Raw genomic sequence first — 72,089 nt, forward strand, 5'->3', positions numbered from 1 at the left:
CACCTCACACGAGGACACTTTGAAAAAGCCATGGAAGCAATGGCATCTAAGCTAATAGGCACCTGGCAATTGACGGCAGAACAAATTAAGAAAGAGGTGAGGGATCTATCTACCAGAACCACCATGGTGGAACAACACTGCCAAGAACTCACAGCAGTACAAGCAGATGTAACAGGGCAACTGCAGGCTCTACAACTCAGAATAGAGAGCATGGAAACCCGCATAGCGGATCAAGAAGACAGGTCGCACAGAAATAACTTGAGACTGCGTGGCATCCTTGAATCTGTCCTCCCAGATGACCTGCAGCCTTACGTGAGGGGCCTCCTGAAAGCTTATGCCCCGGACATTCCGACGGACATGCTCCTCCTGGACAGGGTGCATCGAGTGGCGAAGCCGAAATTCCTGCCCGACTCCATTCCACGTGATGTATTACTCAGAGCGCACTACTACCACATAAAGAAATTGATTCTCAGGGCGTCTCGAAACAGAGCGGACCCGCACGAGGAATACCCATCCGTGCGCATCATGGCGGACCTCTCGGCGGCAACACTGCGCCGCAGAAGGGACTTCAACCAGGTCACCACGGAACTCCGCAACCAAGGAATTCGCTACAGGTGGGGGTTTCCCACGAAACTCATCCTGACCAGGAATGGCAGAACAACCTACTTTGCAACTCCCTGAAGAAGTGAGTCTCTCCAAAAAACCTCCAATGGAGAAACGTTCGACTCCCCAACGCCCAAGCTACACCGCTAACATGGACTAATACTAAACACCGTTCACCAGAGGCATGATTTGTGCAAGTATCAAGCTATATAATGTAATGTTATGCATAGCCACAGACTAGCCATCACTTCTATACACACACATGGGTAAAGAACCACTAAACCGGCAACTGCCCTCTCCCTACACCGGCTCACATACCTTAGGCATCTGGGGACCCAGACCACATATACGAGCCGCACCCCCCAACAGGTAGTGAGAGCATGTTACACTTGCGCCCGGGAATGCAAGGTGGGTAGCACGCAGGCAGACCGGGGCAAAAAAACAGGCCCTAGAGGCCACGGTGCAGATGTAATAACATCAATGTAAATGGGAGAAGGGCTGATGCACCACAGACACAAGGGGAGCACAGAAAAAGGGAAGACATGGCAAACCCACTGACTGGGGATAAATGAAGTCAGTCTCCACCTCATACACCAGTACAAAGCACGGCAAGCTGGTCGCCCCCACAATGAGGGGCTGCCCCAAGCACAACTAAAAGCCTCCAAATAACCCTAACCACCAGTTAATGGGTTTACCTAAGAAGAGAACAAGGGTGAGGAGGGCAGGATGCTATTACAAGGGATTAACTGTTCGGGGCTAGATGCATAACCAGAGAATGCTAATACAGTTGCATGCATGCCTCTTACTGTTATGTTATATGTTATGTTATAATGCTTTAGTGACTTATACTTTTACAGTTTTTTAATCTGTTTACGACAAGTTCAGATTTTCTTATGAACCTAATGTGGAGCCCAGCTAGCCACTGCTTGGAAGCTCCCATCCAAAGCCCCACGGTACGAGCAGTGTACCAGACCGTACGGTCTCTGTATAGAACACCGCACACCCAACTAACCCTACCCTCAACCTTCGCCACCCCACCCCCACCCCTTGCCAAAAACCACAGCACCAGATCTACTGAACAGCCTAACACGTAACCAAGGAACCACACCTACCGCCCACGCAGCCACTGATATGATCATATACTCCCACAACACAAAAGGCCTCAACACGCCACATAAGAGGCGTATCTTACTGGAGGATCTAAAAAGAACTAAAGCAGACATAGTCTGCATACAAGAAACACACTTTGTCACCAATTGCATCCCCACATTCACCACCAGAGACTATCCCACACAATACCACGCAACAGACACATCCAAATCGAGGGGAGTCTCGATTCTGTTACATAACTCCCTTACTATGGAATTACTCAGCATCCGCAAAGAAAGCCAGGGAAGGTACATAATCCTACACTGCATAATCAACAACAACCCACTCATCCTGGTATGCCTATATAGTCCCAATGAACAGCAGCGTAATTTCCTGCATAAGGTCCTAAACAAAATGCCAGGGTATTCAACCATCCCCACGATCATATGCGGTGACATCAACACCACTATGGACTCCCGCATCGACTCAACAGTCCCCAACACATCAACAAGGCACCATAAGCTCTAGCCCAATAACAAAGCATTCACAAAACTTCTTCACGAATACGGGCTATACGACACCTGGAGAACTAAACACCCATCAGCAAGAGAATATACCTTTTTCTCACAAGTACATAAAACCTACTCCAGGATTGACCACATCCTGGTATCCGGCCCACTTCTCCCACAAGTTGAAGAATGCACCATAGGAAACATAATATGGTCCGACCATGCCCCATTGATTCTGACAATGCAAACCCACTACCAACACCGAGGTAAACCTCCATGGCGGCTCAATGACTCGCTTCTCCAAGACACTCAATGCACAGCACAGCTGACTGCAACCCTACTAGACTACTTCCAACTTAACGACAACTCTGCAACCTCCACCTTCTCAATCTGGCAGGCCCATAAAACAGTCCTGAGGGGGCAGCTGATAAGCCGAGCGGCATACCTCAAACGCCAACGCAATAAAGAACATACAGATCTCCTCAGGAAACTAAGGGAAACTACAACCTCGCATCTCCTGAACCCATCTGACACCGGCGCGGAATCCATAAAGCAAATCACCTCGCAGATCAATGCACTAACACTAGGGAAAATAGCCCACATTCTCACCAAACTGAAACTGAAAACATACACACAAGGCAACAAAACAGGGATACACCTGGCCAATCTGCTCAGGAAAAAACAAGCCAACTCCAAGATTCCGCACCTGATCACAGATACAGGAGGAAAACTCCACAACCCCCAAGACATCAACGATAGCATGGCCGACTACTATCACTCTCTCTACAACCTAAAAACAGACCCTACACTACACCAACCCTCTACACAAGAAATAAACGACTTTCTCCAAACTACGATATTACCCAAACTGACGTCCGCACAAAAAGACGCCATACAAAGCCCCATCACCACACAAGTAATCATTGACACTATACAATCCCTCCCGAACGGGAAATCACAAGGCCCGGACGGTCTGACCAACTCCTATTACAAGCAATTTGCAACTATTCTAGCCCCCCCAACTAAGAAACACCTTTCAACATGCCCTACAAACAGGGACGATGCCATCAGAGATGCTTATGGCGCATGTCGCCACACTCCCCAAACCAGGAAAACCCCTGACCCGCTGCCAAAACCTAAGGCCCATGTCACACTTTGTGACACCCTAAAGAACATACTTTTAAATATTGTGTAAAAAGAGGTTTCATTTCATGAAAATGTTTTAACTGTTTTCTCAATCTATGGTTTCTGTTTCCAGCTGATATATATATATATATATATATAATTTGGTGCTAGGACATCAATAGAATTTTGCTTCCTTTGACAATAAATGTGCATGACTGTCCTGGGTCTCAGGATATGTTTTTCATACTCTAATAAATAATATGCACCCTGTAATGCTCTATATAATATATTGTACACACCACTGCAACCTCTTAAAATCACTTTTTTTTTTTTTTAATGTAACAGGGATTTTGACTGTTTTATATACTTTCTACAACCTGAGCTTTGTAATGATGTGTGTATTAAAGGACTGTGTTGATTTAAGAGGAAGGGGGTGTAACGGATCGCCTGGCACCCCGACTTGGTACCTCCGTTAATGGATGCTCCTAGTGCTTCCCGAGGACTCCAAGCACTCTGGCAGACACCACAATCACCGAATCCGAGAAACCTTTTAAATTCTCCCAAGCGTATGAATGCTGTAGACCATTGAATAGGAACCATACGAATAGGCTTGTACTCCTAGCAGTCAACTGGAACAGCATACAATAAATCCTTCCCCCAATAATGAGACGACACATCACTTTGAGGGTAAAACAGGAACTCTGGACTGGCTCATCCAGCCTGGCTTTTATTTCCAACTCACACATACAGGCCACACCCAGGGGGAGGCATAAAAGAACCAATGACATAGATGTTACCTCCCACACATCCCCTCCCCTTAGTGTGACACATAATCCCATTATGCATACAGTGTAACATATACTTTTACACAACTTTCATAACTTTAAAACCATACATCACATTCACATAAAAATACATATCCACAATCAATCCATTCAGGGGAACAACATATTAAAAAATGGCATGAATCCGACCAGGGGTTAAAAAGTTACTAAAAGTATCTTTTGTTCCTTTCTGGCTGGCAGAAAAACATCCCCACAATGCACCCTGGTTTCCTCCCTTCTGCCCTGGAGTTAATTGGAGAAGTAATCCAATTACCCAGGACTAAAGGCAGACTCCATTAACCACATGGTTGCAAAACAACATAAAACACTTTAAAATACATAAAGTCACATTTACACATAACACACAGACATTTCACCTATCCCCAGATAGCTGGGATCTGCACGCACAAAACTACCGAATAGCGCGCAGATCCTACTCACACAGTACAATTGCCATGGAGCTAAAGTCTTTCCCATAGTCTTTCATTATATAGATAGGCTCCATGGTATGGCTATCTGGGGTATCACATTCCCATAAAGTCTGGTCCATAGTCCAAAGGCAAGAGGCGGGCAAGCAGCCCCCTCCAAGGACACGTGGCGAGTTCGGTTTCGCCACACTTCTCCCCTTTACCCCCCAGACTAACAGGGTATCTGACCTCCTGCCGGTCCGTGCCCTGGTTAGTCCAGCAACCCACCCATGAAGCACAAACAGCAGTACCTCCCACCCACAATAACTGGTTACTACACCTGGGTAGAGGAGAACTTTGTCCAGGTCCAGGTGCCTCACCACGGCTGTGTGGGGGACTGGTAGTCTGCCTTGGTGGGTTGCTGAGTGGGCAGAGACCAGCGGTACTCTGCCCTGGTGCCAGCGCTACCACTGAAGTAGCCTGATTGGAGCCTGGTTGTGGGAGGGGGAGACCGACCGTCTCCCCTCTGGGTACACAGCTCTGCTGCTGGAGACAGACTGTCTCCCCTTTGGCTAAACAGCCCTGTCGTGGGGGGGCAGGACCGACCGTCCCTACCCCCTGTGCTGGAAGTGCAGAGACCACTGTCCCATCTGCACAGGTGTGGGGCTTACAGTCTCCCCCTGGTACATTAAGCTGCCGCTGGGGAGAGGTGGTAACCAGCTCCTCTCCCATTAGAACACTCTGCCGCTGGGGAATGGAGACTGGGCTCTCTATTCCCTGTACATTAATGATCCGCCACTGGGGAGAGATGGTAACAATCTCCTCTCCCATACATACTTCCCGTCTCTGCGGAGGGAGACCGACTGTCTCTCCTCCCAGCACAGAGTCCTGCTGAGGGGGAAAGGGGGCTGGGCTCTCCATTCCCTGCTGGATACTCTGCCGCTGGGGAATGGAGACTGGGCTCCCAATTCCCAACAAATCACACTGCCGCTGGGGAGGGAGGACGGCCCCTTCAGCTCCCTGTAACTTGGGCGCAGAGACCACGGTCCCATCTGCGCTGGTGTGGGGCTTACTGTCTCCCCTTGGTGTGCTAAGCTGCCGCTGGGGAGAGGGGGTAACAAACTCCTCTCCCTTACACACTTTCAGCCGCTGGGGAGCAGGGCTGACCCTCTGTACTCCCTGTAGGCAGGGCGCAGAGACCACGGTCCCATCTGCGCTGGTGAGGGGCTTACTGTCTCCCCTTGGTGAGCTGTGCTGCCGCTGGGGAGAGGGAATAACAAACTCCTCTCCCTTACACACCTTCAACCGCTGGGGAGAGGGGATAACAGGCTCCTCTCCCTGCACCGTAGACTGCCGCTGGGGAGCAAGAACGGCACCTTCAGCTCCCTGTAACGCACACTGCCGCTGGGGATCTGGGCCGACTGCCCAGCATCCCTGTAGGGCCGGTAGAGAGACCGCAGTCCCATCTCCACCTGCCATCTGTGAGTCTTCCCAGGACCAATCCGTGAGGCCCCTCAACATTTGTGAGTAAGGGCCACCTGCTTCCCCACCTGGCAACTCTGGCTGCTGCTGGGGATCTGGGCCGGCTGCCCAGCATCCCGGTGGAGAGACCTTGGTCCCATCTCTACCTGCCTGTTGTGGTTCCTCACAGGACCAGTCTATGAGGACCCCCACTTCGGGTTCTTCCCGCCGCCTCAGGGAAAGACGGCTAACCTCCTCGGATGCAGCCTCTACTCGGCTGCTGTAACGCTCCTGCTGCTGAGCATACTTCCTCTCTTTCGCCAACCGGAATTCTCGGTCCAGCCTTGTGTTTCGCTCGGCCATGACCTGGTTCCAGATCACCCGGCGTGTCTCCATGGGTATATCATCCCCTGTGGCGAAACCGACCTCGCCACGTGTCCTTGGAGGGGGCTGATTGCCCGCCTCTTGCCTTTGGACTATGGACCAGACTTTATGGGAATGTGATACCCCAGATAGCTATACCATGGAGCCTATTCATATAATGAAAGACTATGGGAAAGACTTTAGCTCCATGGCAATTGTACTGTGTGAGTAGGATCTGCGCGCTATTCGGTAGTTTTGTGCGTGCAGATCCCAGCTATCTGGGGATAGGTGAAATGTCTGTGTGTTATGTGTAAATGTGACTTTATGTATTTTAAAGTGTTTTATGTTGTTTTGCAACCATGTGGTTAATGGAGTCTGCCTTTAGTCCTGGGTAATTGGATTACTTCTCCAATTAACTCCAGGGCAGAAGGGAGGAAACCAGGGTGCATTGTGGGGATGTTTTTCTGCCAGCCAGAAAGGAACAAAATATACTTTTAGTAACTTTTGAACCCCTGGTCGGATTCATGCCATTTTTTAATATGTTGTTCCCCTGAATGGATTGATTGTGGATATGTATTTTTATGTGAATGTGATGTATGGTTTTAAAGTTATGAAAGTTGTGTAAAAGTATATTTTACACTGTATGCATAATGGGATTATGTGTCACACTAAGGGGAGGGGATGTGTGGGAAGTAACATCTATGTCATTGGTTCTTTTATGCCTCCCCCTGGGTGTGGCCTGTATGTGTGAGTTGGAAATAAAAGCCAGGCTGGATGAGCCAGTCCAGAGTTCCTGTTTTACTCTCAAAGTGATGTGTCGTCTCATTATTGGGGGAAGGATTTATTGCATGCTGTTCCAGTTGACTGCTAGGAGTACAAGCCTATTCGTATGGTTCCTATTCAATGGTCTACAGCATTCATATGCTTGGGAGAATTTAAAAGGTTTCTCGGATTCGGTGATTGTGGTGTCTGCCAGAGTGCTTGGAGTCCTCAGGAAGCACTAGGAGCATCCATTAACGGAGGTACCAAGTCGGGGTGCCAGGTGATCCGTTACAGGGGGATTCCTTGAATAGGAGCACTTGGGAGAGCACTGGATGATGGGAGTTCAGCAGTGACCCTGCAAGTTATGTTTGTTACTCATGGCAGTAAAGCTGTTCATATCAAGTGAGTGTCAGCATTGATTTTTCTACAAGAACCACAGAAAACACAACATGGTGTCAGAAGTGCAGGGTTGAAGGGGAGAGGTTACTCCAGAGTTTGATGTGCTAAAAGTCTGCTGAGGAGATTTCCAACAAGCTGCCATTTTGCTGAGAGCTGAATAAAGTCTACAAGGAAGGACAACATGGAAGCTCTGCAACCACCACCAAAACTTCAGTTAACTGGTAATGTTGCTGAAAATTGGAGGAGATTTAAACAAATATTGGAATTCTATCTCTCTGCAATTGATGCTGACAGAAAAAGTGAGAAAATGGAATCCTCATTATTCCTGCATGTAGTGGGTGAAGAGGCACTGGAAGTGTACAATAACTTTGTTTACAGAAGGAGATAAGCTAACAATAATCCCAATAATGGATGTTTAATTTTAATACTTTTATTTTTATATTGTTTAGAAGAAACTGCTTTGATTTGGTTAAAGTAAATTTCTTATTGTACACTATTTTCAGAATATTTAAAAATATCAACCTCAGCATGTATTTATTATTTGATCGGGTGTTGCTCTGTCCCTCGATCACCAATCACAGTGCTCTTTAGAGAGATGTCGGGGATCGGGGATATTTGAAGAATATTGCGTACCTAAAAGGAATGTCACTTATGAAAGGCACGGATTTTTTACATGCATGCAGAAGCCAGGAGAAATGATTGATCAGTATGTGAATGAGCTGAGAAATCGCAGCAAAACATGTGGGTTTGGAGAATTAACAGATTCATTAATAAAAGACAGAATTGTTTTTAGAATACCAGATAATGGGAGAGAAAGGCTACTTAGAGAGCAAGACTTGGTATCTGGAAAAGGCATTAGCATTGTGTAGAGCAGCAGAAACTGTTAAATCACAGTTTGCCAAATTAGTTAGTTACTGAAACATGCACCGTGGATCAACTGAGGAGTTGGCAAACAAGTAAAATGGAGAATAAAAAGATGCAAAGCACAAAAGGAAACAGAGTGAATATAGATGAAAAGCTAAAGCTTTGTAATAGATGTGGTACTGAACATCAACAGAGAAAATGCCATGCATATGAACAGAACTATAATAAATGCAGTAAACTAAATCGCTTTGCACACTGCTGGAAAAGTGCAGGAAAGCAAGTTCACACATTGAAGGAAAATGCTATAGAGGAATTCTATAGAGACACACTGCTGCAGAATGCGAAACAAACAGAGGAGTGGATCCTTACACTGCAGGTACAAAACATAATGTTGCCATTTAAATTGGATACTGGAGCTCAAGGTAATGTGATATCAGAATCTGTGTTTAATCTGTTGAAGCCGAGACCAACACTACAGAAGATGAATATCAAGGTTACAGGATACTCTGGTGCAAATATACCTGTGAAAGGCAAATTTTTAGCAAAGGTGACATATAAAACTGAAGTACACTCTATCTTTCATTGTGGTTCCAAAAAATGTTCAAGCAATATTAGGTCTATCATCTTGTGAAAGACTGAATCTGGTGAAAAGAGTACTTGTGCTAAAAACTGGAAGTGATCCAGAATATGAAGGTTTATTGGAAGAATACAGTGATTTATTTTATGGACTTGGTTGTCTGCCAGGTGAACACACCATCAGGATAGACAAAACAGGGCCACCAGTGGTACATCCCTGCAGAAAAGTGCCGTTTGCACTTCAAGACCAACTCAAAGCAGAGCTTGATAGAAATAGATAGATTAAATAAAGCAATAAAAAGAGGACATTTTAAGTTATCTACTCGTGAAGCGATCATGTCGCAATTTGCGAATGCTGAATATTTCAGTAAATTAGATGCTTCCTCTGGATTTTGGCAATTGAAGTTGGATGAAGACAGTTCAAAATTGTGTACATTCAACTCACCATATGCCAGAAACAGATTTCTGAGATTACCATTTGGAATTGCATCTGCCCCAGAAATATATCACAAAACTATTCACATGCTATACGAGCACATTGAAGGTGTAGACACATCTATGGATGATATTACCACATGGGAAACTACTAAGGAAGAACATGATTCTCGTCTCAGAAAAGTTCAGGAAGCTACTCGACAAGCCAACTTGAAGCTAAACAAAGATAAAAGAGTAAAAGAGCTGAAGTTAATTGGAGACTGTAACGGACCGTTTCAGCATAAAAGGGGAAAAATCCGTTTAGGCGATAATCCCCTTTAGATAGACCAGCAGCTACCATAAGCACCAACTTCCCGAACTCCCAAACTGCACGAATTCACCAACTCTCGAACAGCAGACACACTAACCCTGGAAGCAGCCGAACAGGAAAAGCCCTATGAACAGCTTACACTCCTGGCAGTCGGCATACAGTCCCCTTTCCCCCCCAAGAAAGAGACACACTCCAGCTTCAGGGTTAAACAGCAACAACACTGATTTATTCACACACAGGCTTATATGAGATTCTCCCATGCAAGGGAGGGGTTTACAGTACACCAATCCAGTTTAAGGTACAACCCACACATCTCCTCCCTCCAACATATCTGTTAACACAATTAACAGGGACATATTTTTACCCAAGTTTTGGATGTACCCTAAATACTTGGGGTACATCCACAAATCCAATATCTCCAGATAGCCCTAGTCTGGAGGAACAACATATGTTAAAATCAGCCCATTCGGATAAAGGGTTCGGGAGTTATGTGACTTTAAAGTATTGACCGACCGCATGGGTAAAGTATCCGAAAACAGTTACATGCATTTTGGCCCTGCGGTCGGTCCCAAACAGGTGAATGAAACATACGAATTACTGGTGTTATAGAGACTAAGGGGAGTTCGTATGAATCCCCTAGTTCGTACGTTTCTTTCTACCGAAAGGCGGGCCGTTCGGTAGTTTCCCCACGAAATCCTGGAAGTCTGGAGGTCTCAGCGGTGTTTGCCTAGTCGAGTGTCCGATTTCAGTTCCAGACACTCGACGGCAAAACACCGCTGTTCGGTAGTTAAAGATGGCCGCCGCCACGTGTTAGTTTCCTGAATGGCGGCCACCCAGAGGACAAAGACCACACTGCACTGATTGCCAATTACCCGTTTGCAACATTGTTGCAAACGGTAATTGGAGGCACACTTAGTCCTGGGTGGTCTGGTTGTTCGGTAGTTTCCTCAATACAAGGAATGGAGTGATTCTACCGAACAATCAGATGAAGGCTGCATATATATATAACCCAGGTAACTGCATACATAAATACATATACAATATACAGGCAATACAATAGAATATGCTTCACAGTCTTAAAGGGACAGTAGTCCCAAAATGTCCATCGCTGATTTTAAAGGGCCAGTAGCAGCAATATAAATTATTACATGCCCAAATGTAGTCTTTAAAGTGCAATATGTCCAGGGGCCATAGTCAGCGGGCAGGAGGCTAGCAACCAGGCTTCTCCAGTTCACAGTGGCGAAGTTGGTTTCGCCACAGAGACATCATCAGTGATGAAGGGGTAAGACCTGATCCCATGAAGATATCGGCAATAGAAAACGTTGAAGAAACATAAAAGATATGGAGCGGTTTCTAGGTATGGTAAACTACATGGGAAAGTTTATACCCAACCTGTCAGAGAAAATAGCCCCTCTGAGATGGTTACTAGAAAAGAGGAATGCATGGAACTGGAAACATGAGCAAGAAACAGCATGGCAACACTTAAAGGAAGTGCTTAGGCATGAGCCGGTGTTAAGGTTTTATGATCCTGCTAAATCCATTGAGATATCATCTGATGCATCACTAAATGGAATAGGAGCAGTTCTACTACAAGACTATGATAGCACCTGGCAACCAGTAGCATATGCTTCCCGTTCCATGTCTGGTGCTGAAACTAGATATGCTCAGATAGAGAAAGAACTTCTTAGTATCATGTTTGCATGCAACAGATTTCATCAATGTATTTTAGGACAAATAGTTAACGTGGAAACTGATCACAAACCATTGATAGCGTTGTTCACTCAAGTCTCTCAATGACTGTACCCTAAGGATTCAAAGAATGATCAAATTGCAACGTTATACCCTAAAGGTGACACAGACACCAGGAAAAATGATGTATACGGCTGATGCATTGCCCAGAGCAGTGGATGAAACAGCTGGTCAAAATGACAAAGTAGCTGAAGAAATTCAAGCTTACGTGGATATGGTCACCTTAGCTATGCATATTACAGGTGCAAAGATGCAGATGATCTGTCAAGAAACAGAGAAAGATTCTACTTTGGATAGAGTTAAATGTGCTATTCAAATCGGATTGCCTGATGTCAAACAGAGTTGCATAGTTGGAGTCCAAGAATACTGGAACTGCAGAGCTGAACTGACTGTAGTAGATGAAATCATCTTTAAAGGCCGCAAAATTGTGATTCCGCACAGTCTCCGCAAGCTCATGCTGGAGAAAATCCATGAAGGTCATTTAGGCATTGAAAAATGCAGGAAAAAGGAAAGAGACGTAATGTTCTGGCCACGAATGAACCAAGACATTTCTGATATAGTGTTCTCCTGTGACACATGCTTAAAGTACCACGTGTGTAATGCAAAAGAACCACTGACACATCCACTTTCAGAAAGGCTATATGAAAAGGTTGGTTTTGACTTGTTTACATGTAACAACCAGATTTTTTTCATCATCCCTTATTACCATTCCTTGTATCCAGAAGTATGTGGATTGAGATCAACATCAGCTGAGAATGAGATTTGATGCATAAAGTCAGTCTTTGCTAGACATGGAATACCTCAAGACGTGTTTACTGACAATGGCCCACAATTTGCCAATGCCCAATTCACATAGTTTGCCAAAGAATGGGAATTTGTACATACTACATCAAGCCCATATTTTCCACAGTCCATTGGACTGATTGAAAAATCTGTTGGAATTGTCAAACTAATGCGACAAGCTGAAGAGAGCAAAAGTGAGTTTTATAAAGCACTGCTAGCATATCGTAGTACGCCACTTGCATGTGGTTACTCGCCTGCACAACTTCCTATGGGAAAATGCCTGCGTACTAATCTACCTATGCATTGTCTGCACTAGGTGTAGGTTTAAGTTTTTGTTTAGTTTTAATACTTTTCTTTTTATATTGTTTAGAAGAAACTGCTTTGATTTGGTTAAAGTTAATTTCTTGTTATGCACTATTTTAAATAACCAAGATAATTTTTTACGACATACAAGAAGAGTTTCAGAATATTCAAAAATCAACCTCAGCATGTATTTATTATTTGATCGGATGTTGCTCTGTCCCTCAATCACCAATCACAGTGCTCTTTAGAGAGATGTCGGGGATCGGAGAGTCATCTATAGATACACAGGAGTTGTGGGTGCAACTTTTCCTAGGACTCTGCAAACCCCTTGAAACAAGACTGGGAGAAACTGTATAGAACTCTAAGATGGATTGTAGGATAGCAGTGGCCCAATGGAGCTTTAAAGTATTGTCTCTTCGGCTTTTACCTCTGATCCAGGCCTGTTTTGAAAGAGGGTTGCCTAGGTTGATTTATCCAGGAATGTCTGGTTTGTGGGAATATTTGTTGGGAAAATGAGTTTTGGTGTTCAGATTTTCTTACACCCTGTATGGGAAGGACACAGCAGAAGGCAAATGTAATTAACTCTGGACTGATCATATTAACATACTGAGACAGTGATGCTAGGGAGAGGACTGTGTGAAATTCTATTTGCTTGCACGCACCATGCCCTGCAAGGTAAATCCACGTCTGAGAGGTATTAATACATGTGGTGTGTGCTCAAAAGGCAGTTCTGGTTTAGTCCTAAATTAAATCTCAACTAATGTCTGGGGGAAAGACGTCCCTGCAAAGAAGGCAATTCTATTAGAAAAATTATTGAAACTACTCACAGTGTGACCGAAATCCCCTCATAAGGGAGACTATGAGGAGATCCAAAGCATTTTGGATCCTCCTGATGGCACCAGAAAGCTGATCTGATGAAGGTACTCGGTCGGAGTACAGGAGCTCCAACGAGAGAGCTCCCTCTTTAAACTAAATTTCTTAGCAGATGTGCTATGGTTTTGAAGTATACCTCTTGTTACTGTTGCATAATCCTATCCGTGATTGGTAACTATCTTAAATGATGTGCAGGGTAAAAGGATGCAAAGAGAATTGTATCAAGTTGCTGCTTTCTACTACTTCCCATTATGCAGACATAAAGGAGGTGTTTGATAAAAATGAGGCAGACAAGTTACCAATATGTAGTGCTTAAGATTGATCTCCTTCCAGGGACTATGCCTCCTAGAGGTAGGGTTTTTACCCTGTCTTAAAAAAAAATAAAAAATATGGAAGAAAATATTCAGTATGCTTCAGTATGTTCAGTATGGGCAATTCAGTATATTCACATGGGCAAGCCTTTCTTTTTTTCGCAGGTGCAATTTACATGGAGGTGCCTGTCTTTCATAGTGTTAAAAATGGAAGGAGACATGAGACCATGTATTGATTACAGGGTCTTGAATTAAATATACATTATAAATGTCTATCGTATGCCCCTTCTCACAAAACTATTTGATAGGTTGAAAGATGCCACCTACTTCACAAAAAGCCTATAGATCAGAACACACGTGTTACTGGTTCTAAACACTTTAGGGAGCTCTAGAACACATTCCCAAAATATTCCCTTTACTCAGTATATCCACTCAGTGGGGAGGGCTTGTACTAAATAAGCCAAAACCAAATTGATATCACATTTTTCCCAATGGTCAAAATAAATGAACAAGCAGGGTCCTCTTCAACCTATTATTCCTGTAAGTTTTCTTGTAATTGTCTTATTTATTGTTACATCCCCCCCCTCTCAAAATATTGTAAAGCGCTACGGAATCTGTTGGCGCTATATAAATGGCAATAATAATAATAATAATAATAATAATAATAACATCATAAAGACAACATGAGTTTGTGCAGAGATAGGGTTATGCTTCAATTTCCTGAGGTGCATGAACATATAAAGGCTCAGTGACCACACCAACAACCTTAGCAAGAAGGTTCTTTGTGTTTTTAGCACTACCACATTAACTTGTTACAAAGGGAATATTTCAACCTTGTGGAGTTATTATCTATAGTGATGCATTTGGATGAGCAAGACAGGGTGAGGATGGCTGAAGGAGGCTTAGCCAGTGAAAAGTACATAATGTTCATGCAACAAACCTCTGGAAACATAGACAGTGGGTTATTTTCCACCCAGGTTATGAGTGATGCCTTAAGAGTGTGGGGGTTCGAACTAATTCTATTCAACAGTCCATGGTATCAGGTAGAATTTCAATTGCAAAAATAAAAGAGCTTTATTTGTAATTATAAGGAACACTGGTTTTCAGTCCAGAGGTTCTAGAACAGTGGTTTAATTGAAAGTCTCTGTTGACACATCCGAAATTGATATCAGACACCTACTCTATGTTTGTAATTAAGGGTGATAAGAAAATCAGCTTCTCCACATAGTTCAGGTACAGCAATTCCATCAACCAAAACTCATAGGAGAGGATTCAGCAGCAAGAGACAGAAGGATGCAAATGAACAAGCCTACCTTAGAGGTAGAAACCTTGTACGAAAGACCCACTATGATATATGAGGATGAAGAAACACTGAAAAAAGTGCTTGCTCTGGGCCAGCAGCAGATTGATTTAGAAGATGAATAAGCAGATTTGCACAGAGCAGTTCAGCTAAGCATGGAAGGTAGTCATTGAAGCGAGTTTACAGATTCTCTGTCGCCAAACATTTCTGGATCGTCCGAGACCAGTGACTTTCTTGTCAGAAACAAAGTTGCAACAAAGGAGACAGATGTACTTTGAGAAGCAGTAGCAGCTAAAGAAAGATTTACAGACCCCGACTGCAACTGAAAACACTTCTCATGACACAGATGCAACTGTGAATGAAGAAAACATGCTGAAGGCTGCTATGAATATGTCTGGATATAGCTGGTACCAATTTGAAAACTGCATAGGATAAATGTCCTAATCCGTTTAGCCTCTGCACATGCTGTCCCTGTGTGAGACACATCTCCTCTGTCACACAAGGGTGGAAATATTAAGTCCACGTTCTAAATAACATCTGCTTGGAATATTTCCTGATGCTTTTATGAATGTTGTTTCTAATTTCTTTTAATTCTTTTTCATTATTGGTGTTGATGTTTTCAGGATGGCCTTCAGACCTGCACTTTCCCTTATTTTCCTGCTATACACAGATCTATGCATAGCGCAAATCTGCTTACTAAAACTTGCTGTAAGGATAAAAAACATAGAATGTGATGGCAGATAAGAACCACTTTGCACATCTAGTCTGCCCTATGTTCTAAATAATGTCATTAGTCCCTGGCCTTATGTTATATCAAAGATAGCCTTAGGTCTATCCCATGCATGCTTAAACTCCCTCACTGTGTAAACGTAACCTCTACCACTTCAGCTGGAAGGCTATTCCATGCATCCACTACGTTCTCAGTAAAGTAATACCTGATATTATTTTTAAACCTGTACCTCTCCAATTTAAGACAATGTCCTCTTGTTGTGGTAGAGCAAGGGTAGAGCAATCAAGTCTGCTTTAAACTGTCATGCAAATATGCAAGCTGGAAACTGTGGTGAAGATGAAATCCTTTATTGATACTTTCCAATAAAAAAACGCTTTATCTGGCTAGTAAGTCCCTCTTTGCGTTCTCCTCCTTGTGGTAAGTGCTGTCTTGATTAGTCTCTACCTTGGCGCCGGCTATGCAGAGTGCTGTGTTACCGAGATACTATGAAGCAGTGATGCTTATGGCACTTTTCTTAAGTGACAAAGGTATTTATTTCATGAAAAGGTGAAACATCATGTAGGACACAGCTGATTAAGGCAGAGAAGCTGTAAACACGTACAACAGTTTCAGTGGCATCAGTAACTGCCATAATATTGGCTGTGCTCAACTGGAAAAGTGCGGATGGTGTGTGCATGTGCAGCATCAATAAGGAGTTGAGAACAGCACTGTCTGATGAATACAAAAACAACTCACACCACCTCGGGATGTGTGATTAGTTTTCTTTCCAAGGTGAATTTCATACCAGCAACCAATCATATTGATGCCCCGATGCTGCAGGTAGTTGGAGGAGTAGATTTTGAAACTGTTCAGAAACTAGACAAGAAGCCCCCAGATCCCACTCTATAATTTGAAGTTGAGACATTAACCCCAGAAACACACAATAATATTTCACTACTAGGCAGTAAGCAAGTCAACAACATATTGGGTACCTCCATCCACAGGGCTTCAGTTACAGACAATTAAAGAACATAGTCCTCCTGAGCTCCAGAAAAAGTAGCCACTGCAGAACCTTCCTTTCAACAACTTGATGCAGATCAATCAGTAAAGCAAAAGATTGTGTTATAAGATTGTCCTGGGGCCTGGCTTACAAATAGCAGGTCAACCAGTGGAGGCTTCACATACTGTCTCCTCCAGGTATAGCATGCTAACATTCATTTATCTCACATTTCTCCTTAGTGACAAAATGAGTTATTTTGCAACTGGTCTTATATGTGGAGAAAGAAATGCTGAAATCCAAAACTTTTTTTTTAAAATGGTTGATGTAAATAGTTTAATTTTGAGCTCTAGTTGCCATTACCCACCATGGCTCACGAATGTACCATATGGGCAATTTCAACGAATAAAAAGAAATTGTACAGACCCTATGGTGTGTGACCAACAATTAGAAAAAGTGAAACAGCAGTTTGTAGAAAATAAAAACAAGCTAGACCTTTTAGAAGACTCCATTTCAAAGGTACACACTCTGGATAGAAATTTACTTTTAAATCCATCTAAAAACTTTGCTTCAGAAGACAATTCATTCAACTGTCTAATCATTTATAATTATAGTAGCCAATCGAAATTTGTTAAGAAAAGTATAAATCAACATTGGCATCTTCTGAAACAGGATCCTCATTTAGCAACAATTTTAACGGATAAACCGAGAATAGTTTTCAGGGGTGCCCCTATGATTAAGACTAAACTGGTGCATAGTTTTAATCCACCAAAACCAGAGACACATTTTTTAAAATTCCCAGAAAGATTTTGTTAAGTGTGGCAGTTGTAGCATATGCAAAATAACTGGTCCTCAATATGTGGGGCAAACCAAAAGAAGGTTAAAAGTGAGGTTAAATGAACATGTGTACAATATCAAAAGAAGCTTTGACGGCGTGACCAACTGAGCAACGAGCAAGACGTGCTTGCCAGGAGCTCCGACACAGAGGCCCAAATACTAAAGGATTAAACTACCTAAACGGCTCCCACGAGCACCGAGACACCCACCCCCGAACAGCTGACCCAATGGGACGAAAAAAAAAAAAAAACACGCACTGGAGACCCGCAAAATGCCTGATATCAGGCTTTCATCTGACAGGCCGGTCCGGCGGAAAGCTCCCAAGATGGCGCCGGAGGTGCAGAGTGAGGACGAGGCCTCTGAGGCATCGCAGGATGCGGAGCAACCCACGGGGAACACCCGATCAAGCGGCACTAACAGCGAGTCTGACTCTGATGCAGACTCAGCGCCGGCGACAAAAAGGGACATCAAATGCCTCCTAACTGAAATGAGGCAAATATGGAAGGCGGACCTGAGGGCGACACAAGCAGAAATAGGCACCCTGGGCAAAAGACTCATGGCAGTAGAGTCCAAGGAAGGAGAGAAGGAGACACAGCTGTGGGCCGCCCAGCAGGAGATTCAGGTTCTGGCCCAACAGGTCCAAAACCTAACCAAGTCCGTGACAAGGCTGGACACAAGGCACAGGCGAAAGAATATCCGCATCAGAGGAGTGCCAGAACGAATTTCGGGGATGACCTCCTACCCTTCCTGCACCGTATGCTGACCCACATGGGAGCCAACAATGAAGTAGCTGCGGAGATGGTGGTGACCGCATTCAGGATCCGAAAGGCTGCCTCAGCACCAGCGGAGGCGTCCAGAGACATTATCGCTGTAACCAAAAACATTGCGGCCAGATCCGCCATTATGTCTCGCTCGAGAGAGCTGAAAAGTGTGGACTTTGAGGGCTGCACAGTTGCTATATACGGGGATCTCCCGTTTGCTGTATTGGTGGCGAAAAGGCAGTTAAGCCCAGTTGCGAGCAGACTGAGGGAGGTAGGGGTAAGGTATAGGTGGGGGCTGACGGAACACTGATTACCCAGAGAGGAGAGTAAACGCTAACCCTGGCCCCGGACGGCGACCGGGAGGAATTCCTCCAGCGCGTACGTGTGACAAACACAAACCCGAAAAAAGCCCCTAAGGCCAAGCCCAATGCCCACCAGTGACTTCCTAGCCCACCATACACATAGCCGGGACTCAGACCACCAGGCCAGCAAACAGCTGACGACACAGAGGCCCCCGAGCAAATAGGAGAGAACCTACACTAGCACCATACGAGCAAGGTAACCCTGTTGGACAGTGTACATAGTTAAGCACAAGTTTTTCAGTGCTCATGACTCTGACTGGGAACTCAAACCGCCAAACCACAGAGGGATAACGCCCACTATAGGCCACACAGATAGACACAGACAGACAGGACACCATAACATAATATCCACGTTAAACCTACCCATATATGGTAGAAAACAGAGACAAACAGATACATTTGCCCTAAACATGCAGTTGATGTTAATGTATCGCAGTTGGACCAATGTTGGTACATCCTGTCATTCTCACAGTATGATACAGTGTGTTTCTATTAATGGAAATGTAATAAAATACAAATTGGAAAAAAAAAAAAAAAGAAGCTTTGACAAACATTCTGTATCCAAGCATTTTTTAGATCAGCATGCAAGCAACCCAGGAAGCTTGAGTTACTGTGGGATCGAAAGGGTTACTGTCCCATGGAGAGGGGGAGAACTGGTTAAAAGATTACTGTATCGAGAAAAGTCATGGATTTTTAAGCTTAAAACTTTGATGCCTGCAGGGATGAATGTCGAGTTCGAACTGGCAGGCATCTTATGATAAATGGAAGTTACCTATTTTTTAATATCACATGATACATTTTAAAACTTATTTTAACTGTTTGTTGCATGCATGTATGTACATTTATGTGCATGCAGGTGTGTATATATATATATGTTTGCATATTCTTGGGGCTAACAAAATATATATTGCCCTATATTGTGAGACAATTACGGAACTATGTGGATACATATGGGCATGTTTAAACAGGGTCCTCTATTAAGTTTTGAGCTTTATTCTTTATATTTTATTTTTATCTCTTTTTTCATTGCCAAGTCTACTTACACACTGATAGAAAAAACGTTTTAATCAAATTGCTATTAAGTATTTTATATGAATAAGTATTTTACATAAATAATGTTGCTGGCTGTTTATATACATACTCCTTTTATACATTTTGTTTTCATGTTAAAACGTTTTAATAATGTCTTTAACTTTATGTGCATGTAAGGAAAGCATCAGCATTTTTTTCTGGAAAAAGGAGATTTTTTTTATCACAACCTGGCACTTTAAAAATTGGACTGATGTAAGCGTATAAAAGACCAATGTATGTGGCCGCACACTATTTTGAAAAAGCCCGGGTTATTAGGGCAAAACGCGTTGAAGTGCTAGCGGCTTCTGTTGTAGAAGGGTGAACACAGAGTGATCGCGGACACCGTCCCTGATACTTGGCGTCTCTCCAAGAAAAGCAGTCAGCTGCCCGGCAGAGAGATTGCAGTTTGACCGAGGAGATCAGCAGGATGGGCGGTAACATCCATTACACTCGTTTAAACCCATGCTTGTTTGTGGTGTCTTCGAAACAAGTACCACCATTTGTCTATGTAAGGGTTCCTTTTGGGGAAGAGGGTTTTTTTAATGTTGAAGAATAAAACAGTGTTGCACTATGAGAATTTTTTTTGTATCCTTTATAGGTACCATTTCGCTGCTGTAAACACTGTATCCTAAGCCAGTGGATTCTACCTGTGTGACAGGATTAACCCCTCCAATACCAAAAGACTCTGGGACATTTGTATATATATTTTTTCTTAGAAGATCTTATAAATTAACCAATATCTATTGTGGATATTAGTAAGGTTTTATTCATAACCAACAGATATTTTATTGCAATAAGTGGTTATAATTATTTTTTCTTCATAAGATTATTTGTGGAGCGCCCAGTATAAGACTGTGGGCTTCCCCTATATAGCGCTAACATGATTATGAATTTATTGTATGAGTGAAATTAGGTTTAAGTTTCTAACGTGTTTTTAGCTGCTTTTATCAATTTGTTATTATATTATTATACTGTTTTTTACTTATTGTTTTGCGCTCTCTCATCTTTATATATTATGACTTATAGAATGTTTTCAAATCTCCATATGGGTTCTGAACTCCTTCCGGTTGAACTTGGCCATAGTAGCTAATATTTTAGATATCCACTATGCTATCCCTCCCATCATATTTCTCATGTATCTCCCTATACTGCATGTAAATTTGTATTATTTTCCTTTTTAAATATGCATTCTTTTAGTCTTACTTTACCTATGTGGTTAATTTTTTTTTAATTGATATTAGGTTGCAAAGAGAATTAATTCCTACACATCTTTCATTTTCTCTTTGGTTTTTATTGACGGTTATGTTATATTCTTTTCTTATGGGTATTTTACCCATATTAAATATAGTACCTAGTGTTAATATGAGGTGTAACAGCATGACCGGATGTGGAGTACCGAATGGTTCCTATCTGCCGTCACATTCTTTGTTGCTATGTTACAAGAGGAACAGATATTCATGTTGGCATCATAAAAATCACCAAACTAAAAGTGACGAGCAAATCACCGAACTCAAAAGTGATGTAAGACGCCAACCCATGTAAGTTGAATTGAAAGACTTAGCGGGACTTATAATAATGCAAACAGTTGCAGCCACTTTTACCAGAACTAATGAAGGCTTTATACTACAATCATGAGAAGAGTTACAGCATGTTTGTCATTGCTACAGAAGATGAAGACCAACCACCAGCTAGAAATGTATCACACCACTTTGAAGACACTAGTCATAGTTATAAACAATGCATGTGCCTACCTTCAAAACAGGATTACAGCTGGGAAGATCATGGCTACTCTTCAGTTAATCACCTTTATCCAGATGTTAGGCAGCTTCTAGATGAAACGTTTTTATATGGCCTACAACCTTATTTAAAATAACCATGGCCATACTCATGTATGTTGATATCTCCACACTGAGGCATGCCATATGGAGTTATACTCACTGCATGTTTGGAATAAGGTATGGTGACTATGACTATGGAGAAATGAATCAGTTACTGGACCGTAGCTTGAAAGTTTACATTAAAAATGTTGTGTGTGTGTTCAAATGAGAACCACAAAGCACATGCATGGAGACCAGTCAAACACTCTGAAAAGGTTCATGTTAATTTGCTTCTTATGGAAGCGAGAATGCAAGCGGAACCTTTTCATGCTCTCAGAACAATCACTCTGTTTATGACCCAACTTCATGAGACATGACTTATAGAATGTTTCAAAATCTCCATATGGGTTCTGAACTTCTTCCGGTTGTACTTGGCCTAATTGTAGCTAATATTTCAGATTTCCATTGTGCTATACCTCCCATCATTTTTCTCATGTATCCATCTCTTTATACCGCATGTAATTTTTTATTATTTTTATTTTAAATATGCATGCATTTAATACATGTACTACCATGCTCGGAATCCAGTCTTCACCCTTGCTTGGATCTGGCCCAAACAGGTACCTCTGGGTGCACACTACAGAACCTGTGAGTTCCTTTCTTTCATTTATTGCATTGTATATTTATGCAAATGATACTATGACTTTAGTACTAAAGAACAGACGTTTAAAAATATTAATGAAATTACCCATAAATGATGACCTACAAGGGCATCCTCTAAACAAAAGGAAGTATGGCCTGCAGAGTTAAACAATATGCTGGATAGACTAGTGATGCAGTCCATAAGATGTCCTTTTACAGATGTCCAGCTATAAATTCTTGAGAATAGTTAAAGAAATAGGCATTTGCTTCCCTCGCCCTGTAGGACAAGGGCCTAGCAGATTTATTCAACAAGAGATTTTACAAGTGAGGATTTAAGATGCAAATATGCACTCTGTTAGTTGAAGCATTTGCAAATATGGGCAATCTTGATTATACAACCCCGATTATGGTGTTTCGATCTCAGTATTTAGAAAGATTTCTGATGACACAGCGTTACCTGCTACAAATGGATTGTCCTTCCCAGCCTGTTAAAAGGCAATACATCGGGATTATAGCTGCAGCTAGACACCCGTGTTCTTATCTAGTTAACCTGCCTGTTATTGACTTCACTCATAGTGAAAGAGACCAGAGATGGCTGGATGGCCTACAAATGCTCATACAAGCGGCACAAATTGGGAGAATTAAATAAGATGTTGGTTCACAAACCCTGGTCAATTACAAGAGTACACATTGTGCTACTGCTTAAAAGCTGAAGAACACCACTGGTCTTTGGCAGAACTAATCCATGCAGAAGTTCTTCTTTCACAGTCATTCCTCAGTATCTTCAACATTTGTATGTGGATTAAATCCTTAAATTCATAATAATGGAAGCCACACTTCCCAGTGCCTATCTGTATGCAACTGCTGCATCTTTGATATAACAAATGCCAAGCATAAAAGCCACCCTCTAACAGTAAGTGTGACACCTTTTGATTTCTCTTGTGAACTTTGAAAATCAAGAAAAATCACAAAAGTAGGTCAGATGAAAAAGCAAGTCAAGAAGGAAGGAGAGCTCATTTTGAGCACGAGAAGAATTACAGTATGTTGATCATTGCTACAGAAGATGAAGACCCACCACTAGCTAGAAATGTATCACACCACTTGGGTGCATGTGCCCACTTTCAAAACAGGATTACAGCTGGGAAGATCATGTCTACTCTTTAGTTAATCACCTTTATCCAGATGTTAGGCAGTTTCTAGATTAAAAGTTTTTTATATTGCATACAACCTTGCTTAAAAATACCATGGCCAGACCACCATGGTCACCGGCAACACAACTGACCAGTCTACACGTGGCCAATAGCACGTTCGACCATAGGGAATGGATAAAGGGGGGCTGCACACAAGTGAGGGACCTCCAAGAGGCACACAAGTTACTGCTGTTCCCCACACTTCAAGAGAGATTTCATCTGCCTCCTAGGCTGGTATTCTCGTACCTAGCAAAACAAAAACCTCCACAGAGGACATAAATACACTCTCCGGGCTCGAGGTGGCCTGTTTGACTCAAAAGCCAAAAAAAGGGAATAATCTCCATGTGTTACACTCTCTTTAACGTAGGCACCACGGTAACACTGGGCAGATTTAGCGAAGCCTGGCAGGTGGACATAGGGAGACAACCCATGGATGGAAGTGCTCACAGCACACAAAGGGAAAACAACATGCACGACACACAGAGTTAATGCGGGAAATATACTACAGATGGTATATGGTGCCAGTCAGACTGGCAAAGATTTATCCGGGCACATCATACCAAAGCTGGAGGTGTAGGGAGGCAGAGGGCAGGATGTACCACATATGGTGGACATGCAGGGTGATCAGACCATATTGGGAGATGGTTGAAAACATTACCGCCAAGGTTGTAAATACCAACATCACTCTCACACCAGAAATGAGCCTATTATTCATAAACGTGAATAGTTTTCATGTTACCGAGGCAATACTGGCATACCACACACTAGTAGCGGTGCTGACACACATAGCACGAGACTGGAAATCAACAACTGCACCATCAAAACTAGCCCTAACGAGACAAATCACCACTAACTTACTATATGAACAAATAGCCAGAAAGGCCCACGCCAAGCACCAAAAATTAGATGGGACAACCTCAACACTACCCTAGAAGAGTCAGACTCAGACACGACCACAAGTCCCAGAAACAGTCCTTCATAAGGTCGTAAAGTTAACAAATACATATGACCCTCCAGTATGGTTAGGAGTTCAAGGGATCAGGACATTCAGGAGTCCTAGAAAATTTAATAGAATATCAATGGAGCTAGAAGAGGATAAACACTTCGATAAGCGGTGCAATAACATACTGGTAGCACAAGCGCACATACCAAACTCGCACCCCTTCCTCCCCACCTCACCCAAAACCCATAAGGGAGGCACGGAGCACTATACACAAGACAGACACATAGCAGACCAACCAAATACATGGTTACCGGTGAAAACACAGAAGTGAACAGAGTCGAAAGGTGCGCAAAGGAGCAACAGCTCCGAATGTACTAGTTAACAATGTGAAGGAATGCTAACATAGTAAACACTGGGTACAGGATCCAGAAAAAGATGTTGCGCTAGAGTATTATCATGTGTATCTAGTAAGTATATATCTCACCAGTAAACCTTCATAAAAATCATCTGAAAAGATACATATATAGACAATATAGTGCAGACCATCTGATTTTAAAATATTCTAAGTGCACACTTAAATAGAAAAATGGGAGTTCATATGGTCCAATAAAAAACCCAGAATAAAGAGGGTCACAATGTACAAAAACACAAAGACAGGAGGCTTGGGACTCCCCAACTTTTACCATTACTTTCAAGCCACCAACTAGCGCAAATACAACCATTACATGGATCTCCAGGCCTCACATTTCCCAGAGCCTAATGAACCCTGGCTCTGGGTGGGATAAGCTTCTATGGAAAGGGAAATGTTCCCACAATCTGGTTCCTCAGAGAGACCAAACTTTCTTTTGCAGCACTGTATGGGAGACACAACCAGGAGCACACCAATGGCACAGTATAAAAGAATATATTTATTAGTAAAACAATTAAAACTGCTTACTCAGCAAGATGTGGGCTTGTAACAGACCAGTTCCCACTAAAAGCACTTGTTTAAAAGTCAATTGCTCCTGTCATAGCATGAGGATGTCCAGTGTCATTTCAACGACCAAAAGTCATCAAAGAAGTCAGAAGTACTTCTAGTAGCTTTCTGGTAGACAGCCACTAGAGGAGAACCTAACCCCGCAAGGTAAATATTGCAGTTTTATAAAACTGCAATAATGACACTTGCTGGGTCAAGGGTGATGGGAGTTGGCACCCAGACCAAGTGGTCAGGGTGCCTACAGTGTCCCTTTAAGATACATTTTCAATTACAATTGTTTTGGTCTAATACGTGAAATTCCCTAGGTCCATCTTCCTATGGTCATTCTGGTCTTTACACCATGTGGGTATCTAAAGTCCCATTCATTTCAATGTTTGAAATGCCATGTTCACCTTGTTATCATGTACCTGGTCCTGTTCTCTTGTTCTTTTTAAAATGGTGTCTTTCTATCTCTTTGGTTTTTCAACATATGTCACTGCTGGATCATCACAGTTTTTACCTAAATACAAATCTGTTCCTCTGGGGTTTATCTGCTAAACAGAATATCACAGTATATTGAAGACCCAAATAAAAAAAGGAAATTGGTGTTTAAGAAAAAGTTTTTAATTTCACCTGTTTCTTTCTCTCTTTTTTCTGTATACACACCAGGTGGGCATGGTGTAATGAAAACTCAAATAACAAATTGTAGCCCCCCTCCCCCCCTCACCCCGGCGACCTATGGCCGTGTGCCCACAGAGAGGGTTTGGCATGGCACCGGTGGCACACGTGCCATAGGTTCGCCATCCCTGTAATAGATGGTAAATGTTGTCCTTAGTATTCCTATTTAAATTTCAATACACTAGAATGTATTATTTTCTGAATAAACTCCTTCAAATGTTTAGTAAAGCAAACATTACCCGTGCCAATATCCAGAAAGGAATTCAAATCCCTTCAAACCAAAATAGATAATTTCATATGGTCCAATAAAAAACCCAGAATAAAGAGGGTCACAATGTACAAAAACACAAAGAAAGGAGGCTTGGGACTCCCCAACTTTTACCATTACTTTCAAGCCGCCCAACTAGCGCAAATACAACAATTACATGCACCGACACGCCGCACACGACCCCAGCTATACGCACCTCATTCCTGATCTGGGACAAGCTCATAAATAAAATCCCACTTATTAACACACCATCACCACTGACCCCACTCCTAAAGGGACAAACAATTCATCCCAGGAATATCTCCCCATGACTTTACACATTTCGAAGACAACGGACTCACACAATTTTACAATTTTTTTCCGAGCCAAACAATTGCTCCAATTCCAAGACCTACCCAACCACACCCCACTAACCACCTTCGATCACCAGGACCCCCTACACGCCAACACGGCTACCACCAAACTGACCCAATTTGAACGAGACTGTATACATAACCCAATCCGAAAAGGACAGATATCCTCTATCTATATCCAGCTAAACTCTGCTTCCCCAACAGATGCACTTTCCTACACAAAGGCATGGGAAAGGGACATTGGCCCCCCTGAAGACCCCTCAGACTGGAACGATATACGGGAAGCTACGGCATCCCTTACAATATGCGTCAATCATAAGGAGCAAGTGTATAAAATGCTCCTCCGTTGGTATTTAACACCCGTAAGACTCACCCAGATGAGATGCTCAACCACGGATGAGTGCTGGAAGGGATGTGGATCCCGGGGCACCTACATCCACGCCTTGTGGGAATGCCCCCACATAGCCCAACTGTGGAGGGCTGTGGCCAACCTAAATTCCCGACTCCTCCACACAGATATCCCAATGGACCCGTGGGTCTGGTTACTCTCTAAACCCTACATCGCTCTAATCAGATCACAAAACAAATTGCTGGCTAAAATCGCATTAGCCACCAGGCACACAATAGCCGAACAATGGGGAAACCAAATCATACCTACCATGGGGGCAGTACTCCATAAAGTGGAGGAAATCAGGGAAATGGATAAACTTTCAGCCCTACTCCACGACACAACCATAACAAAATTTGGGACCCATGGGTCATATACCACTTGACCCACACTTAAAAAAAAAAAAACCACCTAAACATAAATAGCTTCCCACCACCTGACCAACCCTTCCTTCCCCCCCTTAAAACACCTGCTCCCCAAACCCAAACACAACGCCTCACCCACCACCGAAGAACACTATATGCACCACACAAAGACTCACGCACCACATAGTTAGAAACTAAATTTACGGACGACACTGAAACCTGGACATACCCCTTGAAAAAGAAACTTCCACGACACACAATCTCAAACTCGAGAATTGACCTAAACACCCTACCAGATGCTCACTAAGCGCAAACACTGCTCGGATCCAAACCTGAAACCGGACCGAGACCCCAAGCCCCACCTGACCCCCAAGCCAAGATGCACAGATACAAAAACTACCTTTCGACGCGACTGGAAATGACAGACCACTAAGCTAAGCAGCTCGCAGCTCGTTTCTTGGTAAAGATAATTCCTATATGGAATATACAAAAAAGAAATGCACCAATATTGTACAATGAATCCTTAATAATATACAGAATTTTTTTTGAAAAATTATGACATATGCATACTGTTACCCCCCTCCCCTGCTTACATTCTGTATCCCAACTACTACTCAAAATAATCCGAAAAAATGATAAAGAATTCTTAAAAAAAATAAAAATAAATGTTTAGTGAAGGGACAATCCAAACATATATTTGTTAATAGTCGCCTTATACAAGTTAAGTTTATTCTCTGTGAAGCATCATAGAGAATAAACGTTTTCACTATACCTTCATTTAGGGTAACTGGCTGGACTGTATGACACACACAGTGTTCAGTGAGCCACAGAGCAATGTCATGCTGTCCTTATGTTAAGTGGGAGCTCTGGAAAACAACTGGTGTGTGCTGTTCACCACACATCACTTGAGTGATATCATGTTGTCGTTCTGATGTCACAAATCAAGTCTACTAATACCCAGCACAGTTCACATCTAGGGCAGTGTAAACGTGAGCAGAAAACACATAGACATAAAATGAAGTCTGATTCGGAGATCCGCTGTTACATGTGTATTTTGGCAAAACTGGGGATTAATACACATTTGCAAGAGAATTTTAAATCTGTCTCTCTGGGGTTTCTATGCTCAACTGAATATTGCAGTGTTGTGAGAACCAAATCACAAACAGAAGGAAAAAATTGATAAATATGATAAAAAAAATTTTTTTTTTAAATATTAACTGTAGTCATAGATGGTACATGTTTGCTTTAATGTTCCTATTTGATTTTCCCTGTACACTAGAATGCATTGTTATCTGAATGAACTTCTTAACATCTTTAGTGAATCACAATTCAAGCATACATGTGCTCAGAATGTCATTGTCACCATAAAAATGTGAAAGTTTATTCTCTGTGAAGTATGACCTTTCTCTAAAAGCACTTTTAGACTAACTGACTGAATGACACAAACACAGTGTTCAGTTAACCACACCTTACTCGAAAGATGTCATGCTGTACTAATGATGTCACAATCTGTTTATTAACTGGAAACTCTGGATGACATCTGCAGTGTTCTTTTAGCCACACATCACTTGTTTCATGTCAAGTTGAACCTATGATGTCACAAGTCATATTTACTAAACCCCAGCACACAACTTACACCTAGGACATTGTGAAACTGGATTTTAAAGAGCACACAAAACACACGTAGAATTAAAGAGAAACTTCAGGCATCAAAACAACGTTAGCTTAACACCTTCAATACTAAAATCAAGTATAAACACTTATATTTTCCTGTATATTGTAGTATGATATCTAGTCCCTAAAGCCTCACACTCATTTCTACTCTAGTTATAATGACCAGCCTGTAGTCGTGGAACTGATTTCTCTGCCAGAAGTAACTAAATATTACTATAATGCTTATAAAATTGCTGACAATCTTAACTCACTCTGCTTTCAACAACAGAGGAAGTTACAGTGGGTGATACTATTCAGAGATCCAGGTGGGGGGTGGGTGAGGGGGGGGGGAAGTGAATGGGCTCTACCATTACACTGCTAGCATTTCATTTGCATCTCAGATATTGATAATGATTACTAGGGCAATTTTTTAATACCTTTATTTCAGAAATATATGAATAAACTATATTTACTGTATGTGGGCATTATGCACAAAAGCATACAATCTCCTTACATTCTGTTGCCATTTTTAGCTGCTAGTAATGCATTTAGAGTTCTTGCAAATATATGTAAGCAAGGTGTTTGGAAAATTTAATTTAGCAATTTTTGTCACATCTACTGTATGTGACAAAAAAAATGCATCTTTGCTTTTATACTAACACTTCAGAACCTGTGTGAAATAGTGCAAGATAAAGGGGACTGTATACTGTCTAAAGCTGTTTATTTCTCACATGTTTTTTTTTATAAATTGAAACTTGTGTAACTTTTTTGTAATTTTAATTTTTGCATTCCTTGCATCAAACTACAATTCTATGCTAATATGTTTTCATCTAAAAGTGCTAGGTAGTGAAGGAGTTAATGGGGCAGTTTTGGTGTATAGATCATGCCCCTGCAATCTTTCTATTCTCTAAATTCAGTGTTTGTGACAACTGCTGGCTGTTACATCCCAAGTTTGTTACTAACGCCTATTATTTGGGAGTGCAGTTTAATCTTTTACTGTATGTTTAAGAAGCCACAGGCACTAAGCACTGTGTCATATATGTGTGGTGGCAATGAATGAGTTTCTGTTTTGTCTAGGATTTGGATGTGAGGAACATTACATCTTGTGGTAGTTGGTCAGTTAGACAGGTATCTGGGCAGAATTGATGACACAGTTGTTTATGGGGGCTGGAGCTGGCCTGGGATTGGTTGAAAGTTGCAAGCAGAAAAAGAGCGGGAAACTGAAACAGTATAAAAAGAAGCAGCACAAGTTTATTCCTGTCACAGGGGACTGAAGCAGGAACAGTGCGGACGGACCCAGCCCCTTGCCTTTACGTTTATTTAATTGTATTGTGGTGATGTTATGAAGCATTGGGGCAAAAGTCATACTCGTGGTCAAGTTCTGAGAAAGGATATGGTGGTAAATGGTTTTAAATAAAAGGCGGTCTGGTTAGATATGACTGACTGGCAATATGGTGGTTAATAAGGTTGAAAGTTTTAAGTAAAATGTGGTCTGGTTAGTTATGACTGACTGGCTATTAGGTGGTTAATAAAGCTAATAGTTTTGAAAGTTGGTGAACCATATGTTATATGGTTATGGTTAAAAAGTTATAGTTACAAAGTAATGGTTGTATTCCCCTTGAGCTTTGAATAAACACCATGGCCAAGGGGAGGCCATGGCCACCCCAGGATCAGGCCATGCCCCCCCACCCCAACTAAAAGTGAAGTCACTGCTAGTTGTGCTGCCCTGGGCTCCCTCAATGTTACTGAGAGCCCAGCGCCTGATCAGATGGATCCTGTAGGCAGGGAAGCCCCCTGCCTGTGAACACCGGACACACGCTGGAGGGAGCTGGAAGCAGGCTGTGCTCACTGTGCACTGCTTTCCTGCTCCCCCAGCAGAAACAAAGGGGAGACTTCCTGCAGGCTGGAGATGGATCCTTCTACACAGCACTAGCACAGGCATGGCCCACATGGAGCCAAAGGGGGCTGATAATTTTGTGTATGTTTGTATGTGTGTAAATAAAGTGTGACTGTAAACTGGTGTGAGTGACGTGTGTGTATTTCAGAAAGAGTATGTGTTATTGAGTGTGTCAGTTACATTGTGTGCATTTCAGTAAGAGTGCGTGTTATTGAGTGTGTCAGTGGCATTGTATGTATACTTAATAAGAGTGTGTGTTAGTGAGAGGGTGTGACATTGTGTGTATACTTAATAATATTGTTAGTGAGTGTGTGTGTATACTTAATGATAGTGTGTTAGTATGTTTGTCAGTGGCATTTTATGTATACAAAAGTGTGTGTTAGTGAGTGTGTGTGACATTGTGTGTATACTTAATAATAGTGTGTGTTAGTGAAAGTGTCAGTGGCATTGAATGTATACTTAATAGTGTGTGTTAGTGAGTGTGTGACATTGCGTGTATACTTAATAATAGTGTGTGTTAGTGAGAGTGTCAGTGACATTGTGTGTATACTTAATAATGTCACTGACACTCTCACTACTGACACTCTCGCTACTAACTAATAATAGTGTGTGTTAGTGACCGTGTGTGACATTGTGTGTATACTTCAGTAAGAGTGTCTTAGTGAGAATGTATAAGTAACATTGTGTGTATACTTAAGAGTGTTTGAGTGACCATGTGACCAATTATATTTATAATACATACAGGGGCGTACCTAGAGCAGTTGGCACCCAGGGTGGACCCCGAGTTTGGCCTCCCTCTTTCCCCATAAGAAAACACCCACACATTTTTTTCAATGTTTTCAATAATATGTATTGCACAAATTTGTAAACTGTATATCAACTTGAAAAAAATGGAACTATGAAAATTAAATTAGAAATAAATTAAATTTAAATAATTAACATTTACTGAACAGCTAATACTCCTTCTATAAACAAAAAAAACACATCCAAAGTGACCACTCAGTCTATTCAGCAGATGTAATTTGAAAGGATTCACATCCTCTGCCTTCGAGCATTCATTTCTGCAAATTGATCGATTACTTCATCAAAGCTAATCTTCCTTGCATATTCATGCTCAAGTGAAAGTATGGTCAGATTTGTCAACCTTGTCTCACTCATCGTTCAGCAAAATACATTTTTTATCAATTTTAATTTGGAAAACTTCTTTCACATGAAGCAATAGACACACAGAGAGTCAAAAGAATCTTAAACACAGTGACAAATTTGGCAGAGATTCACAAAAATCCCATTTAACAATGAACTTCAGGAACTGCAATACCGTCCATTTCTTTGCTTCTTCAACACTGATCTTGGCAGCTTCCAAATGCCCTCGAAGACGTTCAATTTCCATAAAGATGTCTTCATTAGAGAATTCGTCAAAAATCGCAATTTTGGAGTATAATTCAAGATTTTCCTAGTCTTGACATTAGAAAATATAGATTTTATTAAAGACAGGAGGCGAGTATTATGCATTAACTTTCTTTACTTAACTCCAGCAGCAAATAATTTTTTTCAATAAAGTTTAGTGAATAAAAAAGGTAAAACAACAGAGTAACTGAAATGGAACGTTGGTGTCACGATTCAGGGAACCCAACACGCTAACACACACGCAGACACACACACAGAAAGTGTGCACTACCGGTCCTTAGAGTGGCCGGGCTAAGCACACACAGAATAGTCAGGAGACAAGCCGAGAAAGGGGAACCAGAAAACAGAATAACGAGAAACAAGCCAAGGTCAAAGGGTAGGAGAAAGTCACAAAGTCAGTATAACAAGCCAGAGTACGTAACCAGAAAGCACACGTTCAGAATCAATACTATAAAGCAAAGACCACAACAGGGCAGGGAGGAACAGGAAAGGTAAGTATTTAAACCAGAAGGTTAATTCTGATTGGATGATTTCCAATCAGAATTAACAATCACACGTGGGAGATATCTAAATCTCCCACTGTGATTGAGGCACTGTGCCTTTAACGCCGGGTCAGGTGACTGACCCCGGCGTGTAACAAATTGGGCGGTCTCCCAGCGTGCAGCGTCATGCATGCTGCCGCTGGGGGACTCGGAGGAAGACGTGGGCGGCATCCGTGGCTGGGAGGATGCCGCCCGCCGAACACATGGCAGGAAGGGGACCGCGGACGGCTGGAGGGTGAGTGCCGCGAGCGGACTGCAGCCTCCCCTCGCAGCCGCCCGCGGGATCCTGACATTACCCCCCCCTCTAAGACCGCCCGGAGGGCGGGATGCAGAAGGCTTCAAAGGAAACCGGGCATGAAAGGAGCGGACCAAAGAGGGAGCGTGCAAATCAGAGCTCGAAACCCAAGACCACTCCTCAGGACCGTACCCCTTCCAATCCACCAGATATTGCAGCCGACCCCGAGAAACACGAGAGTCGAGAAGGGCAGCCACCTCGTACACGTCACTGGGGACCGCGCGAGGGGAAACGGGCCACCCGAGTGGACGAGAGAACCGGTTACACAGCAAGGGTTTCAAAAGCGAGACGTGAAACGTATTCGGAATACGCATGGAAGGAGGCAGGTCAAGGGAGTAGGAAACGGGGTTAACCCTACGTAACACCTTGTAGGGACCAAGAAATCTGGGAGCAAATTTCATCGAGGGAACCTTGAGACGGAGGTTCCTGGAGGACAACCATACCCTATCACCCGGAACATAAGAAGGGGCCGCAACCCTACGGCGATCAGCAAACCTCTTCTGAGCAGCTGCTGAACGAGACAGCGCAACATGGACCTGATCCCACATCTTCCGCAAAGAGGCGAGGTGCTGGTCTAAGGCGGGCATTCCCTTGTCGGAGAACGCACCGGGAAGGACAGAAGGCCGAAACCCATAGGCAACCTCAAAAGGACTTAAGCCAGTAGACGAGTGAGACACCGTATTCCTGGCAAACTCAGCCCACGGAAGGAGGTGAGACCAGTCGTCCTGGTGCGCATTAGTGAAGCAGCGCAGATATAATTCCACAGACTGGTTAGCACGTTCGGCTGCACCATTAGATTGTGGGTGATAGGAGGAAGTGAACGACAAGGAGACCCCCATCTCAGCACAAAAGCCCCTCCAAAACCGAGAGACAAATTGAGGACCCCTGTCAGACACGATATCCTGAGGAACCCCATGCAAGCGGAACACTTCTTTGGCAAACACCTGAGCCAACTGAACTGCAGAAGGAAGCTTTCTAAGCGGTATAAAGTGTGCCATTTTAGAGAACCTATCCGTCACAGTCAATATCACTGTCTGACCATCAGAAAGAGGAAGGTCTACAATGAAATCCATGGATAAGTGGGTCCATGGTTTCATGGGTATGGATAAAGGCATAAGTAGACCCTGGGGTCTCACATTAGGGGACTTACACTGCGTACAGACCCGACAAGCCTGTACAAAATCCACTACGTCTTGCTTAAGTGAAGGCCACCAGAACTGTTGAAGGAGGCCCTTATAGGTTTTAGTAACCCCCGGATGACCAGCAGTTTTGGCGGTGTGAAATAAAGCTAACAACTTCTTTCTGTCCTTTGTTTTAACATATAGTTTACCAGCCGGCGTCTCAGGGGGTGCTTGGGGTTGGTATGTTTTAATACTATCAAGAAAAGGAGACGAAACAACCAAACGGGTAGCAGCTATTATCTGAGACGCAGGTACAATAGGTACAGGAGTCGGATTAACAAATTCTAAAGGTTCATGCTGTCGGGAGATAGCGTCAGCTTTGGCATTACGGCAACCAGGTCTATAGGTAATAACGTATTGGAAACGTGAAAGAAATAGAGACCATCTAGCCTGCCGGGCAGATAACCTTCTAGCGTCAGCTATATAGGAGAGGTTTTTATGATCAGTAATAACCATGATTTTGTGTCTAGAACCCTCTAATAAGTACCTCCATTCCTTAAAAGCTAATACAATAGCTAATAGTTCCCTGTTCCCAACGTCGTAATCTTTTTGAAAAGAAACAACAGGGATGGAGGGGTTCGTCATGCGATAACCTCTGTGACAGTACTGCTCCCACACCCGATTCAGAAGCGTCTACTTCCATAACAAAGGGAAGAGAAGGATTAGGGTGGTGCAGTACTGGAGCAGAGGCAAATGCCTTCTTGAGAGTCTCGAAGGCCTTAAGGGCTTCGGGAGTCCAGACCCTAGGGTGTAGACCTTTTTTAGTCAGCTTCGTTATAGGAGAGATAAGGGGTGAAAAGTTTTTTATGAATTTCCTATAATAGTTGGCAAATCCTATAAAACGCTGGATAGCCTTAAGTCCTTGGGGAAGTGGCCAGGACAGTATGGCTTCCAATTTAGCAGGATCCATACTGAAACCCTGTTCAGTAATTATATATCCAAGGAATTGCACAGAGGTTTGGTCGAACAAACATTTTTCTAACTTACAGTAGAGTCCGTTCTGTAACAATTTCTTGAGCACCATCCTAACATGATTATGGTGTGACTTCAAATCAGGGGAATACACAAGTATGTCGTCAAGGTACACCACGGCACAGACATGCAAAAGATCCCTAAGGACATCGTTTATGAGGTCCTGAAACACAGCAGGAGCATTACACAGTCCAAAAGGCATGACCAGATATTCGTAATGCCCACTGCGCGTATTAAACGCTGTTTTCCACTCGTCATTCTCTTTTATACGGACGAGGTTATAAGCCCCCCTGAGGTCTAATTTAGTGAAGAACTTAGAACCTTTCACACGATCAAACAACTCAGTGATGAGGGGGATAGGGTAGGCGTTTTTAATCGTAATGTTGTTCAGACCCCTGTAGTCTATACATGGCCTCAAGTCGCCTTCCTTCTTAGCCACAAAAAAGAAACCAGCCCCAGCAGGAGAGGAGGACCTTCTAATAAAACCTTTACTTAAGGACTCCCGTATGTACTCCTCCATGATCTGGTTTTCTTTCTCAGAAAGAGGGTAGACCTTACCTCTAGGAGGCATAGTACCCGGTAACAGGTTTATGGCACAGTCATACTCCCGATGTGGAGGTAGCTTATCTGCCTCCCGTTTCTCAAAAACCAATGCAAGGTCTGCATATACAGAAGGGACAGAAACAGAAAGTGGTTTAGCCGTGGGCACATTGAGTGAACAAACAGGACGTACATGAGCCATACAATCTCGTTGACAAGATTCCCCCCAGGAGAGTATATCTAAACAACCCCAGTCAAGTACCGGGTTGTGCTTAACTAACCAGGGAAAACCCAGAACGATGGAGGCAGTAGGGGAGTCAATTATTTGGAAGGTTAACCTTTCCTTGTGCAAAGCACCCACAGACATAATGATTTCTTGGGTTTCATGGGTTACCAGAGGTTTCTCAAGCGGTCTACCATCTATGGCCTCAACGGCCAAGGGTGTGGCCTTTTGGATCAAAGTCAAGGTTGCGGTTTTGGCAAAGTTCTCATCCATAAGGTTGTCTGCCGCACCTGAATCGATCAAGGCTTTAGTTGTTATAGTGGTTTTATTGACCAAAAGAGAAACCGTAATAAACGGTCTGGAGATGGACACATGAGGGGACAAAGTCATAACACCCGAGGCCGACCCCTCTCTAGGCCTTAGGTGCTGTAGTTTCCCTGTACCTTAGGGCAGGCATTACAGTGGTGCCCCCTCTTTCCACAATAAAGGCATAACCCCTCCCTTCTACGGTACGCTCTTTCAGCCTCAGTTAACCCCGTAGCGCCCAATTGCATGGGTTCAGTGGATGGTGGCCTAGGAGCGGGTAGTGCTAGTAATGCAGTACTGGGTAGGGCAGGTAACACCCGTGTATCCAGGCGTCTTTGACTACGCCTCTCTCTAATACGGTTATCAATAAGGATCACATAGTCTATAACATCATCCAAAAGAACAGGCAATTCCCTGGATGCTATTTCATCCAGTATGTAAGCGGCCAAACCCTCCTGAAAGGCTGTTACGAGGGCATCATTGTTCCAAACCACTTCAGCTGCTAGAGTGCGGAATTCGATAGTGTAATCCGCTACAGATCTATTACCCTGTCGTACCCTAAGCAGTGCTTTGCCAGCAGAAGCAACCCTACCGGGTTGATCAAATGTGCGTTTGAAAGCGGTCAAAAAGTCTGCAAAGGACATTGGGGAAGCATTCTCCCACATGGGATTAGCCCATGCTAAAGCTCTCCCTGACAAGTGGTTTATCAAAAAGGCTATTTTAGATCTGTCAGTGGGATAGGAACGTGGATTCATCACCAAATGGATGTCGATTTGGTTGAGGAAACCACGACACAAGGCTGGGTCGCCGCTGTAGCGCTGTGGCGGCGTCATATGCACTACATGCGCAGGAACGGGTACCGGAGTGGGAAGGGGCTCGGGCACAGCAGCAGCAGCCTCCTGAACGGCAGGCTGCAAGTGTGCAGTACGAGCCAGTATGGTTTGCAAAGCTTGAGCAAATTGATCCATACGGTGGTCCAAGCCATCCATTCTAGCCTCCTGATTAACTAGGAGCTGTGGTATGTCAGCAGGTTCCATTATGGCCCTGTTATAATGTCACGATTCAGGGAACCCAACACGCTAACACACACGCAGACACACACACAGAAAGTGTGCAGTACCGGTCCTTAGAGTGGCCGGGCTAAGCACACACAGAATAGTCAGGAGACAAGCCGAGAAAGGGGAACCAGAAAACAGAATAACGAGAAACAAGGAAACAAGCCGAGGTCAAAGGGTAGGAGAAAGTCACAAAGTCAGTATAACAAGCCAGAGTACGTAACCAGAAAGCACACGTTCAGAATCAATACTATAAAGCAAAGACCACAACAGGGCAGGGAGGAACAGGAAAGGTAAGTATTTAAACCAGAAGGTTAATTCTGATTGGATGATTTCCAATCAGAATTAACAATCACACGTGGGAGATATCTAAATCTCCCACTGTGATTGAGGCACTGTGCCTTTAACGCCGGGTCAGGTGACTGACCCCGGCGTGTAACAAATTGGGCGGTCTCCCAGCGTGCAGCGTCATGCATGCTGCCGCTGGGGGACTCTGAGGAAGACGTGGGCGGCATCCGTGGCTGGGAGGATGCCGCCCGCCGAACACATGGCAGGAAGGGGACCGCGGACGGCTGGAGGGTGAGTGCCGCGAGCGGACTGCAGCCTCCCCTCGCAGCCGCCCGCAGGATCCTGACAGTTGGTAGCCAATCAGCATCCAGCATAGTCCATATAGTGAATGATCCCCCAATATTCTCCCTCTTTCGAGCTGCGAATGTAGAAGAAGTGTCTAGTAGAGTAACTCCAAGGATAGAATGATGAAACTCCTTACAGGATTAAGCTGAAATATAAATAACAGGGTGGGTTAATGGGAGGGATAATACTCGCCTCCTGTCTTTAATAAAATCTATATTTTCTGACGTCAAGACTAGGAAAATCTTGAATTTTATAACAAGACAGGAGGCTCGTATTATGCATGTTCAACGCTATGTAGTCATAATACAACATACATCAGAAGTTATTACGATATTATTTTTGAAACATGCTGGCTAGGTCTAAAATGAAACTGTTTAAATGTAGATTCTGAAGACCAATCTGCCGTTTTTAATAGATCTGATAAAGAGCCTCCTGCTTGAAACACTTTAGTAGTCATAGCTCCTCTTGATGAGTGAGCTCCAAACATTGAAATATTAATACCTGCCATAGACATGGTTTGTCGTACCCATCTAGCTAAAGATGTAGAGGAGACAGGTAGAAAAGGTTTACGAAAGGAGATTAGTAATTGTGAGAAATTAGAATTTCGAATCAAAGAGATTTTAAACTCATATGTTTGAAGACAACTAACAACACATAGAAGAGGATGGTCAGAAAATGAAGGATAGAATACAGTACGGAGATTAGTTTTGGTACGTCTAACAATAGAATATTTAACACCATCAGGAGTATATTGTCTATTATTTAAGTTTAAAGCCTTAACGTCAGAAACTCTTTTGAAAGAGATGAGACATAGTAAAGTGGTAAGCTTAAACGAAAGCAATTTTAAGGATAATGAATCATTGGCCCCCCATGATTCTATCAACTGGAGTACCAGAGTAACATCCCAGGTGGAATGATATTTAGGGCATGGAGGACGTTTAAATCTTATACCCTTCATAAGTCTGCAGACTAGAGGATGTTTACCCCCCAGGGAAAAATTCAATAGGGTCGTGATTCGCTGAGATAGCGGATTTATAGACATTAATGGTGCGATAAGCTTTCCCTGAGTCAAAAGAGGCTGACAAAAAATTTAGAATGTTTGCTAAATCTGAATGTATGGGATCCACTGCCTGTTCCATGCACCAATTAAGCCAAATTTTCCAGACTGATCTGTGATTTGCACGGGCTCCCGGTGCCCATGCTTCTGAGAGAATGTTTCTAGTAGTGTTTGAAAATTCACTATGAGATTCGAATGACCCGAAATGAGGGATACAATCAGGGGTAGTTTCCCCGAAAGTACTAGAGGATGACAATTTCCCTCCGGGTCGTGAAGCGAATCCCGACGCATCTGTATGAGTCGAGGGTAGTCTATTAGCATGCTGAGAAGCTGAGGGAACCATGGTTGTGATGGCCAGAGAGGGGTTATAATCACTAAGGTCGATTTCTGGGACCAGGCTTTCAGAAGTACCCGGGATATCATCGTAAACGGGGGGAAAGCATAATTGACCCCTTCCTTCCAACATTGGAGGAAAGCATCTTGATCTACTGCTTCTGGATCTGGCCGCCAACTGAAATTTTTTTCCAATTGGCGATTGAGCCGTGATGCAAAGAGGTCATATTGAAATGGACCCAACAGAGCAAGTATTCGTTGGAAGATGTTGGGATCCATCATCCAGTCGCTGTAATCCACTAGGAAGCGGGAATTCCAATCTGCTACTGTATTGGAAAGGCCGGGAGGGTATTCTGCTCGTAACATTATGTTTCGATCGAGGCAAAAATTCCATAATTCTTTGGCAATGTCGGCCAGTTGCTTGGATTTTGTACCTCCTAAGCGATTTATATATTGGACTGCTGATATGTTGTCCATCTTGAGAAGGATACAACAATGGGATTTGTGTTTCGCAAAACTGCGTAGAGCGAAAAACCCTGCCATGAGTTCCAGGCAGTTTATATGCATATTCGTCTCTTCTAGAGACCATTTGCCTCCTGTGGAATTGCCTCCACAATGAGCTCCCCAGCCTAAACGATGGATTCTATAGTTAGGTCTGGGAATGACGTGAAAATGGCTTTCCCGTTCCAAATGTGAACGTGATCTAACCACCAGGAAAGTTCTATTCTTGTCTGAATAAAGTTAGAGAAATCTCGTCTGAATAAAGGAGACCATTGTTTAGATGTTCTCTTTTCAATCTTTGAAGAGCCCGATAGTGAAGGGGGGCTGGAAAGATAGCCTGGATCGAGGCTGATAAAAGTCCTACAATCCTTGCTAACGACCTGATGGAAATTAATTCCTTCTTTAGAACTAACCTGATCTCTTTTCGAATTGTTTTCAACTTCCGTGATGGAAGGCTGAGAGTGGCTAAATTGGAATTTACTAGAAATCCTAAAAATTCTATCTCCTGAGAGGGATTTAAAAATCGATTTTTCGTAATTTATTACAAAGCCAAGGCTTGTTAACAGATTCAATGTCCATTGAGAATGTAGTTGAAGAGTTTGCACACTCTGTGACATAATCAGTATGTCATCTAGATATATTATCATTCTTATTCCCCTGCTTTGAAGTAGGGATATTACTGGTTTCAGTAATTTGGTGAAACACCAAGGTGCAGAGGATAAACCAAATGGCAATGATTTGAATTGCCAATTCTTCCCTTGCCATAGGAATTGTAAATATTTCTGACATGAATGGTGGATAGGTACCGTAAGGTATGCATCCTTCAAATCTATTTTGATCAACCAGTTGTTGAACATCAACAGGTCTTTGAGGTAATAAATTCCCTCCATTTTGAAATGGTGGTATCTGACAAAATTGTTTAAGTATTTCAAGTTTATGACTGGTCTGTGACCAGAATCTTTCTTTTTCACCAAGAATAAATTGCTTATGAAGCCTGGGCTGTTCATGGGCACCTGTATGATGGAATTTTTTGAATATAAATTTAATATTTCTTGATGCACCAGGGCCTGGTCTTGGGGCGAAAATGTTATCGGGAAGGCATGTTTCTTTGGACGGGGAATGATATAAAATCTATTTTGTAACCTAGAACCGTGTCTAGTATCCAAGAGTCGTTTGTAACCTGACTCCAGACATGGAAAAAATGAGTGAGTCTGCCCCCTAACCTTACTGGGAAAGAACGGGGAGTTGTCATACTCACCGGATGAAGATCTGAAGCGAGACATTCCTCGATGGCCTCTTGATCTCCAAGGTCTGCCACGTAGTGGAAAGAAAGGAGTTGATAGTTGGGTGTCATATGAGGATCTGGAGGGTTGAAAAGTGTCCCTTGGAACCTGTCTATGCTGAAAGGAACTTGAGGTCTTGAGAAAGTCCTCCAAAGGGGACGAAACGCGTAGACGATCTGTTTTCCGTCTCCTCTGTTTTCCACCCGGCTTTATTTACAGTCCGGGAGGGATTTTCGGCAGCTGTTGAATTCGGACCTACACATCCTATCTCGTGGTAGGGAGTTGGTGTGCTCCTCTTACCTTACACGAAGGTCGGGTGAATAGGGTAAGTTGCTCTGACTTACTCCCTAGGTTTGCAACTTTGGGAGATTATTCACAGCGGCACCCTCTACCTTTACCTAGTTGTTTGGCGGGTTTAAGAGCTCCCTCCCCCAGGAACGATATATGTGTTTGGGGTCTGATATTCATTTTTTGATGTTCTACATTTTTTAATTTTTAATTTTGATGTGCACAGTCCTTTGTTTTTTATTTTTATTTTTACACTATCAATACACTATCAATATTAGTGCTGGGGGCCCCACACTGTGTATCTTTGAACTTTGGCCTGGACATATATTTTTGTGGCAACATTAATTTTTTTCATTGTATTAATGTTTGATTAATTTTATTGTTTTTATATGTATAAATAAATACTTTGTGTATATTTAAATTTTTTATTCAACAGCTGCTGCTTTGGAGTATAATTTCTAGTGGTCATATTTTGATTTGGAGCGCTCACATACCATTGTTGGTTTATATTTTATTTAGTTGTTTAGTCGGTCCTTTGTATGTGACGCAGCCCTTTTATTATTTCATTTTTCCTTCCTGCACAGAGTTATTGTGCACTCCAATTCAGTTTCTTTTGAAGTTTCTTGTATGCTGAAAGCAACGGCTGGAAGAACGGTTCCTTCCTCTTCTAGCCTTTCTGAAAACCTTAGGGTTGAAAGCTTTCTTCAGGGATGACTGAGCCTTATCAAGGGAACTAAATAGATTGACATATTTATTAATGTCTTTAATAAAGGATTCTCTGAATAGGAGACCTTCCGCAGCTGGACCAGGTTCGGAAGTAGCTAGATTTGACAGTTGAGGGTCAATTTTCATTAAAATAGACCTGCGGCGTTCGCTGGTCAGCGCTGCATTAGCATTCCCCAAAAGACATACAATGCGTTGGGTCCAGCCTCTCAAAGTATCAATGCTGGGAGTATTCCCAGAAGCTGCCGCATATTCCAAAGTTTCAAACATTTTAGTCACAGGACCAGAAATGTCCATTAATTTATCTTGACAAGATTTCAGTGATCTGTCAAGGTCTTTATTTGGGTTCTTCCCTGATTTTGATAAAAATTGTACAATAGTAGGATCTAGATCAGGGGTCTGTGCGACTTTCTTTGATAAGGTCGGTCTAGGGCATTCAGCCCTTCGTTTATTTCTAGTCGCTTGGTCAAGGGGTTTCCTTAACCAGTGTTCAAGATATTTGGCTACATGAGCCATAGGGACCCATTCGGCTGACCTGGGGTGTTTAATATGGTCTGAGTAAAATAATGGTTTACCATTAAAATCCCAAATAATGTTTTCATCGTCAGATTTTAGAAATAAGCTCAGGTGTCTCTGAGATATATGAACAAATTGAGGCAGAATCAGAGTCAGATTTTTCATCCACCTGAGGAGGTTTTATAGGAATCAGGTTTGTTCATGTGAATGGCCTTCCGAGCCCGTTAACTTCCTCACGAGCAGAGGGTCTTTTGAGTGATTGATTACACTCTTCAGTTTTGCACGAAGCACGCATTGTATTCTTGTCTTGGTCCTTCCCTCTCTTAATTTCTGCAGGACCATCAAAGCAATGTTTGCGTTTCTGGGTGGCATTCCCAGACCTCCTAAAACCTTGAGCTAGGTTTCGTTCAGACTCCACAGATGACCAGAATTGATCTGAAGGAGTATTATTAAATGAGTCTTCTCACTGGGTTTTGAGTTATTTATGGCTTGAGCCATAGACTTTGCAATTGCCTCCTGCATAGATGACATTGCAGTATAAATAGCAGAGGAAACTGACTTTTGAACGGATAAATCCACAATATTATGTAAAGAATCCTCAGTGAGGATTTCACAGTCATGAGAAACACCAGGTTTTGGTGATTCAATCCGTCTGATCTCCTTAGAGTTCATAATTTCAAAATTGCAACAAATAGTAATTGTATCTACTATTCGTAGAATAGTTAAATAATAAATGTTGCCAATTATGAGGGGAAATACTGACAGGAATTCAAATAGTTCAAATTATAATAATAATTACCATTAGAGAGTAACAAGTTGCGAGGAAAGCGCTGTCCTGAGGTAAAGTGGGCGGGAAAGTTAGCTGAGGACCAACTAACTGGTATTCCCGCCCATAAAACATCATCAATGTATAAGGGACTAACTGACAGAAAACGCGCGTGCAGCGGTTCGTGTAGAAACTGCCGAAATGACTGAACAGTGAATTGACTGTTTGCATACAAAAAACCAGCGAACGCGAGAATAAAGTACATACGAAAGTAAATGGGTGTAATTCGTGTGAAAACTAATGAACGCGATTCATAGAAAATACTGACCTAACAGTTTAAAGACAAGAAACTACCGAGGGGGCGGAGCCTGGCACCCATGCAGGATAGACGTGTGGGGCTCGAGCTCCCGGGCTTTCCGCACTCTTTGGGGTGATAACCCCGATTAATCGTACGTACCCTGACACCGGAGGGCATTACCGGGAAGCCGAGCTCGTGAGATACGCACAGATAGTGGTATCTAGCCTGTAACCTCTTGGAGACCTGAGCCACGCCGTTGCGGCCTACTGGGAGAAGGCTGGGGAGAGGCGGCCGATCTCCTCACCTTGAAAACCCCCATCTAGCTCGGCGGCGATCCAACCCCTCCCCCCCCCCTCTGGACCGGTGGGGGATATCCCGGTCCATACCGAACACACTGGGGCAACAAGCACGGCTCCAGTCTCCTGCCACAGACTGGCTCCCGGAGGAAAGCCTGATACACCAAGCCACAAAATGGCGACTACCTGCTTGCCGACCACGCAGCACTTACATCCCTCCATAGAGTATCAACACAGCCTGGAATCTACTCTGCAGCGCCTGGATGACATATTTCAGAGATTCTGGCTGAGGATCCGGGAGCGGGAGCAGAACGTCATGGCGGAGAGGGAAATCCCTCCTAAGAGCACAGAGCAGCCGAGAGTAAACAGGCCTCCCCCAGGCAAAGCACACAAGCCTGCGCCCACTCACTTATCTGCTCGTCCGCCTGGGCTGAAAACCCCTCAGAGCACAACCCCCAAGCATCAGGCGCCGAAGCGGAGGATCACCCGCCGACACAGGCGCATTAAATCTGAACCCACTACTTACCCAGGGAGAAGGAAGAGCCTGGCTCCAGTGAACACCAGAATCAGCATGAAAATGCAGCAGGCACTCATCCAAGCCTGGGGCCGAAACGAAGCCCTGCATCGCTATGCCAACACCGACCACCGGAATGCTCAAGCACAGGCTCCACATATGCCACAAGCGGGTATCGGATGACCCAGACGCAGCACAAGCTTTGCGCCCATGGTGGAGACCACAGAGTTGTCTCATCTTGGACTGGCGCTCCCTCACTAACACTATCACACTGCATGCCATTGTGTAATTATGTCATTAATGCTTCGTTTTTCTTTCTTTATTTTCTATGTTTTCTTATCTCCCTCTTCCCCCTATACTTTTCCTCTCCTGCCAATGACAACTGTTTACTGTTCCAATTTTGAGGCACCCCGGAGGCCAGTGGTCCATTACCATCTGACAACCTAGAGCCCACGCCAGAACCCATCATTAGCCTTGTATAACCTTGCTGTCTCACTGCTTTAACCCAGTACCAATAGCATGTTTTACAATCTACATTACAATCTTTATATACCTACATGTCTATAGACTTGCATGCATAGAATAGAAGATTTTGCTTAGAATCTCCTCTAGACATGTTCTGCCTAGCCTGTACTCCTTATCACCATAACAAAAAATGTGTAGTACAATCAAATGCCTTATAACTGTCATGCATTGATAAGCTCATTATCTTGCCATTGCTGTTGGGGCAATGCAAAACGTCTGTCACTCTCATACACACAAAAATAAAGAATTAAAAAAAAAAAAAAAAAAAGAAACTACCGAACGCGGACGAACCGCGATTTATTACCAGACAGAATACATGAAAGACAGTGTACCAAATATAAAAATATATGTTTAAAAAACTATAAGAAACATAGAATTACTTCAGAAACGCATATATTCCAATGAATAAATACATATGTCAAACATATAATCAAACTAGAAGGTATGTTTAGAAAACAGTAGCATAAGTGAATATATATGATACTTATCTCTACTGGAGCAGCAAAGAATGAGGTAGAATATTGGGGGATCATTCACTATATGGACTATGCTGGATGCTGATTGGCTACCAACGTTCCATTTCAGTTACTCTGTTGTTTTACCTTTTTTATTCACTAAACTTTATTGAAAAAATGTCTTTGCTGCTGGAGTTAAGTAAAGAAAGTTAATGCATAATACGAGCCTCCTGTTTTGTTATAAAATTATGAATATCTTTCTCTGTTGCCACAACCAGAGCGTTTGGCTGAATAACAGCAAACTTTGAAAGGATTTTTTCAATTGCCTTAGAACGAATTTCGAACTCGTGATGAAAACGATCAAGGCACTCAAACATAGCCCTTTTCATTTCCTTTGGCAATGTGAGACCAGCGTCCATTGCCTTCTCTCCTGGCATTGTTTTACGGAGCTTTACGCTCCCTCTTCTTTCCATTGAAATGTTCCTTTCTTCACACGTAGTAATTGCATAACAAATGGCCTTCGTCACAATTTCACTGGCTGATCTGCAAGAAACGCTTTCAGTTTCAGTAGCTTCACAATGCACTTTTCAAGAGTGAGTCCCACTGTTTGCAAATACTTCTGTGTGATATTAACTTCTTCTAGAACTTCACACCAGAAAGAAAGGTAACACAAAAAAGAAAAATCACATATAGCAGACAGCAACATCTGAGCCGATCCTCTTGTGTCCACATTTTCTTTGGGATTACACAGACTGGCTTCACAGCATCATAATGAGCACTCCATCTTGTTTGGGAAAGTCTTTTCACTGTCACACCTACATTCTCAATCAGCAATTCCCAACGATGTGTAGAAACCGAAAAAAAAGCAATACACTCTCTCCAATGTTCCAAAAATGGTCACACAGGAAGCAACACTTCCAAAGGAGAATGGTTTGCACATGGCATAAACAAAGCCGTGGGATTAATCTCTTTTATTTTAGCCTGAAAACCACCATAAATCTCTGCCATAGTTGCAGCATTATCATATCATTGACCACGGTAAAGGCTTATGTCTAGTCCATCTTCCTCCAGATGTTGCAGGATATTTTCTGTGAGCTCAGCAGCAGCCTTTTCAGCAATAGGAAAGAAGCCCAAGAATGAGTCCTTTACTTCAACATTGTCCCCTTCAATTTGAACATATCTGATCACTTCACACATCTGATCAGTGTGGGACATATCAGGGGTGCTGTCAAAAAAATCCCACAGTACTTTGCTTTCTTGATATCAGCCACTATTTTGTCCTTCATGTGATTTCCCATAAGACAAATTAATTTGTTCAGAATTTTTGGAGAGAAATATGAAGTCATTCTCTTTCCAGATATAACAGCATGTTTCAGACTCATGAAATGTTCATTTAAAATGGGATCATAGTTTGAGAGCAATTCTACCAATTCCAGGAAGTTGCCATCGTTTGCCGATGACATCGTCTCTCTATGACCACGAAAGGGAAGATTCTGGTGAGCCAGAAACAAAGTTACATTCAAGAGGTGATGCAAAATATCTCTCCATTTCCTTTTTTTCTCTGTCCACTGTTGTTTGATGGACATGATCAAGGCATTTCTGTAGCTTCAATCCAAGGTCTTCCATTTCTCCAAGCATGTAAGATGCTGCTCAGAAGCCTCATGATCAGACACCTTTGGGTTCAGCTTCCACCACAATTGAAACCCAGTAACAAAACTGGATGCCCCTGTTACTTTGTCGTCAACAGCAAAAAGTCTGCAGCAAAAACAAAACAAACTTTGTTTTGATTGAGAGTACACCATCCACGTTCTAAGAATGTTTTCGCCATTAGGCAATGCCTTATAGAACCATGCAGTGGTCAGCTGTTGACTCTTCCATTTTGATTTCTCTCCTTGCCTTTCAACAGGACTGAATGGCCTATCTCTATTTTGGAAAGGTTCACTTCCCCTCTTAATAAGGTCCGCTCTTAAAACATCTGGAACTGGAACTGGCTAAGCAGCAACATCAGAATAAACTGACAGTCAAACAGTCTCCTCTTCTTCTGCATCATCATCATCAGAGTCTTGCTAATGCAGGCTTCTGCTGGCATCTCCTTCGTCTACATCACTTTCACCGCTTGAAGATAAAATGATCTTCTACAATTCTTGCACTTTCATATATGAAGCTTCTTGAGAAGATACTTCAGGCATTTCACCTCTGGATTCACCAGACTGTCTTCAGCACTTTCTCCTACTGCGGTAGATGTTGAAGGTGCAACATATTTTAAAATTGATCCAGACATCGTTGCTGAGACCCGCTTGGTCGATTTCGCTTCATATTGGTGTTTTCTGCAAAAAATCTAAATGTATTTTGGTTCTAGGGTTTGTTAGTGCTATATATGTCTTATATTTCCCATCTTGGCATACTATTTGTAAAAGTAGACAACCCAGGGTATTTAAAATTGGGTATGTCCAGTATTTTTTAGTGGTCACAAACTGTGGGCAAATTTAGTGTTCACATTTATTTATTTTTGCATTCTCACAAAAACTGCACTATCACTGATATCAAAATTAGACAGTTTACTGTTTTCAAAACACTCATATTTGTGTTCAGCGATGTCCCTTGAGTACAGCAGTATAAAACATAAATAATAGATCATATTTATTTATTATTTAGTTCTAATTAAGTTTTATATTTCATTATTATTTTAAGAGTTGAGGGTCTGCCTGAAAACCCAGGCGGGTTCCCTTGCCTGCTGATCCGGATTTAGGCCGGATTTGCCGGAGGGGGACCCCTTGTGTTGTCAAACAGTCCCCCCGATAGGGATCCTTGCAGAAGGTAAGTGTCTGGGCTCCCTACAGGACTTGCTCGTTAGTGTGTATTATGCCACCCTAATGTGGTTTAAGATCAAATTTTGCAGGGCGGCACAGTATGCCATAAAGGTGTAGAAGGGGGAAGACCAATGCTTTTGTAGAACTGGCTGGTGAGAAACTTCTGGAAAACTCCTGCCCTGCCCCTTTCTACAAAGCCCCTTGTCTGCCCTCTTCTAGAAAACCCCTGCTCTTCCCCCTTATACCAAAACCCTGCACCCCTATTCCATAAAACTCCAGCACCGCTCCTACTCATAAAAATCCTGCACCCCTCAAACATAAAAACCCTGCACCCACCCTACACATCAAATTCATACCCCCTTCATATAAAAACCCTGCACCCATCACATAAATTTCATACACTCCCAACACATAAAAACCCTGCACCCCCCTTAATTTAAAAAAAAAAAAACTGCACACCCCCCTTAAAAACCCTGCACATTTCCCTTAATAAAAAAAGCCTGCACGCCCCCTTTAATAAAAAATAACATGCACACCCCCTTAATAAAAAAACCCTGCCCACCCCTTAATAAAAAAAACTGCACACCCCATTAATAAAAAAGACCACGCACACCCCCCTAATAAAAAACTTGCACACCCCCTTAATAAAAATCAAACAAACTTGCACGACCCCCTTTAATAAAAAATATGCACACCCTCCCTAAAAAAAAAACCCTGCCCACCCCCTTAATAAATAAACCTTCACAACCCCCCTAAATAAAAAAACCCTGCACACCCCCTTAATAAAAAAACCTGCACAACCCCCTTAATAAAAAAACATATACACCCCCTAATGAAAAAACCTGCACACCCCCTTAATAAAAAACCCTGCACACCCCCTTAATAAAAAAAACATGCACACCCCCCTTAATAAAAAAAAACCTTCACAACCCCTTAATAAAAAAAAAAACCATATGTGATTGGTTGACATGTTAGACTTACCTACCCCATAATCTACCTGGTCCCCTGGACAGTTAACCCTCCAATACCTAAGGGCTGGGCACACCAGCATAGCCAGCTACACTAACCTGTACAGTACTCTGACAGGGGCCTAGCTTGTTATCTCTAACACAATGTCAGACTCTGTAGGACTAGCAAAAATGAAGACATGCCGTACTCAGTGAAATGTTCTCTTAATCTCAGGGGCAGAACACCCACCACATATGCGACCCCAGGCTCAATTGCCCTTACTAACTGTAACCAAGCTGTATCTACCTATTTAAAATGTATATTAACACTCAGTTGAAACTTGTAAAATAGAGGCTGTTATTCGCAGGAGTTCCAGAAGTGACCTTGCTATCTTTATGTTTTACACACCATGTGATCTATGTGCACTAACTCCTGGCTTTAATTTCTGTATCGTTAAAAATGCTTAATAATACTTTGTTGAAACTTGTAAAATTGAGGCTGTTATTCGCAGGAGTCCCAGCAGTGACCTTGCTATCCTTATGTTTTACACACCATGTGATTTATGTGCACTAACTCCTGGCTTTACTTTCTGTATTGTTTTACTATATGCCTCAATAAAAACAAAGATTGATAAAAAAAATAAAAAAAAACCTGCACAGTGCACACCTCCCTTTAAAGGGAAACTTCAGTGCCAGGAAAACAATCAGTTTTCCTGGCACTGCAGGTCCCCTCTCCCTCCCACCTCCCATCCCCGGTAGCTGAAGGGGTGACAACCCCTTCAGGTCACTTACCTGAGACCCCCCCGCGCATTAGCTCGCCCCATAGGAAAGCATTGAAAAAGATTTTCAATTATTTCCTATGGAGAATTGAGCGACGCTGGAGGTCCTCACACAGCGTGAGGACGTCCAGCGACGCTCTAGCAAAAATCTTTGCTATAAACGCGGAAGTGCCCTCTAGTGGCTGTCTAGTAGATTATAAAAAACTGCAATAATTACACTTGCAGGGTTAGGAGTAGTGGGAGTTGGCACCCAGACCACTCCAATGGGCAGAAGTTATCTGGGTGCCTGGAGTGTCCCTTTAATAAAAAAAAAAACCTGCACCCCCCTTAATTTAAAAAACCCTGCACACACCCCCGCCCTTTAATCAATTCCCCCATCACATAAAATGATTCACTCACATTTGATGATGCCTTGCCTCGCCCTCTCCGCTGACCTGCTCTGCTCCGAGCCTCCGACCACTGGGTGCCTCTTGGATAATAAATCCTTACGCTCCTCCTGGAGATCCGTGAAGGCAGACAGGCAGCGCTGCGAACGTCGGCATCACGTTGCGCGATGCCGCAACACTCCTCCCCCTGCTCCGAGTCATCCATATACTGCAGTCAGTCAGTGCAGTATAGTGCGGCCTGGCCGGCCACAGATGCGCACCGTAACAATTGATGGGGGGGTGACTCTTGACACTGGCAGTCATGGCACCGGGGCCGCCCCCCCCTTCCCTCCGCCCTTAATACGCCACTGGGTATAGTATGTGATACTATAGGCATTGCTGTCACCCAGGAGTAATAGGAGTACAGGGCCTAATATTGTACATTTATTTGCCTTTGTATTACACACTTTTTCCACTCTATTGGTCACTTCTTACCTTATATGTGATTAAAATCAATTGCAGGTGGGTGTCCCTTAGGATCAATCATCTTTTTTTACCATCAATTATCGCTTGATTTTGTTTTGGTGCCACAGATAGCACTTTGACTCACAAATCAAACACGTTCGTCCATTGCGCAAGTTGTTTGTTCAGTTATATGTCCACATTCATATGACCCACTAATCAACCTAACAATGGACGAACTCCAATTCATCTAAAAACGAATGCCCATATCTAATGGTCATTATGAGTTTCAACCAAATTCAATAAAATATAAATATATATATATATATATATTTTTTAGGTTTCTTGCTTAAAATTTAGTAAAACCTCATATATTAATCTGAAGTATTTATAGTATTTATGAAGTATTACAAAATTACATATCCGTTCTTGTAAAATAGTTATTTTTTTAATACGTGTAAGCATAATCAATCTAATTTAGGCATACAATTGTATTTGTTTTTTCCTTGTTTTCTTTACCTTTCCAAAACTGGCTGGTTTTATATTTTTGGATACACTTTTTAAACTATTTTTACCCCTCAAAAATATTACAATTTAAAAAAAAATATGTATCAATATAAATAGATATGAAAATATTAAAATATTTTTCAGAATATTAAATAATTTGAAAAAAGTTATCCAAAAATTATTTGAAAAAAATAAATAAATATTAAACTGAGACCTTACTTTGTAATATGTTGTACTTCTGAAATTCCACTGTGTGGCAGCATTGCTCTGTCAATTTTCCGACTGCATCGCTGACTATAGTTTGAAATAATGGAAACTCTCACCTTATCGCAAACGATTCTGGCATAGTGTGTGGGGTAGTTTAAATACACAGATAGAACTAAGAAATCAGTGTTAATAGATTCCAACATACATGTTTATAATGCAATATCTTTTGTACTCATGTGTCATCTCTCTGTGTGTCTCATTTCATTCCATTGTGCATGCACATAGCTTACTAGCATGGGAGGAAATGTTAACAAGAGTAATATTAAAATATAATCTTTATTAAAATATTAAAAGGCACCATTCATAAACAAAGAATTTTCAATAATTAGATCGTAGGAGTATTGTTTTCATATCTTATTGTGGAGATGAAATACTCAAAAAACAGATAATAAATTTAATCCTTCAGAATGTATTTCTAAAAACTAGTTACTGGGATAGACAAGTTAAACTCAACACATCATATTGTTATTTAGAACACTTAAGAAGTGGCAAGAGCTTAGACTGTGAATGCAGAATATATAGATATTAACCCCTTAAGGACCAACCTTCTGGAATAAAAGGGAATCATGACATGTCATGTGTCCTTAAGGGGTTAAAGGGATCCAATAATGCCAGAAAAACAAACCCGTTTTCATGGCACTATAGGCTCTTGGAGAGCCCCCCTCTCTCGGGGACCCCCTCCCTCAGTGCTGAAGGTGTTAAAGCCCCTTCAGCCACTTACCTTAATCCAGCGCCGGACACCCTCGGCGTTGGTGACCTCTCCCCCGCCGACGTAAGCTCCCAAGTGGTGCGAATGCGCATGCGCGACCAGAAGCGTCTTTTTGACGCTGGACTTCGTGAGGACGCCCAGAGTCAAATAAGTGCGATTTACTGTAAATCGTGGAAGCGGCCTCTAGTGGCTGGATTAATCCTGCAGTGTAAACATAGCAGTTTCTCTGAAACTGCTATTTTTTTTAGCTGCCGGGTTAAAACTAGAGGGACCTGGCACCCAGACCACTTTAATGAGCTGAAGTGGTCTGGGTGCCTATAGTGGTCTTTTAAAGAAAATTGTAAGCACCTGTGCTAAATTAGCAGTGTAATTTAAATGCAAGTTAGTATTACACTGAGGTTGACATGCTCCCGGTGAGACTGAGCATAAAGATTTGATACAATCTTTGGTATTACCACTAGATGGAGACAAAGCTTAACCATGCTAAAAAATAGTATCAAAGAAAAGGATACTTAGTGATCTATTCACAATATATACAGTGTTGAAAAAAGGGGGGAAGAGCAAAAGAACTATATATATATATATATATATATATATATATGATTTTATATATATATTCACATATAGAAGTTTACTCTGGGATGTGTATAAATAGATAGTAACAAGCTGTATTCAATGCAGTGTCCCCCCCACTGAAGAGCCGCCCAACCGGCGGTTAAAGGGACACAAAGTCACCAGAACAACTACAGCTTAGTGAATTTGTTCTGGTGAGTAGAATCATTACCTTCAGGCTTTTTGCTGTAAACACTGTCTTTTCAGAGAAAATGCAGTGTTTACATTACAGCCTAGTGATAACTTCACTGGCCACTTCTCAGATGGCTGTTAGAGATCCTTCCTGGGTCATGGCTGCCTAAAATGCATCCAAACATTCAGTATCTCCTCCCTCTGCATGCAGACACTGAACTTTCCTCATAGAGATTAAAGGACCACTCTAGTGCCAGGAAAACATACTTGTTTTCCTGGCACTAGAGTGCCCTGAGGATGCCCCCACCCTCAGGGACCCACTCCCACCGGGCTCTGGGGGGAGGAAGGGGTTAAACTTACCACTTTCTCCAGCGCCAGGCGGGGAGCTTTCCTCCTCCTCCTCTTCTTCCTCGCGACGTCATCGGCTGAATGCGCACGCGCGGCAGAAGCCGCGCTCGCATTCAGCCTGTCGCATAGGAAAGCATTCATAATGCTTTCCTATGGACGCTTGCGTGCTCTCACTGTGATTTTCACAGTGAGAAGCACGCAAGCGCCTCTAGCGGCTGTCAATGAGACAGCCACTAGAGGCTCTGGAGGCTGGCTTAACCCTCAGTATAAACATAGCAGTTTCTCTGAAACTGCTATGTTTATAAAAAAAAGGGTAAAAGCTAGCTGGACCTGGCACCCAGACCACTTCATTAAGCTGAAGTGGTCTGGGTGCCTAGAGCGGTCCTTTAATTGATTCAATTCATCTCTATGAGGAGATGCTGATTTGGCCAGGGCTGTGTTTGGTTCATGCTGGGTCTGCCCCTGATCTGCCTCTTTGTTAGTCTCAGCCAATCCTATGGGGAGGCATTGTTATTGGATCAGGCCACCACTTCTGATGATGTCAGCAGACTGTTTGTTTTTCTGAGTCTAACAGCATGCAGAGTTACAGCTTCTGGCTTGAATACAGTAAGTGGGGGGGGCGAGATGGTGGTTTTAACCATAGGCGTGCGGAGCCTATTGCATTAGGGTGTGCACCCTAAAGCACAAACACACGCCGCATGTATATGTATGTGTATATATATATATATATATATATATATATATATACACACACACACACACACATATATACATACACTGCTGTGTGTGTGTGTGTGTGTGTGTGAGGGTGGTGTGTGTAAGGGTGCTGCTGTGTGTGTGTATGTGTGAGGGTGCTGGTAGTGTGCTATGTGGGTGAGGGTGTTTGTGTGTGTGTGTGTGTGTGTGTGTGTGAGGGTGCTGTTTGTGTGTGAGGGTGTTTGTGTGTGTGTGTGTTAGGGTCCTGTTAGTGTGCTGTGTGAGGGTGCTGTGTGTGTGAGGGTGCTGTTTGTGTAATGTGTGTGTGATGGTGCTGTGTGTGTGAGGGTGCGGTTTGTGTGATGTGTGTGGGTGTCATGTATTTCTGAGGGTGCTGTTTGTGTGTGTGTGTTTGCGAGGGTGTTGTTAGTGTGCTGTGTGTGAGGGTGTTGTGTGTTTGTAAAGGTGCTGTGTGTGTTTGTGAGGGTGCGGTTAGTGTACTGTGTGTGTGAGGGTGCTGTATGTGTACTGTATGTGTGTGTGTGAGGGTGCTGTGTGTGTGCTGTTTGTGTGAGAGTGCTGTATGTCTGTGGGTGCTTTTTGTGTGTGGGTGCTGTATGTTTGGACAGATTGTGGAGCTGGGGGCAGATTAGTAAATATCCCCCCTCCCTTCTTACCTTATGTAGGGAGGGGGGGTCCTTGCTGCCATGTGCCATCCCTGGTGGTCCAGTGGAGAGTGAACTCTAGCCTGCGGGGCTAGAGTTAACTCCCGTGAGATCTGAGCGTTGCCGTGGCAACGCTCAGATCTCGCCAGAGGAACTTGGCGGAGCTGCTGTCTAGAGCTCCCCGGGTCCTCTCCTGCCTCCCTTCATGCTGCTGTGGGCTGGTGAGGTAGATCTTTGATCTCCCCGTCGGCCCATGGAGGCTTAGAGCAGAGCCGACACTCAGCGCCGGTTCTGCGTGAGCCGACAGGGGAGAATAAAGTCCTGGGGAATAAAGTGTGGGAACCAAGATTCCCACCCCCCAAAAAAAATAATATACACTCCAGTGTGTGTATATATATATATATATATATATATATATATACATACACACACTGACACGCATACTCAAACACACACTCATACATTCATAGACACACACATTCACAGACACACATATTCACATACACTGACACACATACACATTCACAGACACACATTCACAGACACACATACACACATACACATTCACAGACACACATTCACAGATACACATACACACATTCACAGACACACATTCACAGATACACATTCACACACACACATTCACAGATACACACACAAACAGACACACACACACAAACACAGTCACAGACACACACACATTCAAACACACACAAATTATTATTTTTTTAATTAAAAAAATGTCCACCCAGCCTCCCTACCTGGAGTGCTGGCGTGGACTTGTCCCTGGAGTCCAGTGGGTCGGGCGGCTCTCTCAATATCAGCCGCGGGGAGGGAGCTGTGAGCTTTCTGCTCCCTTTCGCTGCGCGGGCTGTCTGCTGTAGCTGGGAGCCGGAATAACTCCGTTCCTGCAGGACTCAATCCATAGGCGTGCCGCGGGGATTAGGGTGTGCCCAGGCACACCCAGCACACCCCGTGTGCACGCCTATGGTTTTAACACTATAGGGTCAGGAATACATGTTTGTGTTCCTGACCCTATAGTGATCCTTTAAGCTTTGTCTCCATCTAGTGGCAATACCAAAGATTGTATCCACTTATACCCTTTTTGTCTAAATACTATATTAAAAGTTAAGTTTTAAATTATTTTCTAACCATACTTCTGGGTCAAGAGCTAGTCCCTCTCTTCTCACGAGATCTATTTAATATTGATATCCTCTAAGGCAGTGCTCCCCAACCTTTTTATCGCCGCGGACCGGTAAACGTTTGATAATGTTTCCGTGGCCCGCTTGTTTTGATTTAATAATTTTAATTTAATTGTATTTAAACATGCCTTTAAAATAAAATACAGCTACACCAAAAAATGACTATAAAGTGATTTATTTTATTTAACTCACTAGAATGCTAAATCAATGAGAACCCTGAGCTTGTTTCTTTGCAGACGGTGTGTGTATGGGGGCAGTGTTTGTGGGGCAGTGTTTGTATTGTGTGTGGGGGGCGCTGTGTGTAGTGTGTGTATGGGGGCAGTGTTTGTGGGGCAGTGTGTGTAGTGTGTATATGGGGGCAGTGTTTGTGGGGCAGTGTTTGTAGTGTGTGTGTGGGGCAGTGTTTGTGGGGCAGTGTGTGTAGTGTGTGTATGGGGGCAGTGTGTGTATGGGGGCAGTGTGTGTAGTGTGTGTATGGGGCGGTGTGTATAGTGTGTGTAGGGGGCGGTGTGTATAGTGTGTGTAGGGGGCAGTGTGTATAGTGTGTGTATGGGGGGGCAGTGTGTATAGTGTGTGTATGGGGGGGCAGTGTGTATAGTGTGTGTATGGGGGGGCAGTGTGTATAATGTGTGTATGGGGGGGGCAGTGTGTATAGTGTGTGTATGGGGGGGGCAGTGTGTATAGTGTGTGTATGGGGGGCAGTGTGTATAGTGTGTGTATGGGGGGGCAGTGTGTATAGTGTGTGTATGGGGGGGCAGTGTGTATAGTGTGTGTATGGGGGGGCAGTGTGTATAGTGTGTGTATGGGGGGGCAGTGTGTATAGTGTGTATGGGGGGGCAGTGTGTATAGTGTGTATGGGGGGCAGTGTGTATAGCGTGTATGGGGGGCAGTGTGTATATTGTGTGTATGGGGGGCAGTGTGTATAGTGTGTGTATGGGGGGGCAGTGTGTATAGTGTGTGTATGGGGGGGCAGTGTGTATAGTGTGTGATGGGGGCAGTGTGTATAGTGTGTGTAGGGGGGGCAATGTGTGTAGGGGTGGCAGTGTGTGTAGGGGGGCAGTGTGTATAGTGTGTGTGGGGGGGGCAATGTGTATAGTGTGTGTAGGGGGGCAATGTGTATAGTGTGTGTATGGGGGGGCAGTGTGTATAGTGTGTGTATGGGGGGGCAGTGTGTATAGTGTGTGTATGGGGGGCAGTGTGTATAGTGTGTGTATGGGGGGCAGTGTGTATAGTGTGTGTATGGGGGGGCAGTGTGTATAGTGTGTGTATGGGGGGGCAGTGTGTATAGTGTGTGTATGGGGGGGCAGTGTGTATAGTGTGTGTATGGGGGGGCAGTGTGTATAGTGTGTGTATGGGGGGGCAGTGTGTATAGTGTGTGTATGGGGGGGCAGTGTGTATAGTGTGTGTATGGGGGGCAGTGTGTATAGTGTGTGTATATGGGGGGGAAGGAGGGTAGGAAGGCTTTTTTAAAAAAATAAAAAAAATAATAATAAAATAAATATATCCTTTATGTCCCCCCTCCCTTCTTACCTTTACTGGGAGGAGGGGGGACATCTTTCGTTCCCTGGTGGTCCCAGTGGGGATTCCCTGGTGGTCCTGGTGGTTAGAGTGAACTCTAGCCCGCGCTCCTGGGCTAGAGTTCACTCTTGCGAGATTTGGAGCGTTGCCGTGGTAACCGCGGCAACGCTCCGTGCTCGCGAGAGGAGGACCCGGAGGAGCTGCAGGCTGAGCTCCCGGGTCCTCTCTCCTCCCTCTCCCTCCCCCTGCCGGCTGTCAGCAATATGCCTGCGGACCGGGGAGGGAGAGCTCTGATCTCCCTCCCAGTTCTGCAGGCACATTGCAGGGCTGGCACTTGGGCAATGTCAGCCCTGCACTAGCCGGCGGGGGGAGAATCTCGGGGGGGGGGGGGTGTGCAAGTGCCCCGTTGCCCCCCCCCCCCCCCCCGGGCGGTACCGGTCCGCGGCCCGGGAGTTGGGGAACACTGCTCTAAGGAATTCACTTAAGACATATGTAATTATAAGTATGTAAAATAATATGTATATCAACACCATGGAATAAGCTGCCACACCTAATTGTTCTGTTCCACTGGTGCGTGATTATATCATGCTCTATTGTAGCGGCAACACCCCCTAGAAATACTGGGTTTTTATTATATACTAACAATAGAGCTAAAGAGGGGGGGGGAGAGTAGTTATAATGGGGACCAATAAGGATGGATAGGAAGAAATATCTATGATTGGAATCATTATTTCAAGATAAATTGTATATGATACAAGTATGACTTTATATGAAATCCTCTCATAACAAATATACTGATGTGGAATACATATTTACAGTGCTATAAATATATAAAAAAATATATATAAGAGAATATATAGAGATATATACAAGACAGGAATCTTATTCCGAGATGAACGAGGCATACGCAAAGCCTTTGTTTAGTCCTAATGGAGACAGAGTTTTTAGTTTGAATATCCAAAAACTCTCTCTTTGTAATATCAATATCGCTTTTCCTTGGTCCCAAGACTACTTTTTCAATGCCACAAAACTTGAGTCCTTCTGATGAACCATCATGATACAGTTTGAGATGTCTGGATATTGGAGTGTCTACGTGCCTGGAGGGGCTAACCGAATTAACGTGTTCCAGGATACTTTTTTTAACCCCTTAGTGACCAGACCGCTTTTCAAGTTTCTTATCGTTAAGGACCAGGACTTTTTTTTTTTTAATTTCTGCGGTGTTTGTGTTTTGCTGTAATTTTCCTCTTACTCATTTACTGTACCCACACATATACCGTTTTTCTCACCATTAAATGGTCTTTCTAAAGATACCATTATTTTCTTCATATCATATAATCTACTATAAAAACCTTTTATAAAATATGATGAAAAAAAAAAAAAAAACACTTTTTCAAACTTTGACCCCCAAAATCTGTTTGGCATCTACAACCACCAAAAAACACCTGTGCTAAATAGTTTCTAAATTTTGTCCTGAGTTTAGACATACCCAATGTTAACATGTTCTTAGCTTTTTTGGGGGGAAAGTTTTAGGGCTATAAGTACAAGTAGCACTTCTTTTTCCAAACCATTTTTTTCAAAATTAATGCAAGTTACATTGTAACACTGATATCTGTCAGGAATCCCTGAATAACCCTTCACATGTATATATTTTTTAAAAGAAGTCAACCTAAGGTATTAAACTTGGGGTATTTTTACTCTTTTCATTAAACCATTTTACCACCAATCTATGCCAAATTTAAAAAAATAAAATAAAAATTGGTGATTATTTTGACACACATAGCAATTTAAGAATACATGTACGGATAACTTTAAGGGTTACTGCCAAAGAACACCCCAATATGTGTTCAGCAACATCTCCCGAGTACAGTGATACCACCCATATATAGTTGTGTCGGGTTCCCTTATTTGGAGGGTGCTGGCGGCCAATGTAATTTACCCCCATCAATATTTTATAGAACGTAGACAATCCAGGGTATTCAATATGGGGTATGTCCAGTCTTTTTTTTTTTTAGCCACTTAGTCACACAAACACTGGCCAAAGTTAGCATTTATATTTGTTTTTGGGTTAAAAATGCAAAAAACAATTATGAACGCTAACTTTGGCCAGTGTTTGTGACTAAGCGGCTACTAAAAAAGACTGAACATACCCCATTTGCAATATCTTGGGTTGTCTTCTTTTGCAAATGGTATGCCATCATGGGGGTAATGCTCATTCCTTGGCAACCATACGCTCTCAAAGGCAACATATCCATTCTGGCAAATTTTAATGTGAAAAAACATCCTTATATTTGAACCTGTAACTTTCAAAAACACTATAAAACCTGTACATGGGGGGTACTGTTTTACTCAGGAGACTTTGCTGAACACAAATATTAGTGTTTCAAAACAGTAAAACGTATTACAACAATGATATCATCAGTGAAAGTACCGTTTGTGTGTGCAAAATGCAAAAAACTTCACTTGCACTGAAAATATCATCGCTGTGATATGTTTTACTGTTTTGAAACACTAATATTTGTGATCAGCGAAGTCTACCGAGTAAAACAGTACCCCCCATGTACAGATTTTAGGGTGTCTTGGAAAGTTACAGGGTTAAATATGGTGCTAGCAAATTTAATTCTCTGGACTTTTGGCCTGGGTTGTCAGGCAGATCTCTCAAATTGCAATCAATAAAATTACTTAATTATGTAAAAATATTACATAAATATGCACATAGAATTTAAATATATATACATATTTATATATTTGAAGTCTACGTGTATATTTATGAAATTATTTATGTAATTATGTATATGGACATATGTATATTTCGTATTATTATTTAATTTTATATATATATATATATATATATATATATATAAAATTGCATTCTAAGTTTATTTTGATATAAACATATATATGTTAATATCAAAATACAGTTATAATAAAATTAGTGATGTCCCGAACTGTTCGCTGGCGAATAGTTCCTGGCGAACATCGCTTGTTCACGTTCGCCACGGTCGGTGAACACATGAGCTGTTTGGTCCGCCCCCTATTCGTCATCATTGAGTAAACTTTGACCCTGTACCTCACAGTCAGCAGACACATTCCAGCCAATCAGCAGCAGACCCTCCCTCCCAGACCATCCCACCTCCTGGACAGCATCCATCATCCATTTTACATTCATTGTGAAGCTGCATTCTTAGTGAGAGTAGGGACAGTGTAGCTGCTGCTGATTTGATAGGGAAATTGATAGCTAGGCTAGTGTATTCAGTGTCCACTACAGTCCTGAAGGACTCATCTGATCCCTGCTGTAGGGACAGCACCCCAAAAAGCCCTTTTTAGAGCTAGAACATCAGTCTGCTTTTTTTTTTTTTTTTTTTTTCTGTGTAATGTAATTGCAGTTGCCTGCCTGCCAGCCTGTGTGTTAGGCTCACAGCATATACTGTGCCCACTTGCCCAGTGCCACCACTCACTCACTGGTGTCACAATAGCTTGCATTTAAAAAAAACAACAACTTTTTTGACTGTAATATAATAGCAGTCAGTTTCCTTCACTAGTGTGCGTTTCAGGGCCTGCCCAGTGCCACCACTCACTCACTGGTATCACAATAGCTTGCATTTAACAAAAATAAAACTTTTTGGACTGTAATATAATAGAAGTCAGTTTCCTTCACGAGTGTGTGTTTCACAGTGTCACACCAGTGCAACTCATATCTGGTGTAACAGTAGTGTACATTTTTTTTTAAAAAATAAATTTTTTACTGTAATAGATTGAATAGCAGTTAGTTGTCTGCCAGCGTGTGTGTCAGGCTCACAGTGTATACTGTGCCCACTCGCCCAGTGCCACCACTCATATCTGGTGTCATAATAGCTTGCATTTAACCAAAAAAAATACTTTTTGGACTGTAATGTAATAGTCAGTTTCCTTCACTAGTGTGCGTTTCAGGGCCTGCCAGGGCACAGTGTCACACCAGTGCAACTCATATCTGGTGTAACAGTAGTGTACATTTAAAAAATAAAATAAAAAAAATTTGACTGTAATAGATTTAATAGCAGTTAGTTGTCTGCCAGCGTGTGTGTCAGGCTCACAGCGTATACTGTGCCCACTTGCCACCACTCATATCTGGTGTCACAATAGCTTGCATTTAACAAAAAAAACTTTTTGGACTGTAATATAATAGCAGTCAGTTTCCTTCATGAGTGTGCGTTTCAGGGCCTGCCAGGGCACAGTGTCACACCAGTGCAACTCATATCTGGTGTAACAGTAGTGTACATTTTAAAAAAAAACTAGTTGTCTGCCAGCAGTTAGTTGTCTGCCAGCGTGTGTGTCAGGCTCACAGCATATACTGTGCCCACTTGCCCAGTGCCACCACTCACTCACTGATGTCACAATAGCTTGCATTTAAAAAAACTAAACTTTTTTGACTGTAATATAATAGCAGTCCGTTTCCTTCACGGGTGTGCGTTTCAGGGCCTGCCCAGTGCCACCACTCACTCATATCTGCTGTCCCAATAGCTTGCATTTAAAAAAACTAAACTTTTTGGACTGTAATATAATAGCAGTCAGATTCCTTCACGAGTGTGCGTTTCAGGGCGTGCCAGGGCACAGTGTCACACCAGTGCCACTCATATCTGTTGTCACAGTAGCTTGCACGCATAGTACCACTAATCCAAAAAAAATTACAGGCAGAGGCAGGCCACCCCGCAGGGGCCGTCGTGGTGCTGTGATTCCCTTTGGCCCTAGAATAATGCCCATTGTTCAGAGGCCACGTACCCTGAAAAGTTCTGAGGACATAGTTGACTGGCTAACACAGGACACCCAATCTTCTACAGCTTCCGCTCGGAATCTCGACGCACCATCCTCCTCCAGCTTAGCTTCGGGCACCTCTCAAGTTACCACTCGCCCGCCTGCCGCCACCACCAACACTAGCACCACAGCCGCTTCACTTGGTATGTCAGAGGAGTTATTTACACATCAGTTGGAAGAAATGAGTGATGTGCAACCATTATTGCCAGAGGATGTAGATAACAGGGATATGTCTCAGTCAGGCAGCATTACACACGTACGGTGTGATGATGATGATGTTGTACCCACTGCTGCTTCCTTTGCTGAGTTGTCAGATACAAGTGAAGCAGTTGATTAGGACGATGCGTCCATGGATGTCATGTGGGTGCCCGCTAGAAGATAAGAAGAACAGGAGGAAAGTTCAGATGGGGAGACAGAGAGGAAAAGGAGGAGACGAGTTGGAAGCAGGGGGAGGTCGTCGCAAGGAGCTAGTGGCACAGTCAGACAGCATGCATCGGCACCCAGGGTCAGCCAGACAGCACGCCAATCAACGCATGCTGTTGCCACCACCAGAATGCCGCCATTGCAGAGCTCAGCAGTGTGGCATTTTTTTTGTGTGTCTGCCTCTGACAACAGCGATGCCATTTGCAACCTGTGCCAAAAGAAACTGAGTCGTGGGAAGTCCAACACCCACCTAGGTACAACTGCTTTGCGAAGGCACATGATCGCACATCACAAATGCCTATGGGATCAACACATGAGTACAAGCAGCACACAAACTCAAAGCCCCCTTCCTCCTCCTGGTCCAGCATCTTCAGCCACGTTAACCACTGCTGTCCTCCTTGCCCCCTCTCAACCATCCGCCCCTCCGTCTCTCGCCTTGAGCAGTTCCTGCTCATCTGCCCACAGTCAGGTGTCTGTCAAGGACATGTTTGAGCGTAAGAAGCCAATGTCACAAAGTCACCCCCTTGCCCGGCGTCTGACAGCTGGCTTGACTGAACTCTTAGCCCGCCAGCTTTTACCATACAAGCTGGTGGAGTCTGAGGCGTTCAAGAAATTTGTAGCTATTGGGACACCGCAGTGGAAGGTACCCGGACGAAATTTCTTTGCACAAAAGGCAATCCCCAACCTGTACTCGATTGTGCAAAAGGAAGTAATGGCATGTCTGGCATACAGTGTTGGGGCAAGGGTCCATCTGAACACTGATACCTGGTCTGCAAAGCATGGTCAGGGCAGGTATATCACCTACACTGCGCATTGGGTAAACCTGCTGACGGCTGCCAAGCATGGAATGCGTGGCTCTGCAGAGGAGTTGGTGACACCGCCACAACTTGCAGGCAGGCCTGCTGCCACCTCCTCTACTCCTCCTACTCCATCCTCTTCCATAACCTCCTCGCTGATGATTTTTTAAAAACAGAACTCCCTCCTGTCCCACAAATTATTTTTAGAAAAGGGAAAAGTTTTAAAAATGTTTTGGCACCAAGCGCTTCAGAAAGGGAGATAAACAAGAAGTTCAAAAACTTGGGGGTTTCTACACATGTGGTTCATGCAAAAGCTGTCATTATAAGAACAAAAAAATCCCAATATTTTTGCAGTTCAAGAACTAAAAAGAATTTTAAAATTAGAGAACATATTACATGTAATTCCACACATGTGGTTTATCTCCTAACATGTGGTTGTGGAATTCAATATGTTGGACGGACAATTAGACCAGTGAAAAAAAGATTTTTAGAACATTTTAATAATATTAAAAATAAATTATTAACCCATTCAGTTCCCGTTCATTGCAATAGGTGTCAGAATTTTAATCCAAACTATTTTTCATGTATTGGGATTGAAAAGGTGTCTTTAGATGGGAGAGGTGGAGATCTGGTATTAAAATTAAGACAAAGAGAAGGCTTTTGGATTCATACCTTGAAAACAATGCAACCAGAAGGTATGAATGCAGATTTTGATATGGCATGTTTTTTGTAATCAGTTTTTGTATTTTAACTTTCTATGATGATTTTGGTTCTTTTTTTGTTATTATCACTATATTTATTAATTGTGATAAAAAAAAAAAAATTGATATGGTCTAATTTTTATCTTTAGCTTATTTTATTTTTATTCATTTTAACTTTGTTTATGACATATTTTCTTCCTCCGGAGTGCATTTGCGTTCCATATTTATAGAATTGAACATCATCTTGAATGGAACGCATTTGCGTTCCATTTCTAACTTTGTTTACGGTTGTGGAGGAATTGATACGCATCTGCGCCCCAGTTCAGAACTTTATTTCCTGTTTCCTGATGGAGTGGAACGCATTTGCGTTTCAGATACAGACGAACTGGGACTTCCGGGATTGTGAAAATGAGGCTTGGAGCGCACGCGCCTTTTTGAAGCGCGAAAGGATAATGAAACCCGACGGAGGAGATTACCTACAGATGTTTCTGATTGAAGAAACCTCCAGGACTGGCTGAATGTTTATAAGGCAGGGTATTTAAGTGTTTGTATGTGTGTATTATGTGTATATTGTTGCCACAAGCCCCTGATGAAGTCATCGAGACGAAACGTGTAGGGTGGCAAGCTTTGATTATTTATATTACTTTTTTATTGTGGATCTCTCCATCTCTCGTGTCTCCATATCTCTCTATATCCTGATGGTTATACCGTTCTTTGGTGGAAGACATCGATTTTGATTTGAAAAGCCCTTTTACTACTGTTAATTTGTAAGTGTATCCAATAAAGCTTTACTTGTAATACTATACAGCTATACACTATGGTCTGTCTCTGTGCTTTGTTTTAATCATCCATCTCTACATTGAGAAGAGAAGAAGCATTTTAAGAAGACTGACTATACCCTGCCTATTTATACCTTTGTTTGTGAGTGCATTTTAGTTATTTTTTTTATTGTGTATTTTTTTTTTTAGTCTGCACTATTGGTCTCCCTTTGTACTTTTTAGGTTGTGCTTTTTAGTGTTCTATATTTATGATATCGAAGACATTGAGGAGTCTTTGCACCTCCTAATTTGGGGTATTTATATTTTATATTTTTTCCCCGTTTGATAGCCACAAGGGTTGTTTTGCAATTTTTCGCAAATCACTTTATTTTGTTTGTATATTGGAATTGATTGACCCAAGCCTTCTATTGTCCTGGGTAGTGATGCAATAAAGTAATAATGTCGCTCTCTTGACCATAGTAGGAGAACCTTTCTGCAGTATTACGGTCAGCATTATGTGCCCCTTTTCTAGGCCCAATGCTGCTGTGAAGAAATATATTCTTACATTGGTGGTCTACTCTACTTGATATCCAGAAGTTGTAGTGCATACCAGTGCAAGTCTGTCGGATTTGATACATCAATACATATCCATGTTCAGCTTAAGGGGTTAAGAGAGATCCAAATCCCACTCCAGTGGATAGGAAAGATGATGCAGGAACAGTAACTGCTTTTAAATTCATAAATTTATTCCAGAAATAAAAGAAAGCATAAAACATATGGACATTGTTTTATGCTTTCTTTTATTTCTGGAATAAATTTATGAATTTAAAAGCAGTTACTGTTCCTGCACCATCTTTCCTATCCACTGGAGTGGGATTTGGATCTCCCTTAAAGATCCTACTGCACTCCAGACTAGAGCCAGGTTATTTTATGGCTCTTTTTTGTGAGTGTGCCATTTAAAGATATAGTGATACACTTTTGTTGTATCAGATTTACACTATTGTATCTCCCTCTGTTTCTGTTTCAGTTGTATTCTTTGGCTGTAATATTGAAGAGAGGGAAGTATTTACAATATTTGTTATTCACTGCTCCACCCATTTGTTGTACTATATTATTGTATTTGTGAAGGTGTAGGGGATACCTCACTGGTGTTTGAGCAATTACACTTTGGGATATACTTGCTTGTGTGTGTATTTTTGCAAGAAAAGTGCTTGTTATATCTCACGTAAAAGAGGCCCCGTAAAATGTTGCTGTTCGAATCGTGTATCAACATTTCCTTTTTGTAAATTGACTAATCCTGAAAGTGATTATTTTACTTAAACAGGTTAAGACATTGGAGCAGGACTCCAATGTCGGCCGCAAGCCAGGGGTTCGATCCCCCACCTGCTAACACTATAGTGCCAGGAAAATGAGTTTGTTTTCCTGGCACTATAGTGGTCCTTTAACCCCTTAAGGACCAAACTTCTGGAATAAAAGGGAATCATGACGTGTCAGACACGTCATGTGTCCTTAAGGGGTTAAGCAGGTTTATAGATAAAGCAGGCATTTAGGGTTGTTCAGGTTGGAATGGTACAGGTTTGTAGATAAAGCAGGTATGTAGAGTTGTTCAGGCAAGTTTGGTGAGTAAAGCAGGTTTTGAAGCCAGTAAGGTAAGTCCACAGGTTATAACACAGGAGCCAGGCTTTGAAGTCGTTCAGGCAATCATCAACTTCAATGTCATTGCCATGAAATGAGTTGGGTTTAACCTTTTATTGGATCTGAATTAATCCAGGCAGGTGAGGATGATATGGAAATCTCTGTGTTAGTGGTTAGGGAGGCCACTAGTGGCACATAGAATCAGTGTAGGAACTTGGTTTTTAAAGGAACAGAATTAACAGAAAAATAAAAAATCTTGTTTGTCAGGTTAGGATCCTGACAGCTAGACTACAAAATGAGAAAGTGATAGCCAAAGAGAGCAAAACCAACCCGAAAGCATTTTAAGTACATAAATTCTAAAAAAAAAAAAAAAGAAATGTAGGTACACTGAAAACCAGGATGGCGGTGGTAATTAATGAAGACCAGGAAAAAGCAGGACTTTTCTCCTCAGTATACATTAAGTACAAACCTATGGCTAGAAATATGCAAATGATTGCTGCAAAGATGACTCGAGACATTGTTACATATATTAGTCGATTCATACCTAATCAAAAAAAGTATAGAGAGAATCTTAAGGGAAGTAAGCTGAACACTGAGATGCATACTGACGTGGTGAAACTCTGGACGTGAGATGCATACTGACGTGGTAAAAAGCCTCCTCCAATGCCTCCTGAATGTCCTGTTTACATTTGGACAGTCTGCTCTATTGGGCATTGCCAGTGATGTAATTGCATCACTGGCCTACCCCCTTTACCCTCCTCCCATCGGTGCCCCAGTTCTCGGGTTGCTGGAGTTGGGAGGTATACGTATCTGTATCTCTGTCGTATGTGTCAGTGTCGTTTTTTGTGTGTATATGTCTGTATACATATGTGTGTATCTGTGTGTTCATATGTGAATACAGCTCTACATTCATATGCCAATTGTACACACAAATAGACCATTGCTTTCAATTATTGATCAACAATAAATCCGGTATTGCCATTATACAAGAAATATACATCTCGGAGATATGGCAAACATACATTGAAAAAAAACATTTCACACTTTTTTTTTTTTATTAGACTAGGAAATATAATTTATTGCATAAAAATTAATTTGTTACAATAGGAATGCTAAATTGTATTTACATTTTGTAGTATACAGAATTAACAGACAGTGGTTTAGGGATAACAGAGAAACAGGTAGGCTGAGAGCATGAAAAAGATGCTTATTTCTATAAAACATATCATCCCACACCAAAACCATAAGCGGGCATAAATGGATATTGAGGTGGAACAACCAATGACTCATGAAGGTAAAAAGCCTCCTCCAAGACCGAAAATTTTGGTTCTTTATTTGAAAGAATAAACAACTGCACAATTACCAAGCTGAATTTAGGGATTCTTACAATACCTGGTTACCTATTACGCAAACTGCTGAAAATGCAACATTAACTCCATTTTGTTTTTGCATATTAGAAGAGTATCTGGTAACTGACCACTTCTAGCTAATGTCCTACTGACCGGGAGAATAAAGCTTTGATGGTGGCTTCATGACCTTGCTAAGACCACCATGAACACTGATGCATAATAAAGTCAATAGTTTAGTAACACAGTGCCGTCAAGCCGCATATTGGTCAGCCTGGCACTAGAAATAGCGACTGCCCAAAAATCAGGTTCTGCACCAAGATGAAAAATAAATGGTGCCATAAGATTTCCACTAAACAGGAGTCTTTTATTTATATATTTAATATTGTATGCTTCCTTATTTCTTATAACTGTAGAATGCTCTTGAAACATAGAGGGATGGAATCTCTACTGGGCTGAAAAAAAATTAAAATATCAAAAGAAGGGTCAATTAAATCTGAATGCTTGTACCCTCCACTGTTTGACCTTTTAGACATGCAATGTGTTGTTTTTTTCTTTATTCTTCTTAAGAAAAGATTTCTCCACCCTGTATGGCCATGTCCATTGCCAAAGACACTACAGAAAACACATTAAAGAGAGAGTAATGTCTATTTTTCTCCTTTATAGCCATATTTTATTATGCACACTTCTGAGACGAGATTCAGGGAGAGGCACTCATAGTAATCAGTAATACTTAACGCACTCTTCTCTACGGTGGTTTGTGTAGCTTACATCAGGAACAGCAAGTCCTACGAAATCTCCAGCCATGAAATTCACAAAGTAGCAGCACAGAAATCATATTATGTACCAACTATGTTAGCAAAATCTATATACAAACGCACATAAAAATACATGATTACTTGTTGCAGGAGAAAAATATATTGCTTTACTCCATTTTTATAAGATTCACCATTTACAAGAAAAAATGTACCATAAACAATGGACAGTTGGACCATGATCTAGGCTAATCTTCTTAGGTTTCTACCACTATAGTACATTTTTGATAATACAACCACTGAGAACCAACCCAAACATTTGCCAATAAAAAAATAATAATAATATTTTGGCAAGCATTACCATAGGAATGCTCATAAAAAAAAACTCTATATTGTTTGTACTACAGAAATAATACACACTAGAGTTTTAAATCAACTGTATATTCAGTATCAGAACAATGCCAAGACTAAATATTAATATTGTGTCAAAACGTCTTACTTTCCTGGTACTGTCTTTGTCCACAGTAGATATCTCACTTGCAAAAAATGTTAACACATGGTGGTTGTTTTTGTGAAACCCCTAGATCGGTCGAAAAGTCGTTTTTAGAATAATATGTACATTTTTCAAACTATTGCCGGCTTGGCTATCCAGAGCCTAGAATACATTTTGAAGAGAGAATCCTGTTAAAATTGATGCAATTTCTAAAGAAAGCAGTTATTTGAATCAAGAGCTCCAGAAAACATCCTAATTACTGTTTTCACTGATCATTTTTTTTGGAAGGGGAGGGGTACCTTTTGTAGGTCAAGATGTATGAAAATAAACTGTAATAGTGCCTAAAAATTACGTTTTTATACCAACTTCCGCAGTAAATCTACCTTTATTCTTTGTTCTGATGAATACACTCATTTTGCTTAGAGATATCGATCCATAGTTAAATTTAAGAAAATTAGATCGATTAAGACCAAATATATATGTAAAGTAATTGTTATAGCAACAAATATACAGATGAATAGCTCTTTTTTTTAGTAAAATATCTATTTATGAATAGATTTAACATGACAACTTTGCCTTGATATGTAACACTAAATTAATTGACCTCACAGATTGTATAGAAACTGAAAAAAAAATTAATAGTATACAGGTACCATCCCACTGCAGCTAAATGCATTGAGATTCTCAGTTAAATAATGCTAACACTTTATTGACAGGGCTATGGGTGATTCTAGAATTACTTTTAGACCTGATTTAATACTGAATAATTAAGTAAAGGAAACACAGTGGTAAATGATTTAAAAACTGTAAAAACAGTTATATAAATAAAATAAGTATGTAAGGGCAATCATCGTAAAGCTAAAATTATGAGTGATTTTTTTTGTTTAAATATATTTTTTTAATATTTATGAAAAGTTAGAAGTAAGAAAAAAGTTGAAATTGTCTTAAAGATTAAACTATGGTCAAATTATCCTTAATACTTATGGGTTTATAAATATTTATTTACAGAAAAAACTGTTTTCTCCTGGTATGTTTAGGTCATGGCATTCTCTCCTAATACCAACATCTCTGCAACTATAGTAGATAAGAGTTACATGTTTTCCACATTATGGCAGTGTGGAGGCCATTTTGTCCCTTTATCTGCTAGTGCATAGAGAAGGTGTCATTAAAATGTACTAATTGTCATAACAAAATGGTTTACAATTTCTTCATGAAAAAATCAAAACATAATTGGGATTGTGTGTAAACAGCATTTATGAAGTGAAATTCAAAAAGTGTCAAGAAAATCAGCATGGGAACCAAATAAGTAAAACAGAGGCTTCGGACTTTGGTTCTAAACAGCTCTTTACAGATTACTTCTAGTAAAGGTAAAAGCTATAAAAGCAGAAAACAAAAATGAAAGTGCACATAAGACGTTCTATAGTCTATTTGAATTTAAACATTTCAGTTTCTCAAAACAAAATGTATGAGAAGACAAAAAAAAAGTAGAAAAGAACAGCAATTTGATAACGATAAGAAAGTTTATCGGGATTAAAAAGGCACACCAAATTCTGTATATTTTTTTTATGTGGGCTCTTTTTTTAAAAAGAAAATATTCTAAAAAGCACTGGATTTATGGATCTGTTACTATTTACCCTTTCAGAAAAGATATTAAACTATCCACGAAACACTAAATTATATTCTCGTTCTAGATAGGACTGAAATACTAGGCATCACAAAGAACAACATCTAAAAAAAAAAAAAAATGTCAATTAGGAAAAATGCTTATTAATTGATAGAAATGCAGACGTAGGTGTTCTTGATGGGAGTAAAAAGGCACTAAGGTATCAAGGCCTCATGGATTAAATCAGTAGGTAATAGTTCTACAAAAACCCAGACCTCTTCTGTAACATAAATTACAATGTGATGTCCGGACAAAATTAGACTTCGGTTATTACTCTGTGATAAATGTTTTTGAAAATTGCCCAACACAATGCACAACAAATTAGCATTTTCTCCGGAGGAACAAATCATGCAAAGATTTACCCCCAAATATCCGTGTATATATATAAAAAAAAGTGTATGCGGGTGTTTTTCTTTTTATTATTTGCCAACAATATATTTGTGTTTCATGTAGGATATCCATTGTTAGCAACTATAGAGCAGTCTTTATTGGTAATGGATATGAGACAGTGTGATAAAATAACCGCACCCTCAAATTTTGCATGATTACTCTCATCCTTCAAACTGCATAATTTAGACTGTCACAAGCCCAAACCCAAATACTGTTAGACTACAACTTTCATTATATTTATCCAGGGTTACATTTGCAGGGAATATGTAAGTCATTTGTAGCCTGACAACATCTGATGGAGGGGGCACTGTTTAACATCCTTTGTAGAATTGCTATAATAATTCTCAGACCTTTTGCCTTAGTTTGAATTTTCCTTATGTTGGCTTATTTTAGCTTTTCCTTGTACCTTTCTATGTCTCTGTTGCTAATACTGCCTATGTACACACTCAAATCCTGCAAGGGCATCTTCAAAGCAAGGGTAAACGAACGTAAAAGAAAAACAACATAAGGCAACAGAGTCTACTACTTTAAGATAAAATGTTGAATCCATTCCTTTTTTACTAGTTAATTCAGTAAACTATGAGATATGGCAAGTTGACTGTCTTTTTAACTCTCGTTATTAATTAATAAACTCAAATTTATAGCAAATTATAGTCTGAAATGCAGAATTCAGGCAACAG

The 72,089-nt window shown here is 42.1% G+C and overlaps 1 protein-coding gene and 2 pseudogenes across 2 annotated transcripts in view; 2 read left to right on the forward strand and 1 right to left on the reverse strand.

Moving 5' to 3' along the window:
- Nucleotides 1–14,522: 14,522 nt before the first annotated feature.
- LOC134575509 (ataxin-3-like) lies at nt 14,523–15,481 on the forward strand (annotated as a pseudogene).
- Nucleotides 15,482–22,461: 6,980 nt separating this feature from the next.
- Nucleotides 22,462–23,711, forward strand: LOC134575510 (sestrin-1-like; annotated as a pseudogene).
- A 46,864-nt stretch (nt 23,712–70,575) lies between these two features.
- The window catches only part of UNC5B (unc-5 netrin receptor B), a 183,389-nt gene continuing 181,875 nt past the window's right edge, over nt 70,576–72,089 (reverse strand). For both annotated transcript variants that reach the window (XM_063435343.1, XM_063435342.1), the window contains one exon: nt 70,576–72,089. This exon is cut by the window's right edge and continues 3,528 nt beyond it. The gene's annotated coding sequence lies outside the window, so the exon portion shown is untranslated.

Source organism: Pelobates fuscus, chromosome 10, assembly GCF_036172605.1.
Source record: "Pelobates fuscus isolate aPelFus1 chromosome 10, aPelFus1.pri, whole genome shotgun sequence".
Lineage (NCBI taxonomy): Eukaryota > Metazoa > Chordata > Amphibia > Anura > Pelobatidae > Pelobates > Pelobates fuscus.